General features: G+C 47.8%; 1 protein-coding gene across 3 annotated transcripts; it reads left to right on the top strand.

Moving 5' to 3' along the window:
* Positions 1-19732: 19732 nt before the first annotated feature.
* On the top strand, positions 19733-63051 carry SLC2A10 (solute carrier family 2 member 10). Of its 3 annotated transcripts, none has more exons than XM_029613092.1 (9): positions 19733-19924; positions 22137-22214; positions 23900-24045; positions 24762-24851; positions 25452-26819; positions 28791-28913; positions 31132-31267; positions 60153-60287; positions 61205-63051. In XM_029613092.1, the coding sequence occupies exons 4-8, from the start codon at positions 24848-24850 to the stop codon at positions 60244-60246; spliced, it is 1725 nt and encodes a 574-aa protein (XP_029468952.1). In that variant the 5' UTR covers positions 19733-19924; positions 22137-22214; positions 23900-24045; positions 24762-24847; the 3' UTR covers positions 60247-60287; positions 61205-63051. The 3 variants fall into 3 exon arrangements, with proteins under 3 accessions (XP_029468952.1, XP_029468954.1, XP_029468953.1); XM_029613093.1 differs by lacking the exon at positions 19733-19924 and adding an exon at positions 19932-20224; XM_029613094.1 differs by lacking the exon at positions 23900-24045.
* Positions 63052-71345: the final 8294 nt, after the last annotated feature.

Raw genomic sequence — 71345 nt, 5'->3', positions numbered from 1 at the left:
TAAAGCCACATAAAGTATAAATAGAAATGTGCAGACAAAAACTAAACTGTAAAACGTATCACGCCAGACTCTACACAGTGCAACAATGGAAAAACAAAAATGTCACCATTCCTCATGAAACAATCATTAAAATCAAGATATATAAATCATGAATCATAATTATAAATTCATACTAATAGAATAATTTCAAAACAGCTGATGAAATGGACATTTCCTAATAAATACCATAAACTCTGTAAATGTATCCCGTTAAATTTCGGTTAATATTTTCTGTTAAATTTCCTATCAATTTTCTCTGCTCCTGGTTGTTTTTTTTCCCTGTTTTATTGTAACTGTAACTGTTTTCGTTCAGCACCTGTTATTTATTTCGTTCACTGTAACTTTTTTCACTCCCCCTGTTTATTGTAAACCGGCATGATGTGATACCCTCACGAATGCCGGTATAGAAAAAACTAAAATAAATACATAAATAAATAAATAAAAATATCCAATAATTAAAGACTCAAGCAAATTTTGAAACCTTTACCAAACACCAATAAAATATTTCAAACAGCAGACACATCACATACTACCCAATAATTAAAATGGTAGTCAATCAAGAAAAATGAACTTAAAAAGCTACCTTTACTTACCCTCTCCAGCAGTTCTCCTATTCCTTTCCCTTGCAGGCCACACCAGAAGCAGCAGTAGCTGCTGAAGCTGACCTCACTGTCCTCTTCCTTAGGGACCACAACCAGTCTCTTCTCTCTCTCACACATACATTCACATCAGTCATACCCTCAAGACCAGTTTCTGTCTCTCACACACCAATCATCTCCCCAACCAGTCTCTCTCTCTCTCTCTCTCACACACACACACACACACACACAAGCACACACATGCCAGTCATCTCCCTGATCAGTCTCACACATACACACGTCACCTCTCTGACCAGTCTCTCTCAATCACACAATGCTCTTGCTCCCTCTTACACACAGGATTTCAATCACACACATGCTCTCTCTATTTCACTTACACACAAGCCCTCAATCACACACATGTTCTATCTCACTTACAAACAGGCTCAATCACACACATGCCCTCTCTCTCACAGCCACAAGCCAGCCAAAAACATGCTCCATCTCTCTCTCGCGCACACACATTGACTCACTCAAGCACCCTCCCTGACTCACATATACAACACACACATACAGAAGCACATCCCTGACTCACACACAGAAGCACCTTCCTTGTCACACAGAAGCACCATTCCTTTCTCATATGCACACACAAGCACCATTCCTTTCTCACATACACACACACACACACACACATACACCATTCCTTTCTCACATACACACATGCACCATTCCTTTTTCACATACACACAAGCACTATTCCTTTCTCACATACACACACACACACAAGTACCATTCCTTTCTCACAAACACACACACACACACACACACAAGCACCATTCCTTTCTCACATACACACATGCACCATTCCTTTTTCACACACACACACAAGCACCATTCCTTTCTCACATACACACACGCACTATTCCTTTTTCACACACACACACACACATACACACACACAAGTACCATTCCTTTCTCACACACGCTCACACAAGCACCATTCCTTTCTCACATACACACACACACACAAGTACCATTCCTTTCTCACAAACACACACACACACACAAGCACCATTCCTTTCTCACATACACACATGCACCATTCCTTTTTCACACACACACACAAGCACCATTCCTTTCTCACATACACACACGCACTATTCCTTTTTCACACACACACACACACACATACACACACACACACAAGTACCATTCCTTTCTCACACACGCTCACACAAGCACCATTCCGTTCTCACATACACACACACACACACACACAAGCACCATTCCTTTCTCACATACATACACACACACACACACACACACAAGCAAGCACCATTCCTTTCTCACATATACACACGCACTATTCCTTTTTCACACACACACATACACACACACAAGTACCATTCCTTTCTCACATTCACACACGCACACACACAAGCACCATTCCTTTCTCACATACACACAAGCACCCTTCCGATCTAAGGCCAGCACTGCCGCACAGCAAGCCCCCGCTGGCCTCAATTTTATTTTCTTCGGCCCCCGCCAGCTTGGTCTCCGGTGGGGGCTGGCCGGGCGGCGCCCATCTTCATTTTTTCGGCTTCCGCCACCCGGCCTCGATTTTAATTTCTTCAGCCCCCACCGGCTTGGACTCCGGCGGGGGCTGGCTGGGAGGCGCTGAGGCTGGGTTGAGGAAGTGCAGGCTGCAAGAGACCATTAGCCACGCGGTCGAGACCACGTGACCAGCTAAACCAGCCCACCGGGGGAAGCCAAATCCCCCGATAGGCCAATCCGCCCCTGGCTATCAGATTTTTCTGGTAGGGCTTAGGGGCCCACCCCCAATACTGGAGATCAGGGGAAGCCTATCCGGTCTGTTTGCCACTGATTCTCGAAGGCCATCACCGAGCTCATCACTGCCGCGCAGGCTGCTGCTATTCCTGGCCTGCTGGCACTTTTGAGGAAGGAAATCATGTTAGACAGTTGTCCTCATTTGTCTTTCCCCAAGAATGGCCTGTCTGGTTGGCAGATCTGGGACGTATTCCCTTTAGTGCCTGTAGTGAACATGTAATTTGTTTGGGTTGAGGGGGTTGTCCAGTGGACTGTCCCTATAGAAAACTGTAGTGATCTACGCTCAAAATAATACCTAAAGCACATTATTTAAGTTTTGTTAACATAAAATATTTCAGATCCAAAACAAAAGCTTTTAGGTCTTCAGTAAGCATCCTGCATACAAGATAATTATGCACCAGGAAGTCAAATCAGCCAACAAAATCTAGCTGTTATCAATATGTAAATTCTGTGTGGGAGAATCCAAGTGAAAGACTTTGAACCGGTTCCATGAAGATATTTTGCACTTTTAAGTTATTAATATTTTCTGTCAGGCAATAGAAGTTTCCACCCTTTATTGTCTCTGGCTTGATGCTCTGACTCGCATGTTTCTTTTTTTTTTATCATTCTCTGGTCTTGTCTCAGTTCCTTTGTTGTGCTTCCTCCCTCTCTCTCTCTCTCTCTCTCTCTCTCTCTCTCTTTCTGTTGCTCTGATGTCCTCTCTTTCTTTTCTATTTCAGTTGCCTTCCTTCTTGGTCTTTTTTCCTTAGAGTAGATATTTTAGTACTTTCTTGTCCTTCTCTCTGTTTTTTTCTTCTGCTTTTTCCTTCCTCCTTGTTGCTCCTTTCTTCATTCCTCCTCCTTTCTCTTCTCCCTCCTCTAAGGGAAAGGAGTGGAGAGATGATGATGCACACCACCATTTGCACACACCCCTTTTTTAAATATTAGCTCTGTTTATGTGTGCCATGTATGAAATTCAGTTGAATTTCCTTGTGTATAAACAGATTGATAAACTGAACAATTGAAAGTCATATTCTTGTTTAAGCAGAGCATAAGACAATGTCTTGAAAAACAGGCGTGTTCTGTCATAGGGATGAGAGTGCATGTGGGGGGGGGGGGCAATGCCCCCAAAATGCTCAGACTAGTGTTGAATCAACCTCCTTCCCCAATCCCCTTCCTATCCCTTGTCCCCCCCCCCAACTAAGCAGACAAACTATGCCTATGTGTCTTGTATAAAGAGGTGGCAATCCTACTAGTTTCGTATTTTGTTTCCCACCCCTGACCACCCAACGTGTATGGCACATGTACAGTAGTGTTGGGGAGTCTGTCTTCCATTTCTGGTTAGTGCAAGCACAGGACATGAGCCTAGCCTTCTACCTTCATGCAACTCGAGTTGCCTACTGGCTGGCCTGGAAGGCTTTCTTAAAGCGAGGCTGGCAGCTGCCAGACCAGAAAACTGGCCATTGCAAGAGCTGGGTTTCTTCAGACCTCCAGATTTGCCAGGACTCTCCCATTCCCTCTCCCTTGCCTGACATATAATTTTATTTTTTAGATCTGGGAAAGTCTGGAACCCAATAATAGCAATGGGGTTAGCGGAGTCTGCAAAAGATTCATGTTCTGAAGACACGGGGTAATGGAGGAGTCGGCGTGCACTTTTGTTTCAGGTCCCACTGTGGCCCTGCCCCCTCGGTGGAAGGTGGGGCCTGGAAGAGGAATGGGTGCTGCCTTCTTCCCTGTCACCGTGTGCCTTCAAAGCTGATTCTGCTGCAACTGCACTCAGCAAGCCTGCCTCCACCCTACTAGAGGCCAAAGGGCAATTCGGCATCCAGGCTGGGTCCTACAAACACTTGATTCAGCCTGCTGCCAGAGAGCGGAGGAACACTAACAAGCCAATTTGCCTCCCCCACCTCAGGAGCCACAGGAGACAGCAGCCCCCAAAGGTAAATCCAGGACAAGCTCCCCTCCCTCACAGGAAACAGCAGCTACGTACAGAGGAGAAGAGTGCAGGGCAGGCCCTGCAAGAGCAAAGGATGCAGGTTCAAATAATTCAGCCCCCACCTTGTCATAGGAGCAGAGTGCACCTAAGCCGATCCTGGGGCATAGAAGAGAGCAGCAGCATGGGTCAATTTTCTCTGCCAGAGGAGAGGAGCACAGGGCAGCATGATCTGGTCAGTTCTGCAGGACTAAGAGCAGCTGCTGCTGGATTGGAATAAGGCATCTCAGCAGTGTCTGGGTTGATTTGCATGCCCCCCCCCCTCAATTCCTCTACCATAAGAATTTGCAGGCCAGTCAGGCCCCCAGGAGTAGGACAGCTGAAAGTGGTGTCCTCCCTCCCCTCTCCCCGGTTAAAAATACCAGCTTCTCTCATGTTCAGCTTGCAGCCTTGCTCTTACCTTCTACCCTGCCCTCCTCATTCTTGTCCCTCCCATTCCTTTCATCCTGGCCTCCCCCCAACATTTTCATTCCCTGCCACCCCCATTAATTCCATCCTCCCCTCCTTGCTTTTAACTTCAGCTCCTGCCCCGGTTCTGCTGACTGGAGAGCAGCACTGGAGGTTTGGGGCTTTGAAACGCTGCTTCTTTCCACCGGCCTCTTTCTCTACCGCACGGTGCAAACAATGCACCTGGCAGGAGACAGCATTTAGAAGCACCAGGCCCCCAGTGCTTCCCTCCTGTTGGCGGGGGCAGTAGCAGCACTTCGTGGAGGCACTCACCATCAACTCTTCTTTGCCCCACAGGCTCTATCAGAAGAGGGACTACAGATCTTCTTCCGCCCGGGGCGTTGGTGCCCCCTAATGCTTGATGTGTGATGGCATAAGTCACACACCCCAAAAGCCGACACCGCTATACACAACACGGTGTACGATAAAAACTATTTCAGGGTCCACTCCAGTTGTTAGAGCCAACTAGCAGTTACCCAGGAGAAAGCAAAGCAACTTACTAGGGGTTCAGTTACATTTCGGAATTCCTGCTTATTGCCCCTACAACACAAAAAAAGTTGAAATTGCCCAGACCAATTTTGGTAAATAAATATCACCCATCACTATTAAAAAGGCTGAAGTTGGTATTACTAGGTTGGGTATCCTGCATAAATACATCTTTAGATTTTTATGCTCATCTGCATAAATTAAAGAAAAATATTAATATAAAATGGAAATTGATGATTTTGTCTGTTCTAACAACAGAAATATTGAAAAATGTCTATATTGCTGCTTTAAGAGAAGGAGACTTCCTTGTGATAACGTTGCCCCTGCATTAGCCTTTCACTTGCAACCAATTAATAAAGACAACAATCGCGGAGGTAGGAAGCATTTTTCCCATAGACAAAAAATAATGGAGAAAACCCTTTAGCACGGTTGAACCACAATGAAAGAAATTGCTTTGTAGATCTGGACCTCATTTTGCTGTTGCGGAAGCAAGAAATATTACCTGGAGCAGGAAAGATACTGTAGGAAACTGCATCACTGTTTAAGAAAGCTTTACATAGCTGGAGCTTTCTCGTGGAAAGGCTACATCTACCGCTATTAGAAGGTTAACTTCGTTGACACAGTTCAGGTCTATAAATCTCAACCATTTTTAAAGATGGCACCGGCCATCCAGTGCTCCCTCCATGTGACAGGGGCCGGCCAATGGCACGGATACCCTGTCACATGGTAAGGGCAAAGGCCATCGGCGCCATTTTTATTAGTGGCAGCCAACGGCCCGAGAGCGGGAGATCGCTCCCGGGACGCCCACTGGACCACCAGGTACCTGTAAAATGTTTTGGGGGGGGGTCGGGAGGGTGGGGGAAGCAAAGGGATTAGTTTTAAAGGGTCGGGTGGGTTTTTTGTTTATCGGCTCGGGTGCAGCCGATAAACAAAACCGCGATCGGGCCCCGATGGAAAAAAAACCCACATGTGAATCGGAACTGGAATCCGAACCGATTCCGGTTCCGATTCACATCTCTATACAATATATTGATTCATACTTATCAATCATTGGAGTCTGTTCTGATCCATAGCTGTCTATTCGGGTTACTAAGTCTTCCAGAGATCTAACTAGCTTGCCTAAAATTATCCTTACACACACACACTCCATCCCCCATCTCTTTGGATCAGAATAGATCCATATGATTATGTATATGTATATGTTACCAGCTTCGTTATTGAAATAGAATATGCATTTGTTCTTTATAGTTAAAGGAGTTATTTTATGTACTCCTGAAATCCGTTATTTATGTAAAGCCTGTTGCTGTCATTTGTTTACATCCTGTATAACCTGTTGTATGTAAAGCCTGTTGCTAATTTATTGTTTACTGTAAACCGAGGTGATGTATATCTATACGTGCCGCGGTATATAAAAATCAGTAAATAAATAAATAAATAAATAAATAAATAAATTATGAGTTCTCAGCTATTGATTTAAGTGGCTATTCATGTATGGTAATAGGCATGAGACAAATAACAAACCTTTGTAATAGTACCTAGGGATGTGAATCGTTTTTTGACGATTTAAAATATCGTCCGATATATTTTAAATCGTCAAAAATCATTAGAAGCGTGATACAATAGGAATTCCCCCGATTTATCGTCAAAAATCGTAAATCGGGGGAAGGGGGAGGGCGGAAAAACCGGCACACTAAAACAACCCTAAAACCCACCCCGACCCTTTAAAATAAATCCCCCACCCTCCCGAACCCCCCCCAAATGCCTTAAATTACCTGGGGTCCAGAGCGGGGGTCCCGGTGTGATATTTTACTCTCGGGCCTGCGGTGCGTTGTAGAAATGGCGCCGGCGCTACCTTTGCCCTGTCATATGACAGGTCAAAGGTAGCGCCGGCGCCATTTTGTTTTTTGTCCCCCGACGTCAGGAGCGTAGGAGATCGCTCCCGGACCCCCGCTGGACCCCCAGGGACTTTTGGCCAGCTTGGGGGGGCCTCCTGACCCCCACAAGACTTGCCAAAAGTCCAGCGGGGGTCCGGGAGCGACCTCCTGAACTCGAATCGTTTTGCCGTACGGCTGGCGCCATTTTGTGCAAAATGGCGCCGGCCATACGGCAACACGATTCGACTGCAGGAGGTCATTCCCGGACCCCCGCTGGACCCCCAGGGACCCCCAGGCGCTACCTTTGCCCTGTCATATGACAGGGCAAAGGTAGCACCGGCGCCATTTTGTTTTTTGTCCCCCGACGTCAGGAGCGTAGGAGATCGCTCCCGGACCCCCGCTGGACCCCCAGGGACTTTTGGCCAGCTTGGGGGGGGGCCTCCTGACCCCCACAAGACTTGCCAAAAGTCCAGCGGGGGTCCGGGATCGACCTCCTGCAGTCGAATCGTTTTGCCGTATGGCCGGCGCCATTTTGTGCAAAATGGCGCCGGCCATACAGCAACACGATTCGACTGCAGGAGGTCATTCCGGACACCCGCTGGACTTTTGGCAAGTCTTGTGGGGGTCAGGAGGCCCCCCCAAGCTGGCCAAAAGTCCCTGGGGGTCCAGCGGGGGTCCGGGAACGACCTCCTGCAGTCGAATCGTGTTGCCGTATGGCCAGCACCATTTTGCGCAAAATGGCGCCTGCCGTACGGCAAAACGATTCGAGGTCATATGACAGGGCAAAGGTAGCGCCGGCGCCATTTCTACAACGCACCGCAGGCCCGAGAGTAAAAGATCACACCGGGACCCCCGTTCTGGACCCCAGGTAATTTAAGGCATTTTGGGGGGGTTCGGGAGGGTGGGGGATTTATTTTAAAGGGTCGGGGTGGGTTTTAGGGATGTTTTAGTGTGCCGGTTTTCCCGCCCTCCCCCGATTTACGATTTACACGATATTTACAAAAACAAAACCGTGACGATCCAATTCCCTCCCCCCCCCAGCCGAAATCGATCTTTAAGACGATCGATCACACGATTCACATCTCTAATAGTACCTTTAAACATTATAATGAAAGCCACTACAATGCAACATGCAAATCCTATGAGGAAATAGCTTAATAATTTTGTTCCCCGTCCTTTAATTTGTTCCCACAAAGATAACATTTTTATCACTCTAGTTCTAGTAATTAATCAGGGGACAGTTTATAAATGTGTTCTAAATGCTTGGTTAAATGAAGAACTAAAGGGGTACCATCAGTAACTTCTACACAACACTAACAACCATAAGTGTTTTAGAGTGTATTGCATAGGCCTCATGGTGGTATTAACAACAAATCCAGTGTTAATCAAAGTTATTTCTCTTAGCTGAATATGTTTCTATGATTCCACTGTAATGTGCAAAAATAATTCTAAAATGATGGACACAAACATTTAAAGATTCAACCCTATTTTTCAATTTCTATACATCATGTCTAAAAATGAGTGTGCACCAAACTAAAATGCATTCTTAAAACTTAGTATTCAGTTTATTACTAATCTTAAAAAGCTGGCAGCTCATTCTAGCAGTCAGCACTAGGAGAGAGCTGTTTGCATTAGATTCCCAATCTCCTGTCACACTCTAAATAAGTGGTTTTCTTAAATCGTGTTTCCACTTTGTATGTGTGACCTTGCACTGTGGCCTGTGTAGGTAGCAAGGTGCCAAGCTACTTCTAGCAAAAGGAGAACTTAATCCTAAAATGTACTAGAAAAATAAATGATCATTGGAATCATGCAGGACTACAAAAGTGCATTTCTCATTCCAAGTCTGGAAAGGAAATGTGCAGACAAGCATACATTTTTCCTTTCGGTCAAAAAGGAAAGTAACCTAAATTTATAACCCCTTGACAGGAAATTACTATGTGTATAATTAGCCATTAGAGCTAATGGTATAGGACATTCTATGATTTACCAAACATGAAATGGTGTAATTAAGAAAAGCCAATAATATCCCAAGGGATAAATTATTTCACATTTACTAGTGTATGCATGGCATGTTACCTTAATTATCATATCATGAGATATTTGTGAATGATTCTAATACTAAGCATATAAAAAATGCAATAAATGAAGCATTTTGTATAGAATGTTCATAAAGGTAGTCCAAAAATAGAGATGGAGCAAGAATGGAGGGTCTGACAGTCGACATGACTGGCAGGCCATGGTAATGCGGGCCCAGGCAAGCTCGAGAGGGGGGGGGGGGCAGGTCCCTGGGAGTAGGGGCGCCATAGGAAGAGGGAAGGGCCCAAGAAGGCAGGGGTCAGTGGAAGGACAGGCAGCTGGGGGGGAAGTTAGGGTCAGGGGAAGGTGAGGACTATCGTGAGGTAAAGTTAGGGGCAGAAGGAGGAGCTGAGGCTGCGATGGCCAATTCTGATTGGCCAGCGAGCCGTGCTCGAATCTAGGGTAGGGGCTGTCTCTGAGCAGCGCGGCACAGTCTTTCTCTGTGGCGCGGCTGCTCCGAGAGGCAGAGGCCGTTTTGGGGCCGTTTTCTACGGGTAGTTTCCCTTGCGAAGCTAGGCGTAGAAAAGGGCACGGCGTCGGCGTGGTACCTGGGTTCGCGTGGAGAGCAGGTGGCTGGAGCGGACGGTCGGCGATCGCGGCGTGTGGCGGCGCTTGAGGAGATGGCGTCGGAGGAGGCGGCCTGCGTCCCTGGCGACGGAGAGATGGGCGGTGTTTCGCCGGTACCGGAGCCAGTCTCGCTGGACGTCGAGCCGGTGAGCGGCGTTGCGGGGGACGAAGGCGAGGGGCGGACCGAGGGGATTGAGGGAGGTGCGGCCGTTGTGGGGGACGGTGGCTTTGGTGGGACAGAAGCGTTTCGGAGCGTAGCGGAGGCGGGGCCTGGCAGGCGAAGGGCGGCGCGAGGGTCTCGCTCGCGTTCGCGCGCTCGGGGGGCCGGCAGAGGCAGGGCGCTTAGCCGGTCGGGTGCGCTTGTCGGGGTTCGCGAGGGTTCGGGGCCTTCTGGCCCGATGGGGGCGGGGTCGGCTGGCTCCGGGCCCTACAGGCGCGCCGTGAGTGCCGGGACCGGTGCGGCCGGGCCTGTGATGGGGGCTGGACTCGGTCCAGAGGGTCTGGCGGCGTGGGACCGGACCGGCGGGGAGGTCCTTTTGAGGGGGTCGCGTGGGGCAGGGCTTCTGCCGGGTTGGCCAGGAGAGGATACGGATGGGGGACTCGGGGAGTGGCGAGAGGCAGGTGACGGGGAGCCCTGGTGGCAGTGGGCGGGGGAGTCAAGGCGTTCTCCTTCGGGGTGGCGTCATGAGCGGCGCGCAGTGGCTCGCGGGCTCCTGCAGTCGGGCCGCCGGTTGATGCCGGCCGGGGAGGCCGAGGAGATCCCGGGGGAGGAGCAGGTTGCGCCGGTGCTGGCGGGTCCTGAGCGGGTTTTGACTCCTAGGCCGCACCGTGCGGGTAGGGGTGCCACAGTTGGGGGCCTCTCTAGGGGGACCCCGGGGGGGGTGCGGGCTGGACGCGGGGTGCGAGGTTGGGAACGGGGGTCGAGTGTGGCCAGGGGCCTTCACGAGGGTGTGGGGAGACGGTCCGTCGGTTCGCAGGTGGCTCCTCCTCCTGTGCCTGCTGTTGGTTCTTCGCAGATGGGCTCGGCTGAGGACGGCGGGGACGGGCCCGGTCCGTCGAGGGATGAGGCATGGAGGAACGAGGCTGCAGTTGCAGAGCGGCAGGCTATGGCGGGGCGGTCCGTGGTGCCAGGAGTGGCGGCAGTCAGTGAATTTTCCCAAGGTGAGTTCCTTCTTTTCCCTGGGGACGGGGTGAGGGAAGTGGGGGCAGATTCTGGCGTGCCGCCTGAGAGGTCACGGGAAGACTCGGATAAAGGGGTTAGGAGCGGGATGGACGATAGGGGGGGCGCGGGTTTGGCGGAAGGTAGGGCCCGCGGGGCGGCTCATAAAAAATCCAGGTCCAAACGGCGGAGGGGTCGGGACAGTTCCTCGGAGTCGACTTCCTCCTCCTCGTCCTCTTCCTCGTCCTCCTCTTCCGCTCCGGCGACTGGGCTGTTGCATGGTGCCGAATCTGGGGAGGCTTCTCGTGGTACTCCGGCGCTTGTTACTTTTTCGGAACTATGGGAAGAGGTTCCTCGGGCACTCCGGCGGAAGATTAGGCGCCGCAAATTTATTGATATTTTTCAATTGTTGGAGGGGCGTCGCGGGAAGCGGAGGCACAAGAAGAAGCGTGGGAAGAGTGGTCGTTTTCCGGGTGTTACGGCGAAGGTGGCGCGGAATAGTCACAATTGGATTCGGTCTTTTCTGCGCTTGGCTAGTGTGATTGGGCATTGTGACCCGACGCAGTATGGTCCGTTATTGTCCTATGCTGATGCGATATTGGCTGCAAGCAAGACCTATGATGGGTGGTCGTGGCTCAATTATGATGAGCGCTTTAGGGATCGCATGGAAGAAAATCGGTTTATGACCTGGGGCACACAAGACGTGAGTTTGTGGTTGACTCAAATGGCCTCTAAGGCGGTCGGGAGGGGTTCGGGAGCTGGAGGGCCTGCGGGCGCGGCCTTTACACGGCCCTTTCGCCAAGGGTTTCCCGCTCTTGGGGCGGGCAAGGCGGGGGCAGGGGGCTCTGATGTCTGCTGGCGGTTTAACCGCTCCGTGTGCTCCTTTACGGACTGCAAGTTCCGACATGCGTGTGCCACTTGTGGGGCCGCCCATCCCGCATCTCGGTGTGTCAAGCGGCAAGGCGATGGATCCGCCGGCGTTTCCGGCGCCAAAGGTGTGGGGAAGTAAGGATTGGGGCATGGCGGCCACTCCTGTCCTGCTTGGTCCCATGCGTCAGTGGTTGCAGGCCTACCCTATGCGAGATGGAGCTGATTTGTTGGTGAGGGGTTTTTCGGAGGGTTTTCGGATTCCGTGCGGGGGGCGGGTACCTGGGGGGGGTGGAGAGAATTGTCCGTCGATCAACCGGCTATTAGCGATAGTGGATGAAAAGCTGCACGGGGAACTCGCCTTGGGGCGGATTGCTGGTCCATTCCTGGAGCCGCCGTTCCGAGGGTTGGTGTTGTCCCCGTTGGCGGTCATCCCAAAAAGGGAGCCTGGAAAGTATCGCTTAATTCACAATCTGTCTTTCCCGGCAGGGGATTCCGTGAATGACTGTATCCCTAAGGCACTTTGCGCGGTACGGTACGCTTCCTTTGATTCGGCGGTGAGGGTGATCGTGCGTTGTGGTCCGGGTGCATTGTTGGCAAAAACCGATATCGAATCGGCTTTTCGGCTGTTGCCGGTTCACCCGCAGGATTTTCACCTGCTGGGATTTCGTTTTCGGAATTCCTTCTATTTTGACAAGTGTATGCCCATGGGATGTTCGATCGCATGTGCTTACTTCGAGGCGTTTAGTACCTTTTTGCATTGGGTGGTGGTCTGCCGGGCGAGGTCGGTGAATGTGGTTCACTACCTGGATGACTTCCTGTTCGTGGGAGTCGCAGGGTCGGCGGATTGTTTGTCGTTGCTGAACTGCTTTCAGGGGGTGGCTAGCGATTTTGGCATTCCGTTGGCTGCCGGTAAGACGGAGGGTCCGTGTACTAAGTTGGTGTTTTTGGGGATTGAGGTGGATTCGATAGCGATGGTATCGCGCTTACCCTGTGAGAAGGTGGTTCGGCTGCGAGAGTTGGTCAGCCGGGCTTTGGAGCGGCCTAAGCTCACGCTCTTCGAGTTGCAGTCCCTGGTGGGAAGTTTGAATTTCGCATGCCGTGTGATTCCTATGGGTAGGGCTTTTTCTACGGCGTTTGACCAGGGCAATGGCAGGGGTGGCGAGGCACCATCATCGGATCCGCGTTACTGCCTTGATGAGGGAGGATTTGAGGATATGGGATCGGTTCTTGGTGGACTTTAATGGGACGATGCTCTGGCAGGATAATTCGCTTTCCAATCACGACCTCGATTTGTTTACAGACGCGGCGGGAGCTTTCGGCTTTGGGGCGTACTTTCAAGGTTCGTGGTGTGCGGCGGAGTGGCCGGAGGGGTGGATAACTGCGGGGATCACGAAGAATATTACTTTCCTGGAGCTGTTTCCGATCGTGGTGGCCCTGCATATTTGGGGCCCGCGGCTTCAGGGCAGACGGGTCGTCTTCTGGTGCGACAACATGGGTGTGGTTGAAGTCATTAATAAGAGGGCTGCCAAGTGCGCTAGGGTGTCGGAGTTGTTGCGTGAATTGATCTTGTGCTGCATGACTTTAAACGTTACCATTTGGGCTCGTCATGTGCCGGGGGTTGCTAACGGTGTGGCTGATTCTCTTTCTCGTTTCAAGTGGGAGTTGTTTCGAGTATTGGCCCCCGAGGCGGACCCCTGCGGAGTTGCTGTGCCATCTTCCCTCTGGAGGTTCGGTTCCCCCAGGCCTGGAACCTGCTGCGGGCTTCACTAGCCCCGTCCACATGGTCAAGTTACGTGGCGGGCGCCAGGAAAGTGGCGGCATTTCTGTCTGCGGCGGGGTGGCGGGGAGGTCCTGTGTCGGATGTGTTGTTGCTTCGTTTCCTAGAGCTTGCTAGGGCGGCCGGTTACACGAAAGCGGCTGTGGGCAAACAGTTAGCGGGGTTCTCCTTTTTTATGAGGGCCCATGGGTGGGGGTTCCCGGCGAGCAGATTTATTGTGCGTCGTGTCTTGGTGGGGTGGGCTAGAGAAGTGGGGCGTCGCGTGGACAGGCGGCTACCGATCACTCACGATATCTTGCTGCGGTTATGGGAGGCTTTACCGGGCATATGTTTTTCGTCGTATGAGACGTTGTTATTTCGGTTGGCCTTCGTGTTTGCCTTTTTCGGGGCCTTTCGAATTAGCGAACTGGTGGCGCGGTCGGCGGCCAGCCTGGAGAATCCGGGTTTATTGGCGCGCCACGTGCGAGTCACTACCCGGTCAGTGCGGATCTTCATCCCTAGATCCAAAACTGATCAGGCTGGAAAAGGGATGTCGGTGGAGCTGCGGGCTGTGCCTGGTTTGTGTACGTGCCCGGTGTTCAACGCAGCGCAGTATTGTAGGTCGCGGGCCCCAAGGTGGGGTCCGTTTTTGATTCATGAGGATCTTCGCCCGTTGACGCGGTTTCAATTTGAGAGAGTTCTGCGGGAGGCGTTGTCGGCTGTGGGTTTGGTAGTTGGCCGTTTCGGGACTCATTCCTTCCGGATCGGCGCGGCAACTGCGGCGGCGGAGGCGGGTTTACCGGGGGCGGTGATTCAGCGGATAGGGCGGTGGCGATCTGATGCCTTTCAAGGGTATGTTCGCCCCGGCTCGGGGCGGTAGAGAACCGTATTAACTCTTATTTCTTTCCAGGTGCTGATACAGCGGGAAGGGCAGCGTGGATCGTGGGGCATTCTTATACCCACTGGGCCCACAGACATGCTTGCGGCCGACCTTACGGACCGCATTTGGACTTGCACAAGAGGGGGGCTCGGATTCATTGGTTGGGGCGGCGGGGCATGGTTTGGGATGAGCTGATTCCTTGCGTGTGGGACGCGCGCGAACGGCTGGGGCTGCCTCGGGCGGTGGTAATTCATCTGGGGGGCAATGATTGGGGTAAGCTGCCCGCCAGGCAGTTCATAAGTATGGTCCGAAAGGATCTAATGATGATTTCTATGATGTTACCATCTGTTGTGGTGTGTTGGTCTGATGTTTTGTTAAGGCCTGCTGAATCGGATAAGGTAATTTGGCGTCGCAGTAGATCCAAAGCCAACCAGCAGATTGGGTCCTGGTTAGTGCGGATGGGTGGCAGGCACATTCGTTACGAATGGTCCTGGGGGTCGGTAGCAGGGTTGTTTGGAAGGGACGGTGTACACCTTTCGTTTCTCGGGATGGACCTATTCCTCAATTCGATTCAGGAGGCCTTGGAGGAGTTCTTCCCTTTGTAATTTGGCCGCATCTTTGGGGGGTCACGGACATTTCTTGTCCGTGTCTATGGCGGATGGCCCGAGCCAATGCTGGCGGTACACTGTTTATATATGGATGAGATGTTGGATTCATGGGACGATTTAAGGGAGATGTACTCCTGACGAGTGATTTTGTGGTGGACTCCTTGCTAGAAGGCGGCGGGAGTCATTCGGCAGGCCTGGCTACTTGCTAGAAGGCGGCGGTGGCCCACTGGGTTGGCTCCTTTGCTGGAAGGAGGTTGGAGTCTGAACCTGGTGAGGAGGCAACGGCGAGCCGAGCGGCTGGTGGAGAGTCGTCTTGCTAGAGGAGTGGCGGACGACCGGAAGATTGTTGTTGTTGACTTTGTAATGTTATTGAGGCTCGGGCCTCCAGGTTATATTAAAGCTGCGGCCTTGTTAAACCCAAAACCCCATTGTCTGTGCTTATTGAGGAATGTAAAGGGTGGATGTGAGAGAGTATGTCCTGGATGCCCGTATTATGGAGGGTCTGACAGTCGACATGACTGGCAGGCCATGGTAATGCGGGCCCAGGCAAGCTCGAGAGGGGGGGGGGGGGCAGGTCCCTGGGAGTAGGGGCGCCATAGGAAGAGGGAAGGGCCCAAGAAGGCAGGGGTCAGTGGAAGGACAGGCAGCTGGGGGGGAAGTTAGGGTCAGGGGAAGGTGAGGACTATCGTGAGGTAAAGTTAGGGGCAGAAGGAGGAGCTGAGGCTGCGATGGCCAATTCTGATTGGCCAGCGAGCCGTGCTCGAATCTAGGGTAGGGGCTGTCTCTGAGCAGCGCGGCACAGTCTTTCTCTGTGGCGCGGCTGCTCCGAGAGGCAGAGGCCGTTTTCCCTCCCGCCCACCCTTATTATTATTATTATTATTATTATTATTATTATTGTTGTCTGTTATTTGAATTGTGATGGCTGTCGCAGCGGATGGCCCGAGCCAATGCTGGCGGTACACTGTTTATATATGGATGAGATGTTGGATTCATGGGACGATTTAAGGGAGATGTACTCCTGACGAGTGATTTTGTGGTGGACTCCTTGCTAGAAGGCGGCGGGAGTCATTCGGCAGGCCTGGCTACTTGCTAGAAGGCGGCGGTGGCCCACTGGGTTGGCTCCTTTGCTGGAAGGAGGTTGGAGTCTGAACCTGGTGAGGAGGCAACGGCGAGCCGAGCGGCTGGTGGAGAGTCGTCTTGCTAGAGGAGTGGCGGACGACCGGAAGATTGTTGTTGTTGACTTTGTAATGTTATTGAGGCTCGGGCCTCCAGGTTATATTAAAGCTGCGGCCTTGTTAAACCCAAAACCCCATTGTCTGTGCTTATTGAGGAATGTAAAGGGTGGATGTGAGAGAGTATGTCCTGGATGCCCGTATTATATGCAGCATAGAAGGTCTTTTGCATTTCTACTTGGTGAATTCATTCTGATTACAGACAAGCAGATCTACCAGTGCCTGTCTGCAATGTACAAAGTACCTTAACTAAAGAGGGAAAGCACAGTCTATTAGTCTATTGCTCTCTCTGTGTAATTGGTCATATGACTTTATCAATTATTACCTAAACTCCATCTAAGTACACCTGGAGTTTAATTGACCTAGAAACTGGCCAATTTAAAATAGCAAAGCGTAGCTTTATTCTGCCAGGAGCTTTTGCAGCTTGGTCTCAGTATCTTCTGTCATCCGTTGCAATCTCCGTTCAGGTAGTTGTACACATGGTTAGCCTATTCTGACTTTTGGGGAGCCACCTGTTTGTCAGAGTACCTAGGCCGGCTTTCATTGTGGGGTAGATTTTAAAGACTGCGCCCGCGCAAACAAAAGTACGCTGGATTTAATAGATACGCGCATAGCCGTATATATCTAGTGTTCTGGGCAGGCCAGGACAGCACCATTGTTCGCTGTCCTGGAGATCTGCGCACCGGCCGGCAACTTACTTCAGCTCCCAAGCAGAGGTAAGTTGCAAACAAAGAAAAATAACAAAAAAAGGTAGGGTTTAGGGGGTGGGGAGGAGAGGAGAGGAGAGGGGAAGAGGGACGGAGGTTGGGAAGGGGGGGGGTAGGGAAGTTCCCTCCCAGTCCGCTCCTTAATTGGCCGCCCGCACATATGCGCACACTTTATAAAATACCCCTAAGTGTATCATAAAAATATTTCATCAAATAGAGATATATTGCTTCATAAAACAAATAAAAACAGGAAAACATGAGGACAGAGCTTATGCATAAATTCTAGGCACTGCAGTCCAAAAATGAAAGGTTGAAGGTGGGTCTTTCGGTTGCAAAGAATGTGATGGTTTTCCCTCCTCCCGGTCATAGTGTGTACAGTTCTTTCAAGATAGTGTTCCCGAAGCTTGTCATTAAAGCAAAACCTTTGCACTCCCATCATTAAGTCAGATGCATGTGTATGAAATAATACCTGATATGAAATAAAAATAAAATGAAGGAGAATAAATTATATAATAGGAGGAAATCCCTCTCTATAATTTTTGAAGCAAAAAGCAATAAGATAAGAAGGAAGTTTATCTCATCTTTTATATCAGATCTCTGTATAAACAGATACAAATATCTGCTTTGTTCAAAGAGCAAGGCACTCAGAAACTAACTGCATGCTTCAGCTCATTCTGCCATACAGGTTCTTTCCCTAAGTAAATAAACAGTATCTGTAGTATTTCAATACCTATAATAGGGATAAAATATAAAAATGTATGAACACATTTAGTCACGTGACAGGCGTTCCGGTCTGATTCAGGACCAGAAGAACTTCCTTTTAATCTCGTCTCCCCTTTGTAGCAGGATCTTCGCTGACGCAGGCATGAAAAAGAAAGTTGAACCATAGAGCAATGCTGATCATTTTCACACAAGTATTTACCTAGCGCTTAAAGAAACTAACCTTATTAGTTGTTGTACAAATTCAATGCTAGTCATTAAGAGAGGGATGCAATCCCTGTTCTGACAAGATACAGATTTTACTTTACTGCAAATGAAATTAAACATTCTTGCTAAATCAAGTTCATTACCTGCAAAATATCTTTAATTTCCCATCAGTCTGTTTGTAACTTTTAAAATGAAAGAGCAATTCATTTAAAGGAGTTTTCTCCTCTGTTTGCATTTGCCTCTCAGAAACATTTTCCTGCATCCCCCACTCACCCTCCTGTCTCTCTGCTGTTAACCCCTTAACTCCCTGTGTCCTTTCAAGTTTTAAAACTTTAACACTAGTAATTGAAGCTACAGCAACCAAATTGTCAATATCTCCAACAGTGGAGCCCCTATGTTCCCCCATGACACAATTTTGAATCCCTACATAATAGTCCAAGTCTACTACAAGTGTAAATTGAGACTGGGCTGTGATTCCTGGATCTGGAGCAGTTCCTTGCTCCAGGAATTGGGCAGACAGCAGTTCTTCACTGCAGTGGCAATCAGACAAAAGCATAAGACCTGATGCCAAACAGTTCCTGACATTTGCCACCCTTCTCTGGAAAAGACGGCAATCTCTAAAATCAAATCAGATTTGTGTCCTAATGCTATAAATTCCCTTAAATCTGCAGTGTCTATTTGGTTCAGTAATTGCGCTGGAACATTAAACTGTTCGTAAGTAGTCCAGCCAGACATGCGATCAAAAGCCTGGACACCAGGACTAGTGCTAGACTTACACATGATCCCAGCATTAACAGCAAAAAGGACACAAATTCTTTTTGTCACTTTCTGAATATATCTAACACTCTGGAAAACAATTGCTAATCCCACCCCCAATATTGTGTTGCAATGACATAATATGAATATAATCCTGTAGTGACGCCAAATGTGCACGGTGGTCGTGTGGGGGTATATTTTATATTGTGTCATAGAACACACAGAAACAAATATTGCAGAACAAAACTTAGTTTACTAAATGTGAATATATGGATAATAAATCAGCAAAGTAATATCAACATTAAAATACAGTATCACAGTAAGCTGTACATAAATCAATACAGGTAAATAGGAGACAGACAGAAATAAAGATAAAACATTAAATAAAGAATAATAAGGAACAAACGAACGAACACCTGCCTTATATGCCCTCATATAAACCAGCATCGTAGGAAATCCAGAGGACTTTGTATGGGCCCGGAGACTCTGAAAAAAAGAACCAGCTCTCTGTTCCTCCTCAGCTCATCTATTTCAAATAAGCAAATGCTATGTCTTATATATCCCTCTCTGCAAGTTAGGTGCTTCAGTTTGCACTTTTCCCCAGGAAGGTATTTCAGTAGGAGTCTGTTCTGATCCGTAGCTGAGATCTATCTAGCTTGCCTAAAATTAATCTTACACACCTCCATTGTATGCAAACATTCTTTGTGGGCAGCTTCTACCCCTGGAATAATCCTGCTTATCTGTCATGTTTAGCATTGTTTTTTAGTTTGATGATTGTAGCCTGGAGTTAAAAGGTAGGAAAAAAACCATTTACCAAATGTAATAAATGGCAAAGCTGCTGGAACAGTGACAGTGTGATGCACTGAGGAGGCTGAGCGATGGTTGGAGGTAGCTCCATGTCAGCCAGGAGAGCCTGATCCAGGCCTGGATTTACTGTCCCGGGCGGAAAACCAAGCCTGGCTGAGCGTGGCGTTACAAGGAGTCACCGGAGCGGCCGCTTTGCTTCCTTTTAACGCTGGGCTTGTGGTTTTCGTCGGCTCTCTGTGCCTTTAAGAGGGTGTCGTCGTGGCTGGCGAGAGAGTGAAAGCGACTTTGTAACTTCTCCGCCGAGCTGACCTCCTCCTCTGTGTCCGGATCCGGTAAGTGAGTGCTGCTGCTGCTGCTGGGCTCACATCTGGCCAGCTGAGCGCCTAACTTGCCTCCTGCCCTGTAGGCCACTTGCCAGGCTGGAGTTCCTCCGCGGATTGCTGGCCTGGGTCGGTTTTAGGGTTTGATTTCGGTGGGCAGGGTTTGGCATTGCTTCGAGCAGCAACAAAGAAGAGATCGGGACAAAATCTGCCAGCAGGGCAGTCGGGATCCGCGATGTTTGACCGGCGCTTGCAAAGTCGCTGCATTCCTGTTGTCTGTTTCTATATAGAGTTAGATAAATAGAAGTAAATGTAAGCGATTGTTTTTCCCTCCACATAACTATATATAATACACTTAATTCTTCTGAAATGTTTGTCACTTTGGTGAGGGTAGTCCTCGATTTTGTTTTTCCCGAACATGATTTAAATGTTTCGAGTTGACTGTTGAAAGATTTTTTAAAACCTAGAACGATATTTTGGGCCCGATCTAATCTCATTAGTTTTTAATTATCCCTTCGTAATACTTTTTTTTTTTTTTTCAAGTAAGGCCAGCGTAAGTAACGGAAAAAGAGAGGAGAAATGTAATACAATTACACAAAGTAATTCTTTGCCGTGGGAGACAGAGGGGGGAGAGCTGCATGACAGATGTTGGCCTGTGATTAGCATCAAGGACCCCTGCACCCACCGAGCCTCCCCCGGCTCTCAGTATGAGCGATTCCCACGTGGGCCCTTTCCGATAACCCGATTGCACAGAATCGGACAACTGGGGCATCAATCGTCCTTGGTCTGGGTGCTGCCACTGCTCCCTGCTCTAGTTTCTCTGTTTGTCCTAGAAACCTGTATGTCTGCATACTTACCGTCTGAAAGTTAGCAATGCTCCTGAGCTGCTGGCACATATACATTTGTGAGTAGCCTGGGAGCGGAGGAGTAGCCAAGTAGAGCAGCAGGCTGAGATCCTGGGCAAGCAGGATTCAAATCTCGCTCCTGCCCCTTGTGATCTGGGCCAAGCCACTTGGGGGACTGATGCAAATAACGTGTGGGTTAAAACTTTAATGCTCAGGTTAAAAACTGTTTTAACTCCTGATGCAGTAAGCTCATTTTATGCAAATGTATTGGGAGTTAGAAAAGTGCACAGACTGGAAAGTGTGCATCCAAACCAGAGTTAAAATGTGTGCTCACTGCTCAGTGCAGGCTGAATGCAGTTAAAAACTATGGGGAGCTGGGGAGTCTCTCAGACGTGATTTATGCAATCAAAAGTGCTTTTGAACGCTCAAACCATTTTTTTTGTGTGCATAAATAAATAAATAATATTTATGCACACAAAACATGCTTTGCGAGCACAAAGCCTGGTGTGAGAATTTCAGCTCCTGACCATAGACTGACATAAGTGCTGAATTCTGGACTCCTCCTCTGAGCAGGAGTAAAATTTCCAGCACTAAGAAAACCTGAGGTAAGCCATTGCCATTGCATCTCTCTGCATTGGGGGTAAGTGTTAATGCCTTAATTTGTATGGGATTTTCATGCAAGGGCGCTAAGCAGGATGCACAGTTTTACACACAGCTTTTTTTGGGTGTAAAACACCTTGCTGCATCTGGAATAACATTTGCACACAAAAAATGTGCGGACAACTGCAGGTCAAAACATGTGCTCTTCCTCGGCCTCCGGGGACAGGAAAAATACTGTGCCTGAATTTAACTCGCTTTGAGCTACCAATGAAAAGGTATGGGCTAGAAAAAAATACATAATAAATAAAATAGACATTGCTGTCCAGAAAATAAGCTGATCAGTTTATGATGGCTTCAGACAAGGAAAGTCACTGAGACCAGGACTTCACACTCTGTAGAATTATAGGGAGTCAGGAAGCCCCAGGAAGTGTCTGGTTGGTGCTGTACAGTGACACCCAGTGGCTGATAGGAGAGAGCGACTGAATCGACCTCTGCAGGGAATTGTGACTTCTTGATCCTGTGCCTCGCTGCCAAAGGACCAGCATGGTGACAGCCAGGCAAGCAGGGAAATAATGGACAAAAAAACTCCTTGGTGGCCTGTGTTTGAAGGTTTCCTGCGGATGCTTGCACTGAGCAGCAGGACACTGCCAGGCAATCGCTATAATGTTAAAAAGTACAAGAGAATTGGAGGTGACTCTCCCAATTCGCCGTATGAAGCTTTGCGCTCTGCTGTCCTCAGCGATTCCAAAGCACAGTAAAAATGTCTTTCCTCTTTTCAGATGCAGCACTAACGGCAGAGCCTGAACTGTGGACCACTCTCTGTTAATTGATTCATCTAGTCCCTGCCAACATGAGAGGTGAGGGGGTGTTCACCATAGAAGAGGGCATTTTTTATTTTTTTTTAAAAAAAGTCCATATCTTCATTTCCTTTGCTCTCCTCTGATGTCAGGCACAGCAGTAGTAATTTTTAAAAATTAATTTAGTTCACCTGAATAAATCCTGCAAATCAAGTGGACGTTTTCTTCTAGAAAATGTATTTATAAAAAAAAAAAATGTAATTATTTGAACTGGTTTCACAATCACAATCTCCGAGAGGCAGCGTGGGGTATTTTCTACCTGGCTCAGGAAGGGTTGCTTTCCGTAGTCCCTGGGCGGGGAGTAGTGATATGGGACAAAATGCAAAAGTTGCTGTTTATGGATGCCAAATCTCGAAGCTCCTGATTTGCTGCCCGGGAATGCCAGCTCTTGCCCCAGGAAATGTAGCGTTGCCTGGGCTGGGGCACTTTCCAGCCAGAGCAATTCAGAAGAATGTTGGAATTGCTATGGAAGGAAAAAGTCCTCTGTCTCTCTCTGTACGGAACAGATTCGGTGTGCACCTCACCAACGGGCCATTGGATACGCGTTTTTGACGCGCTAGCGTTACCCCTTATTCAGTAAGGGGCCAAAAACGCGCGTCCAACCACCCTGAACCTAATAGTGCCCGCAAATGCATGTTGATGGCCCTATTAGGTATTCCCGCGCGATTCAGAAAACAAAATGTGCAGCCAAGCCGCACATTTTGCTTTCAGAAATTAGCGCCTACCCAAACGTAGGCGCTAATTTCATCGGGCACTGGGAAAGTGCACAGAAAAGCAGTAAAAACTGCTTTTCTGTGCACCCTCTGACTTAATATCATGGCGATATTAAGTCAGAGGTCCCGAAAGTTTCCAAAAGTAAAAAAAAAAAAATTTGAAGTCAGCCAGCAGCTGTCGAGTCGAAAACCGGACACTCAATTTTGCCGGCGTCCGGTTTCCGAGCCCATGGCTGTCAGCGGGCTCGAGAACAGACGCTGGCAAAATAGAGCGTCGGCTGTCAAACCCGCTGACAGCTGCCGCTCCGGTCCAAAAGGAGGCGCTAGGGATGCACTAGTGTCCCTAGCGCCTCCTTTTGCCTGTTTTTACAGCCGGGCCTCATTTGAATAGAGAATCGCACACACAGGAGAGTGGCCTGTGTACGCGCCGGGATTCTCCCGCGGACTTTACTGTATCGGCCCGCAAGTCTCTGCTGACAGGCTGAAGCTGGAGCACAGAGAGGTAAAGTGACTCGCTGAAAGCCTCGCAGCAGATGGTGGAGAGGGAAACTGACCTGGGGGGGCTTTCAGGCAGTCAGCGCAGCACGTGCTCTGCCCTAGAAAAGAAAAAAAGGTTGTTTGCACCTGAAACTATCGGAGGAGAAACAAAACTCCATTGCAGGATATAGGAGGAGGTGAGCGAGTGCTGCAGAATCCCCACCTCACCTCGGTTAGGGGCTGAGTTTCGGGATCCAGAGTTTCCATGGCAACCAGAAAGCTATTTTTCTGTCTGCCAGCTAGTCTGCGCCGTTTTTGGCTTAAGCTCTCGTTTAGCTGAACAGAGCATGTCATTACTGTCTCTCCAGCAGAAATTAAAAAGCTGTTTGAAGTGATCGCTAGCGAATTGTTCGGCCCTCCAAGTCCTGCTTAATTAGCATCTTGGGAAGCAGTTGCCATGGTTGCAAAGCCCGGCTTCAGATCCTCTGCCTTCAGTCTCTTTCAGAACCTGTCCCGCCTTGATGTGATCAGCTCGGTACACAGGAGAGCCACGGACGGGACCCAGTGCCCTTCCTGAGACACAGCCTTGTGCCAGGACCGGCACCTTTTTTGGGGGGGTCAGCTCATTCTACAGCTTGCCGGTAAGGTGGGGACCCCCCCCCCCCTCCTCCCTTCCCACCTTTAAAGAGATGGCAATCTCTTACCCACTTTGGGGGTTGATTTTTAAAAGGTTTTAAGCACACAAAACCCGGTTTATGCACAGAAATCCCCTTTCGGAAATCAAAAGGGGGGCCAGAGCACGTAAAAGAAGGCCAGGAATTCAGTTATCAATGCGCTTTTCACCCACGTTCACCAGAAGTGTTCTGGGGCGGAATTTGGTGGTAGGGAAAGTTTTTTGCGCACACAGTTTGGATTTTTTTTTTTTTAAAGCAGGTTCTCACCGTCGTGCACGCTCAGAGTTGCACCGGCTCAGGAGCAGGTATAACTTTGCGCACAGATGTCGGCGCGCATACCGGGGACACCCACAAATTTTCAAAGCAGATTTGCATGCATACATCTGTATTGAAAATTCAGGCTAAAGTATAAAGCACCTGCAGACTTTAGCCATATGCAGCTTGTTTGAAATGTTTACCTTCTTTAGGAGCAGCTGTAACCTGTCTGACCAGAACTGAAGTTATGTAAAGCAGAGAAGTTTTAATGTCACTATTGGTCAGGGGGGGCGGGGTTTCTGTCTTTTTTTTTACTGTTGCACAGCAATCGAAAAAAATAGCTTTGTCAAAATGATGGGGAGGCTCGGAATATGCAACCTAACATTAATTCCAACTCCTGATGCTAATCCCTTGATGTTGCTTTTCAGATAAAGATGACCTGTTTGGTAGTAAAATGAATGTATAGTGTGTCCTCCAAGAATTACTAGTTTTCTGGGAAACTCATTACCTCAGCATGGGTAAGTGACTGTTTCTCATATTAAAAATCCATTCATTCTTCTCTTTTACGTGTCTGCATGTTTTATTCTTTATTTGCTTTGACACACTAATTGTTAGTCAACACAGCCTGTTGATATTTCTGTAGCTGGCAAGTGTAAGTGCACAGCTTGCCTGATTTGGTACCGAAGCCAATAATAATAATTAGAATTGATGACATATTTGCTCCTAGTAGGATCCCAAAGTACACTTTTCTATAATAATCGAGAAACATGCACACAATTGCCTTTGGGCTGAAATGTCTGGATTATCATTTTGGTGCTTGATCTGTTTGACAGATTCCAAATGGGAAAGGAAACCAGGAACAATATTACCCAATTACAGTCACAGGAAATAGGTTGCATGGCTAATTTATTTCTGTTTTCATTTAATTCACCTACCCATGCTGTATAGTTTGTTTACCTAATCTTGTGTTCCTGGAATTTGACTCTTTGTAGGCTGTACCTGTTGGGTGTGCCTCAGCATTATCAACCTGTTTAGCTGCGGCTCATAAGCAATGTCCTGTTTACATTTAATTTGCATGGAACGGGATGAGAATTAACGTTTGATTTTCCACTTTCCAGGTTGCACTGTAGCGGTCCTGCTATCCACAGCGGTGTCTGTGCTGGGAGGGATCATTTTCGGGTATGAGCTGGGTATCATTTCCGGCGCCTTGCTGCAGCTGCAGGCCGACTTCTACCTCAGCTGTTTGGAACAAGAAGTCCTTGTGAGTGCTTTGCTCGTTGGTGCCCTCTTGGCCTCCTTGATTGGAGGGCTTATCATTGATAAACATGGGCGGAAAAACGCAATACTTGCCAGTAATCTGGTGGTGCTGGCTGGCAGCCTGGTCCTGCTTTTGGCTGGATCCTTGGTTTGGCTGGTGATTGGCCGCCTCACAGTGGGATTTGCCATATCTATCTCCTCCATGGCTTGCTGCATCTATGTCTCTGAGCTGGTGGGTCCCCATCAACGTGGCATGTTAGTATCCCTTTACGAAACGGGCATCACCGTTGGCATTTTACTTTCTTATGCACTGAACTACTTCTTGTCGGAGGTGGCGGGGGGCTGGAAATACATGTTTGGCTTGGCTGTCATACCAGCTGCCGTGCAGTTTTTTAGCCTCCTCTTCCTACCTTCCAGTCCCCCCAAGTTAAAGCCTCGGGACCAAGAGAGTCAGAAAGGCCTCATTCAATTACAGAATATTGAAGGAACGGAAGAGGAAAAGCCTGAGCTGCAGAATGAGAGACCTTATTCCTTCCTTGACCTCTTCAGACGTCGTAACAACATGAGAACGAGGACTTTAGTCGGACTCGGTTTGGTTCTGTTTCAGCAGTTTACGGGGCAGCCCAACGTTCTTTACTACGCGTCTACCGTCTTCCGTGCAGTGGGATTCCAAAGTGACTCTTCTGCTGTTTTGGCTTCTGTTGGCCTAGGAGTAATGAAGGTCATGTCAACATTGGTTGCCATGGTTTGTGCAGACAAGGCTGGAAGGAGGATTTTGCTGATTACTGGTTGCATAGTTATGTCCGTCTCCATAACTGGAATTGGTATCCTAAGTAGCACAGTTGCATTAGATTCCCACAAGGACTGCAGTGGTGCTGCAAAATCAAACCTGTCCAATGAATCCTTGAAGCTGGCCTCTGTCCAGCCCACCGTTCAGTTCCTCACCCTATCTTCAGACACTGGCAAAAATCAAGTCAATCAAAGCTTTACTGTTCCTGGATTGCAGACGCTCGCAGCACACTTAACTTCTACAAGGCAGAAGAGGTTAATTACAAACTCTTTGAATACTTGGAATATTAATCGGCATGTTCAGTCGGACAATGCAGTGCTACAAAGCACTAGTTCCCCTTCCAGTTACCTGCTTTTTAATGAACGTACAGCTTTAAATTGGATTATTTTATTGAGTATGATGGCATTTGTGAGTGCATTCTCCATTGGATTTGGGCCAAGTAAGTATGGACTTTGTACGTGCTGTTCTTGCAGTAAGATTGATATCTGACTTCTAAATACACCGTCTGTCCTCTTAGCACCTGCATAGTAAGGCAGATTAGTACTCTGTGCTTGAGAGAATTCAAAGTACTAACAAGCTATTAAAATCAAAGGAAAAATGCAGATATATTTCATTTCTTTTCTGCAGAAATTCATCATTCAAAGCATGTCCTTTAATAATTCAGACAGAATGGTAAAACAAGGGCTGACTGGCCTTTATTTACACCTCCTCCACCCTGCTCTCTCCCTTGCCATGCACGTTCCTCCCCATTTCAACCTTTCACCATTCCTGTGGTGCTTTCTCTCTTCTGTCCCTCTTTCCCTCCCATCAGCCACCACAAAATTCCTACCACCTCCATCACTGCTCTTGTTCTTCCACCCCATCAACCTGCCTTCCCCGCCCTGGGAAGAAGAACACTGGCACTGGGGTAAGGAAGAGAGGGAGAAGTGGAGATAGCTTCAGTATAGGTTAGGAGGGGGAAGAGGAGCAGAGAAGGGATCCACATGCATTTGGCATGGAGGGATGGAGAATCTATTGCCACCTAGGGTGGAGGAGTTGGAGGGAGGGACATTGAGAGAGAGAGAGTGATCAGAACTAGGAGTCAGGCAGGGAGATGGTGGGTCTTTTTTGTTTTTGATAAAGGATCCTAAAACCCATGGATTTTTTACTGGTTTGACAGATCAAGTGGCACACCTCCTTTATAAGAAGGTCAGACCGAGGTCTACTGATGTCTGCTCAAACCTCCAGGTAGTGCTAAGACCTGTACAAGTGCTATGCAGCATGCCCAAGGTTGGCAGTAATACAGTGAAGAATAAGGATGTGTGAAGAATTTGAACTCAAACTTAAGTAGATTTCCCCCTGGTTTAAGAGTGACGGAAAGAGTGCATATTCTTATGATTAATATATATAGATAGGGATTTGCAGGCAGCTCTGGGCAAAATCCGAAGTGGATTTTACTATAGATATGGCTTATCATTTAATAGGTTTTTTTTAACCAATCCAATAAAACCTGTGAATTTTTCCTGGCTTCCTTGATCCAGCTGGAGACCTTCTGCATAACGTTTGTGGGCTATCACACACAAGTTACATCAATTTTCAAAGTGAATGTACACATGTGTAAGTTTCATTTGAAAATCATCCTGACAAAACTAACCCTTGCGCAATTTCTCCCGCTATTTCTGGTGGATAGTTTTGCACGTTAAAGTACACATATAAAGGCCACATGAGCACACTTTTACCCACGGGCAATTTTAGAAAAAGGCATTTCTGTGGGTAAAGCGCAGTTCCTAGTCGTTGGAGCTTATAACCTAGTCAGGACAGAAATACAAGATGTTCAGTAGAATTAAATAAGAACTTTTGAGCTAAAACAGAAAGGCCATAACTGAGAAAGATTAAAGTAGGTGGTTGTAGGTGGGATTAAGTTTAGGATATTAATGGAGTATAATGAAATATAATATTGAGTCTCTAAATATTTAAAAGACATCTTGCTATTTGTCATCCATAATAGGCAGAGAAGCTGAGAAATGGACTCTGTCTGGAGGCCAGATTGGTGAACCTGTTAAACATGTAATAGGAAGCATGAGTGGTAGGAGCTAAGACAGGTGGGTTATATGCAGTAGGAGTCAATGGGGATTATCCATTAGCGGCATGATTCTCTCAGGCACTGAATCTTGGCCTGCCTTATGCTTCAAGTATATAGGACCCATTTCTGAATCAGGACCCACCCTTCCTGACCTCTCCCCCTGTTCTCCTGCCTAATTGCTGCATGGGCCTGTCGTTCTCCTAACGCCAGTTCATTTGAAATATTTCCAGTGCTAGACGGCGCTGCCACTATAGAGGGCGTTAGGTACTTCCATCTCCCCTGTTAAGTTGCTACCATCCTTGCAAAGTGCGTAAAACGTTTTTCTCTTGCACTCTTAACTCCCAATAGTGACATGGCTGGTGCTGAGTGAAATTTATCCTGCTGAAATAAGAGGAAGAGCATTTGCATTCTGCAACAGCTTTAACTGGGTGGCAAACATACTCATCACCCTTTCATTTCTGGATGTAATTGGTAAGTAGCTAATATTTATTTTTCTCATGTTCTCAGTGGCAGAAATGAATACATTATAAAACATGGGATGCTAGTGCAGGCCAATCAACGGATTGGTTCAGTAGGCATGAACAGCCAGTGCAAGCCCCCTGACTCTCGCCACTAACATGACTTTCAAAAAGTAAAAAAAAATACTAAAACGTTAATATTTTTAAAAATGTTCTTGTCTTATTCGAGGTGGTAATGGCAGTATTGCCATTGGCAGTGGGCATTTTCAGATAAATGCTATGACCTGTATGGTCAGTTGCCCTAGTTTGGGGTCATGCTTGGGCAGGTATTTTATGATTACACCCATTACTGTGGGCACGACCACATGAATGAATACATAAATAAATAAATAGTTTAAAATTGTGCACATAAACTCTCCTAATATATATCTTATTTATTATTTTTATCTTTCTAATTATTATTCTAGTTTTCTCCGAGACCGGCGTGTGCTACAAGTCACCTGCACTTATTCCTATCATTGGTCACAAAAACCTCCTTCCTCTCCACCTTTTCTTTATATGGGAATACGTTCAGTTGTGAATGTGAAAGTGCTAAAGACTTTTAATAAAACTGAAGAACCCCAACAGGTCCAAGTCCCAATATTATTCACCTGATGAAACAGTGCTTACCTTAGAAAGCGAGCACTGTAGAAGCTGGGCTGCAGCGATGAATAGAAAAACGTGTACGCGTTCCGCCCTCAGCTGCTTCGGCGCAGTTCTTTCTCCATTGCTGGTTTATTTTTACTTTTAAATGCTACTTTTCAATGATGTTAGCACGTCATGGCGTAGAGATGTTTCTGTGCCATTATTCGAAAGACGAAGAGCAGACTGCGTTCACTTTTTGAGGCTGAACAAAATAAAAGCAAATATTTTTAGTGCTAACATCATTGAAAAGTAGCATTTAAAAATTTTAAAAAACCAACAATGGAGAAAGAACTGCGCCGAAGCAGCTGAGGGCGGAACGCGTACACGTCGGCGTTTTTTCTATTCATCGTTGCAGCCCAGCTTCTACAGTGCTCGCTTTCTAAGGTAAGCACTGTTTCATCAGGTGAATAATATTGGGATTTGGACAGTTGAGGTTATTCGATTTTATTCAAAGACTTTAGCACTTTCACATTCACATCTGAACGTATTCCCATATGAAAAAAAGGTGGAGAGGAAGGAGGTTTTTGTGACCGATGATAGGAATGAGTGCTGGTGCCTTTGTAGCTCACGCCGGTCTCAGAGGTCTTTTCCTCCAGAGAAAAGAAAATGTAAATAATAATTAGAAAAATAAAAATAATAATGAGTAAAATATATATTAGAAGAATTTATGTGCTCATCTTGAAACTATTGCCTTTCATTTTTGGATCTGTGACTTTTTTTGTTAGTTTTCCGTGTGGAATCTCTTCACTACCCAGCATTTGTTTGTTATAAATAAATAGTCAGGAGACCCTCTTTTCTGCAGTTTTACAGGATTCCCTAACAACGTTATAAAACCATGTAGGAACCAAATGAAAGTTTTGCAAAAGCGGAATATAAGATATTTAAGATAAATACATACCTATTACAGCACGCCCGGAGGCCTAAACGGAATGGTTTTATATTGGGGAAGCTCGAGCTCAGGTTTTGTACAAAGCAGTAACTGAGGTTGAAATGATGGAGCCTTATGGGAAATGGCTGCATTTTTATTGCTATCAGAGTCCATCCTCGGAGCATCTGACCACGTTGGTAAACTACTGGTGCTGATCACTCTGACTAACTCAGACATTAGCAGGTCAGATCCTCCAGGCTGAAAATTGCCCCTTCCACTGGCTAACGGTCCGTGCGTCCTTTCACACAACACCCGCACCTTTAGCCGGATTTTAAAAAGGCATTTCCTTGGGCAGGTGCAGGTCCGAGAATTCAGGCATGGAATTTGAGTCTTCAATCGCTCTAGGCACACAGTTTTACCAGTGTGCTCCTCATTCCACAGAAATAGTGGAGCTTCTGGACCTGCCTACCTGTTGGGCTAATTTTCTCTTCAGACATTTGCCACGAAGTACTGGCTACAAAAGAGCTTTGAATCTAAGCGGGCTATTGAAAACTTCCCCCTCCCCTAGCATTAAAAAGGTCAGCATTATTTAAGGGCAATGAGTCCTACAACTTACAGGATTCTGGGTCTTTTTCAAGGGGAAATGCAACTGCATGATTGTCCTGCTCTTTTACTCGAGGTGCTATCGGCTTGTCTTGGACCTTTCTTCTTTATGGCGTGATGGGAGTGGCCGCCGTTCTCTTTATTTACCTCTGTGTTCCTGAAACCAAAGGGCAATCACTTGACGAGATTGACAAACAGTTTTCGGGTAAAAGGTAGGTGAATTCAACCATTCTCATAAATCCTGAGCAAAAAAGGGGTAGAAATAAACCACCCTACAATGTAAAAACAATAGATAAATAAAACTCAACGGGGCAGCTTTTCTAGATGGTGGAGATCCCAATATACAAACTCATTCTTGGCTGTGGGCCTTCAGGTGCCTTATTGCGTGTGCAACTCATTGGTCGGTAACCCATTTCTTTGTAACCTCCCTCCAAGATAATACTCTGAAGGAGCAATATAACCACTGACCGTTGGCTCTGTAGAGCTCGCTAGGCCACGCACTGCTGTACAAATCTGAACCAGAGGTTCTATGCAGAGCTAATGGGGCCTGCCCTCAGGATGCACGCATGCGCACAGACATGGATCGAAAATAAAATACTCCCATCAGATCCTCTTGGACCCCCCGACATGTGTTGAACAATGTACATGGTTAGGACATACAACACGTGCAAAAGCAGTCTGTGAGATGGACTCGCACACACACTCGCTCAGCGTCTCTTCCTTTGAAAAGTAAGCTACAAATGGAGGGCTATTTTGCAGTGAAGGACAAGATGTAATACAAGAAACAATCCTTCTTAAGCAAGAACCACAGAGTCCAGTCTTTTATGTTCTTAGCCTTATAATCTCCATCCCAGGGCAGCATTGGTTCAAGCCCAGGTTTTAACTTGAAATCTTACTTTGGCTTGGTTGACTTGCTATGCATTTCCAATTTGTCCTCTAAATCTAGGAGTTATCAACCGAATTGTCGGAAAACACCCAGCCAGTTGGGTTCTCAGGATATCCACAGTGAATGTAAATGAGAGAGATGTTCATGCACTGTCTGTATTGTATGCAAATCTATTTCATGCATATTCATTGTAGATATTCTGAAAACTCCACTAACTGGCTCTGTCCTGAGGGCTGGGTTGAGAACCCCCCTATAAGTCTGATCAGTATGAAGTGCTCTTCATGCCGACAGAAGATGTAACATACTGATGTACAACATTTGGCAGTACTATGGAATGAAGGCTCTCCAATTTCAGTGATAGTCCCCCCTCTCTCAGAAAGTATGCCCTGGCAACTCGGATTCCTTCACTGGCCATGGCCTGGAAGACAAGTCTCCTTTGAGATAGATCCCTGCAGTGCTGCTCTTCTGCCTGCAGGGGTTGCTCCTGTAGAAGTAGCCAACTTCCCTTCCTCTCCCTGATCTTGAGCATTTCACCATCATTCGTGGCCAGGCCCCGCAGGTCTGCAAGCTTGATCCTGACTCTCCAGCACCACAGCCAAGCCAGCCCCACTTTTAAGATTTTTTAAATGTATTTTTTGTTATGGGAGTCTCTGTTTAGTGGACACTTGGGCCGTCCCGCTGGAGACTGGGAAAGGTGGTCAATGTCTCTAGTGAATAGCAGGCTGGGAGGCAGATGTTCAGGCAGGACGTAGATGCTCTTCACCCTGGAAGCTGTAGCAGGATTCAGATACTGGAACCAGGCAGGAATAGTAGCAGGATTGGGTACCGGAACCAGGCAGGAACAGTAGCAGGATTCGGGTACTGGAACCAGGTACTATAGCAGGCTGGCCGGAACCAAACCAGAACTGCAGTAGGCAGGCACGAACCAGCAGGTACTGTAGCAGGAACGGAGCGACAAAGCAAGGCGAGTCACTCCGGGGCACAGTGAAACAGGAAACCGGGAATCTAACCCGTTGCAAGGAAAAGACTGGATGGCTGTGGCCGGCTTATCAAGGCCATGGCGTCTGACGTCAGAAGTTGGGCGGAGTCACCAGTGGCGGGAAACGGCCTAGAAAATCGCCCAAGTGGCATGCGCGCGCGCCTAGAGCCGGGCGTCCACGGGAGGGCTTGCAGCGGGTGCAGCCCCAGCGGGGACGCTGCCAACCAGGCCGCAGACCCGACCTCTGGAAGCGGGGAGCAGGTCCGAGGGCCTGGCCGCGGTACTCGCGGCCAGAACCGCAACATTTTTCTTTCCAAGATTCCAAGAGTTCTTACAGTTTATGCTTTTCCTGACCTTTCTTTTTTTCCCTCTTCCACTCGTGTGACAGTATTTGGAGTGGATTATTAGTGGCAGCTATCAGCAGTGAAGCCTGGGAAGAGAAATGCCTCTGCTGTCGGTGCAGATTTAGCTAATGGAAACTTTTTTTTTCTGCAGGTTCTAGAGAGCTCAGGCTAGATTAGCTTGCTGGAGTGGTCATATGTCAAAGAAACATTATAAATAAATAAATAAATAAATAAATAAATAAATAAAATGCTTGCGGCTGGTGAAGCCAAAGCTCAAAAGTTGCTTGCCCGGCTGGCTTTCCAAAGAGAGCTGCTCTTGAGAGCTTACCTGCCTTAACTGGACTGCACCAGACAGTGCCCTGATTTCAGCTGCTCAAGAGTATTATTAGCAAGGTAACTGAACACTGCATTTCCTTAGCAAAGCCTCTTGCAAATCATAGTGATCATGAAGTCCAGAGCCTGCACTGAAAACTGAATGAACATTGCATGCAGCCTGTCTGAGCGCACGCTCATGTCCCATCGCCCGCCTCGGGTTGTGCGTGACTTCAGGTTTATGCAGGGCTTGCAGGTTGACAGTGCGACTTCCACTGCTGCTGTCCTAAAAGAGATGCATAGCATTAAATCCCATCAAGGCACTGAAAAATAAAATGGTCAAATTAGCTGCGGGAAGATATATTTGAGGTATTATGGTCTGACCATTTGATTATTTGTTGGTCCCTAAGGAGCCAAAGAGAGATTAAAATTGAGATGAAGGAAAAGAAGTCAGTAAAAGATAAGACCGACCTGTGTGTGAAATCTTATGGAAACTGACTAACAGAAATGAGAGCGATTTAACAGAGAGTAAATGACCTGTACAGAATCAGAAGATTGTTGGAAGGGTGTTCTGAGTCAGAATATAATGTTGTAGCCCCGCAAAAAGGTAATATTTGTAAAAACAAAAAAAAACCCCACCTAGAAGGTTAGAGCCCCTTGTTTCTAGAAAGAACCATTGGATTTATGATTAGAAACTTATCAAGCATAAATAAAAAAAAAAAAAGAAACTTGTCAAGCAGACAGAAAACGGGGGAAACTGAAGACTGTGGAGGCAAGGCGGGAATATGTAGAAGGTTTGACTAAATATAAACAAAGAGATTTTGAGGTTTGAAGAGATTATTATACACAGAGTATGAATGTTTCATTAAATAATTCTAAACTTAGTGAGAGGTTCTGAAAGAGCTGAAGATGAGCTGCGTGGTAGGGAAAGTTTAGTTAACCTTTTTATCCAGAAGATTTCAGATCTGCACTTGTCGTTAGAGAAAGAAAGGATGACCGTGGTAGGGGTAGTAACTATTAATGTGTGTTGCGACCGCGAGGCCTGCGGATCCTGATGCGGGTGAGGCCTAAGGCTGGTGTTGAGAGCGCAGAAGCGCGGTCGCTAGCTCATGGGAGAGCGTGAGCCCCTGGACCTCGGCATGACTCAGGGAGGAACAAGGCAGGGTCAGCCCTCCACTGAACCTTAACGCACCAGTGTGACCCAGCAACGCAATGCTGGTCACAAGAGTAGCCCTCCGGCTACTCAGTAGCCCTTCCGGACCCGCTGCTTGGGAACAACGAGTGCGTGAGGCAAGACGGAGGCTGAGGGCAGGAACAAGACAAGACAGGAACTCAGGAACTTGGAAGACTCGGACAAAGACTCAGAAAACTCGAACAAGGATTCAGGATACGCAGAAGACTCGGATGAAGACTCAGGATACTCAGAAGACTCTGACAAGGATTCAGGTTACTTGGAGGTCTCAGGCAAGGATTCATGATTCTGGCGAAAGTACTGGGTGAGAACTGCATCGCAGCGAGCCCTACACAGCCACCCATGGCTGGTCTTGAACCACACTGAACGTGAAGCAGACTCCAGATGAAGTAGTGGAACTTGAGACTGGAACATGTCGAAGATTCAGAAGAGAGCTGCACTGGGGTGCGCCCTACACAGCCGCCTATGGCTGGTCGCGGACCACGCTGGAGCGGAGCAGGTTCTGGCAGAGTCTTGGGCATGGACAGAAGCAGGCACAAGGGACTCTGAACACCGGATCAGGATTCAAGACTCAGGATTCTCAGAAGCAAGGCATTAAAAACAGGAGTCTTCTGGAGGCTTGTGCTGCAGACGAGAAGGAGGCAATGTGCCACGAGGCACCCTATGCAGCCCCCCATGGGCTGGTCACGGATCACGACGGTGGCAGCCAGGACAGGTGGACGCAAGAAAACTGGGACCTGGTTGCAGAGGTGAAGATGAAGGCATCAGGAACACAAAACATCAGGACATGGAACAGGCGACGAAGGAGCTCTGATGAAGAACAAGACCAGGAACATCAGGTCAAGGAGACCAGGAACACGGAACGAAGAGCCATCTAGAGAAGTGAAGACCATGAAGGACCTTGACCCGAAGAGGAACACAGACAACCGTGGATTCTGGATCGAAGGCCCTGAGGAACAGGAGCTGAGCCCTTTTATAGGGCTGAACCAGGAAGTGAAGCTGATGAGGACTTCTGGTGGGGCCGTGGGCTTTTCCCGCCACTGGCCCTTTAAATCAGAAGAAGAGGTGCATGCCGGCACCTAGAGGAGGGCCCAGGGAGTGGGGCAGGACCACGGACAGTGGCAGCCTCCAGGCTGCAAAGACGAAGAGCAGGCAGAGGCGTCCCAGCGGTGGCACTAGGCTGCAAGAGGATCCTTGGCGGTGGCCTCCGGGCCGCAAGATTGCGTCAACAGCAGCTTCCCGAGTGGCGCAGGCTGTAAAGAGGATTCCTGGAGGTGGCCACCAGGCCATGAAGAGGAGAGCCTGATGGTGGTCCTCCTGCCGCAAGATAGAAGAAGTGTGCGGCAGCTGCCACGAAGAAGAAAGGAGCAGCAGGGCCAGGCCACGAAGAGAGGCGACAGTCGCGGCCTCCGGGCCATGTGAAAATGGCGGCGGCAGTAGCCTGCCGCAGGAGGCAAGAGCAGCAGTCTGGGCGGCAGCATGGTCCAACGGCGTCGGCAATGGAAGTGTTACGCTTGGGCTCCGGTCAGGAGTCGTGAACACCACCCAGCAGGGTGGCTCCAGGTGGAGAGAGACAGGAAGCTAGAAACAGTGTCAGGTTCCAGGCTGGGTCAGGGCAGGCAGCGAGTATCAGAGTCTGGGTTCAGGCTGGGTCAGGGCAGGCGGCAAGTAGCAGTGTCTAAGTACAGGCTGGGTCAGGGCAGGCGGCAAGTCAGTGTCTAAGTACAGGCTGGGTCAGGGCAGGCGGCAGTCAGCAGTGTCTGGGTCCAGGCTGGGTCAGGGCAGGCAGCAGTCAGCAGTGTCTGGGTCCAGGCTGGGTCAGGGCACAGTAAGCAGGGCAAGGCAGGTCAGAAGGCCCGTAGGCCACACACACAGAAGGCCCGTAGGCCACACACCATAAGCGGAGCAAGGCAGGTCAGAAGGCCCGTAGGCCACACACACACAGAAGGCCCGTAGGCCACACACACAGAAGGCCCGTAGGCCACACACCATAAGCGGAGCAAGGCAGGTCAGAAGGCCCGTAGGCCACACACACACAGAAGGCCCGTAGGCCACACACCATAAGCGGAGCAAGGCAGGTCAGAAGGCCCGTAGGCCACACACACACAGAAGGCCCGTAGGCCACACACCATAAGCGGAGCAAGGCAGGTCAGAAGGCCCGTAGGCCACACACACACAGAAGGCCCGTAGGCCACACACCATAAGCGGAGCAAGACAGGTCAGAAGGCCCGTAGGCCACACACACACAGAAGGCCCGTAGGCCACACACCATAAGCGGAGCAAGACAGGTCAGAAGGCCCGTAGGCCTCACACACACAGAAGGCCCGTAGGCCACACACCATAAGAGGAGCAAGGCAGGTCAGAAGGCCCGTAGGCCACACACACACAGAAGGCCCGTAGGCCACACACCATAAGCGGAGCAAGGCAGGTCAGAAGGCCCGTAGGCCACACACACCCAGGAGGCACGTAGGCCAGGTATGGAAATCAAGGAAGAAGGCCCAAAGGCCACGCAAGGCAAGGCAAGGAAAGGCCCAAAGGCCGCGCAAGGCAAGGCAAGGCAAGGCAAGGCCCGAAGGCCGCGCAAGGCAAGGCAAGGCAAGGAAAGGCCCGAAGGCCGCGCAAGGCAAGGCAAGGAAAGGCCCGAAGGCCGCGCAAGGCAAGGCAAGGAAAGGCCCGAAGGCCGCGCAAGGCACGCTAGAGCAGGGAGCCCAGGTGAGCTCGATGCCGAAGCACCGAGGCAACTGTCAGGCAGGGTTATAAGGGCACACCCAGAGCATAGAGTGGACATAGGAGATGGACTGGGCCTGTCAGGAAAGCCAGCACTAGAGGGACCCCTGGTGGTGAGGCGGTAGCACAGCAGCCACAGCCGTAACAGTACCCCCCCCTCAAGGCCTCCCCCTCCTCCTGGATCCCATCTGTGCAGGAGGTAATCAAGAATAACGGGAGACCACTCCGGGGGTGATGCGGCAGGTTCAACTCCTTCCCGAGGCAATAAGGCAGTCCATAACCCCACCTGGGGTGATAAGGCAGACGCAACCCCAACCTGGGGCAGAAAAATAGTCCATAACCCCTCCTGGGACAAGGCGGCAGGGTTAGACCCCTCCTGGGGTAGCAGAGGCGGTGCAGATTTCCATAACCCCTCCTGGGGTGACAAGGGGAACACAAACCCCACCTGGGGCAGAGAAAATAGTCCGTAACCCTTCTTGAGGCGATAGTAGGACCGGTCCGGACCCTTCCAAGGTCGGCATCAAGACCGGTACAGACCCCTCCAGGGGCGGCAGCAAGGCCGGTACGGACCCCTCCAGGGGCGGCAGCAAGGCCGGTACGGACCCCTCCAGGGGCGGCAGCTGGGCCGGTTCAGCAGGCTCAGTTAGAAAGTCTGTTAGTAGGACTGGTTCGGACCCCTCCAGGGGTGGCAGCTGGGCCGGTACAGCAGGCTCAGATAGTTGAGTAACAAAGTCAGTTGGCAGGACCGGTTCGGACCCCTCCGGGGGCGTCAGCAGGACCGGTATGGACCCCTCCAGGGGTGGCAGCAGGGCCGGTTCAGACCCCTCCAAGGGGCGGCAGCAGGACCGGTATGGACCCCTCCAAGGGCGGCAGCAGGACCGGTATGGACCCCTCCAGGGGGTGGCAGCAGGACCAGTTCAGCAGACTCCGATGGCTGACTCAGGAAGTCTGTCAGTAGGACCGGTTCGGACCCCTCCGAGGACGGCAGCAGGGCCGGTTCGGACCCCTCAGAGGACGGCAGCAGGGCCGGTTCAGCAGGCTCAGATGGCTGGGTTAGAAAGTCTGTCAGCAGGGCTGGTGCGGACCCCTCCGAGGACGGCAGCAGGGCTGGTTCAGCAGGCTCAGTTAGAAAGTCTGTTAGTAGGACCGGTTCGGACCCCTCCAGGGGCGGCAGCTGGGCCGGTTCAGCAGGCTCAGTTAGAAAGTCTGTTAGTAGGACTGGTTCGGACCCCTCCAGGGGTGGCAGCTGGGCCGGTACAGCAGGCTCAGATAGTTGAGTAACAAAGTCAGTTGGCAGGACCGGTTTGGACCCCTCCGGGGGCGTCAGCAGGACCGGTTTGGACCCCTCCAGGGGCGGCAGCAGGGCCGGTTCGGACCCCTCCAGGGATGACAGCAGGGCCGGTTCAGCAGGCTCAGATGGCTGAGTTAGAAAGTCTGTCAGCAGGGCTGGTGCGGACCCCTCCGAGGACGGCAGCAGGGCCGGTTCAGCAGGCTCAGTTAGAAAGTCTGTCAGTAGGACCGGTTCGGACCCCTCCAGGGGCGGCAGCAGGGCCGGTTCAGACCCCTCCGGGGATGACAGCAGGGCCGGTTCAGCAGGTTCAGATGGCTGAGTTAGAAAGTCTGTCAGCAGGACCGGTGCGGACCCCTCCGAAGACGGCAGCAGGGCCGGTTCGGCAGGCTCAGATGGCAGCAGCAGGGCCGGTTCAGCAGGCTCAGATGGCTGAGTTAGAAAGTCTGTCAGCAGGACCGGTGCGGACCCCTCCGAAGACGGCAGCAGGGCCGGTTCGGCAGGCTCAGATGGCAGCAGCAGGGCGATGTTAGCAGGCTTGGCCCCCTCCTGGGGCGATGCAGCAGGCTTGGCCCCCTCCTGGGGCGATGCAGCAGGCTTGGCCCCCTCTTGGGGCGATGCAGCAGGCTTGGCCCCCTCTTGGGGCGATGCAGCAGGCTTGGCCCCCTCCTGGGGCGATGCAGCAGGCTTGGCCCCCTCTTGGGGCGATGCAGCAGGCTTGGCCCCCTCTTGGGGCGATGCAGCAGGCTTGGCCCCCTCCTGGGGCGATTGTAGCAGGCTTGGCCCCCTCCTGGGGTGATGCAGCAGGCTTGGCCCCCCCCTGGGGTGATGCAGCAGGCTTGGCCCCCCCCTGGGGTGATGAAACAGGCTCAGATGGCAGAGCAGCAAGGTTTGAAGTAGTGCACATAGAAGACTCAAGTAGCACTGCTGTGGGCTTGATACCTCGAGCCACACTCTGAGGCTCCTTATTTTGTTTCTGGAGGAGCAGTTTAGAGAAGGCACAGGCAGTTCTAGGACGTCTAGGGAAGGTGCTCGTTAGTGTCCACTTGGCAGCTGTGGGAAGCTGAGCCCTGCTAGAGTTAATCAACTCTCTCCGTTTGAGAGAAACCTGTTCCTGAGGCTCTAGCACTGGTCTCACAGAAGCCTTCTTGGCCAGGTAAGTCCTGGGTTTTTCTATCCACAAACTGCCAACAAAAATGTCTGTTTTAGTTGAGCCAGAAACAGAATACTGGTTAGGAGAGCTGATAGCTTTTTCTAATTGCACAGCTGGTCCTAGAGCAGAACACCGGGGGCAGGGTTTGCCTGGTGGTAACAAACACGGAAGACAGGAGCATTTCCACCACCCTGGTTTAGGAGCCAGACAGTTCAAACACTCCTGATAGACAGAGACATTTTTCTTGTTGCAGTTATTGCATGACCAGTGTTCCTGACCAACAAGTTCACAGGCTAGACAGTTCTGATAGCTTGGATAATTCAAAGTCTGACAGGAATTGCAGGTATAAAACTTTAAAGAAGGAGGCATCTTGAATTAGTGAAAAGTTGACTCACCGGCAGGACACAGACCTATCTCTTCCCCTGGAAAATGTGATGGCTTCGGCATACTGTTACGCTTGGGCTCCGGTCAGGAGTCGTGAACACCACCCAGCAGGGTGGCTCCAGGTGGAGAGAGACAGGAAGGTAGAAACAGTGTCAGGTTCCAGGCTGGGTCAGGGCAGGCAGCGAGTATCAGAGTCTGGGTTCAGGCTGGGTCAGGGCAGGCGGCAAGTAGCAGTGTCTAAGTACAGGCTGGGTCAGGGCAGGCGGCAAGTCAGTGTCTAAGTACAGGCTGGGTCAGGGCAGGCGGCAGTCAGCAGTGTCTGGGTCCAGGCTGGGTCAGGGCAGGCAGCAGTCAGCAGTGTCTGGGTCCAGGCTGGGTCAGGGCACAGTAAGCAGGGCAAGGCAGGTCAGAAGGCCCGTAGGCCACACACACACACACAGAAGGCCCGTAGGCCACACACACACAGAAGGCCCGTAGGCCACACACCATAAGCGGAGCAAGGCAGGTCAGAAGGCCCGTAGGCCACACACACACAGAAGGCCCGTAGGCCACACACCATAAGCGGAGCAAGACAGGTCAGAAGGCCCGTAGGCCACACACACACAGAAGGCCCGTAGGCCACACACCATAAGCGGAGCAAGACAGGTCAGAAGGCCCGTAGGCCTCACACACACAGAAGGCCCGTAGGCCACACACCATAAGAGGAGCAAGGCAGGTCAGAAGGCCCGTAGGCCACACACACACAGAAGGCCCGTAGGCCACACACCATAAGCGGAGCAAGGCAGGTCAGAAGGCCCGTAGGCCACACACACCCAGGAGGCACGTAGGCCAGGTATGGAAATCAAGGAAGAAGGCCCAAAGGCCACGCAAGGCAAGGAAAGGCCCGAAGGCCGCGCAAGGCAAGGCCCGAAGGCCGCGCAAGGCAGGCTAGAGCAGGGAGCCCAGGTGAGCTCGATGCCGAAGCACCGAGGCAACTGTCAGGCAGGGTTATAAGGGCACACCCAGAGCATAGAGTGGACATAGGAGATGGACTGGGCCTGTCAGGAAAGCCAGCACTACAGGGACCCCTGGTGGTGAGGCGGTAGCACAGCAGCCACAGCCGTAACAGGAAGAGGTAAGAGGCCTGCTTGTGGGATGAGCTCCGCGAGCAGGATCATAACAATGTGTCAGAAGAATGGTCAGAGTTTTCCACGCTCATGATCCCTAGGTTTGGAGATGAGATTTTGCAGTTAAAGATTGGTTTTAGTCTTATTGATCCATGGCCTTTTTGAATAGGTCATACATTAGTAACCTAAAACTTAACTAGGAACTGAACAAATTTGAGATGAAGGCAGCAGTCCAGCAGCAAGTGTGGGGCCTTCAAGTCTTTTGCATCGAGTGTCACATGTATGATTTTTTACCCGCCGGTGAGAGATTGTATGTGTGCATCCGATGCAAAGAACTCCTGTCTCTCAGAGAACGAGTCTGATCCCTGGAGGTTAGAGTAGCAGACCTGGAGGAGCTGAGGCAGACAAAGAGGTATATAGATGAGATCTTCAGGGACATAATAGCCAAGTCCCAACTCCAGTCTGGCAAACCTGGTGCTGCCTTGGAGGAGGAAGGTCTCATGATCGGAGAGCATCAACCTGGTGCAGCAGGAAAGGATCCTGTAGCAAGGACCCACTTTTAAGGTGGTGCATTGTCCTCTCACACCGAGGATGTGTCTTCCAGGGCTACTGCCCAGGAAGGAAGGGTTAGGTTGGCCGTCATAGTTGGTGATTCGATTATTAGGAATTTAGACAGCTGGGTATCTGGTGCGTGTGAAGATCGCCTGGTAAAATGCCTACATGGTGCGAAGGTGGTGAACCTCAGGCATCACCTAGATATGATTTTAGGAAGTGCTAGGGAGGAGCCGGCTGTCATAAGAACATAAGAACATGCCATACTGGGTCAGACCAAGGGTCCATCAAGCCCAGCTTCCTGTTTCCAACAGTGGCCAATCCAGGCCATAAGAACCTGGCAAGTACCCAAAAACTAAGTCTATTCCATGCTACTGTTGCTAGTAATAGCAGTGGCTGATTTGTAAGTCAACTTAATTAATAGCAGGTAATGGACTTCTCCTCCAAGAATGTATCCAATCCTTTTTTAAACACAGCTATACTAACTGCATTAACCACATCCTCTGGCAACAAATTCCAGAGCTTAATTGTGCGTTGAGTGAAAAAGAACTTTCTCCGATTAGTTTTAAATGTGCCACATGCTAACTTCATGGAGTGCCCCCTCGTCTTTCTATTATCTGAAAGAGTAAATAACCGATTCACATCTACCCGTTCTAGACCTCTCATGATTTTAAACACCTCTATCATATCCCCCCCCAGCCCTCTCTTCTCCAAGTTGAAAAGTCCTAACCTCTTTAGTCTTTCCTCATAGGGGAGCTGTTCCATTCCCCTTATCATTTTGGTCGCCCTTCTCTGTACCTTCTCCATCACAGTTATATCTTTTTTGAGATGCGGTGACCAGAATTGTACACAGTATTCAAGGTGGGGTCTCATCATGGAGCGATACAGAGGCATTATGACATTTTCCGTTTTATTCACCATTCCCTTGTCGTGGTACATGTGGGCACCAACAACATAGGAAAATGTGGGAGGGAGGTATAGGAAGCCAAATTTAGGCTCTTAGGTAGAAAGCTCGAATCCAGAACCTCCAGGAAAGTGTTCTCTGAAATACTCCCTGTTCCATGCTCAGGTCTTCACAGGAGGGCAGAGCTCCGGAATATCAATGCCTGGATGAGACGATGGTGCAAAGAAGAGGGATTCAGTTTTGTTAGGAACTGGGGAACCTTTTGGGGAAGGGGGAGTCTCTTCCGAAGGGATGGGCTCCACCTTAACCAGGGTGGAACCAGACTGCTGGCGCTAACCTTTAAAAAGGAGATAGAGCAGCTTTTAAACTAGAACAAAGGGGAAAGCCGACAGTCGCTCAGCAGCGCATGGTTCAGAGGGAGGTATCTTCAAAGGATACTAATGACGCATTAGAATTAGGGCATCCCGACAGTGAGGTTCCAATTAGAAGAACAGTAATTCAAGTGCCTGTAATTAAAAATTCTCAAGCTAAAAGATTGCAATTTAGCACTATCAATTAGAATGCAGAATGAAAATACAAACAAAAAACACACTTTGAAATGTTTGTATGCTAATACCAGAAGTCTAAGAAGTAAGATAGGAGAATTAGATTATATAGCAGTGAATGATGACATAGACTTAATTGGCATCTCAGAGACATGGTGGAAGGTGTGAGAGTGCGTGTGAGGGATGTTAAAGTTTGTGCACCCTCCTCCAATCTAAGACAATCTCAAGATGACTGGAAATCTAAAGTTCCTAGGTATGGAGAATTTGTTTTGTCCTTATTAGTTTTAATTATTGGATGTGAGGTGTCTACAGTTTTGAAATATTTTAGAGGTAATTTTTTAAACAATTTTATATGTTTTTAATTATTGGATGTTCTATTTATCAGCTGATATGACATATTTTTATTGGTATGGTTAATGTTTTATTTTTCTTGATTGTATTTGATGTTTGCACTGCATACAAAGTCTGGCTTTTTGCGATTTCCAGTTCAGGTTTTTGTCTGCATGTTTATATTGATAGTTTAGAGTCTCTTTATTCTGTATTCGGTGAGAGTCTGTCTGTGTTCTACATGTGTGATCGAGGTCAGATCGTCTGCTAGCTTGTAGTTTCTGTGTAGGGATTTACAACAGCCTGGCTTGTTCTGTTTTCTTAATAGGAGGTGTTAGAGCCTGGTGTAATATTTGCAGTATAGCATTTTCATAGATAAGGTTGCTACTGTTTGAGGGCTGGAAGACTTACTATATTGTAATTGTGGTTCAGCTTCTTTATGGCTTTCTGTTGGCCAAGTCCACACCCAGTGCACTTTACGATAAGGCTAATGCCATATAGGATCTAAGAGGACCATATAAAAAACAAATGTAGCCAGCTAAATGAATATTTGGGGATTTTCCCAGCTAAATTCTAGCCTGCTAATAAGATAGCTAGCTAACCTGGGGGTGTTCTAGGGGCATAACTGGGAGGAGGTGAATTAGCAAGCTGGGTTAATGAGCTAACTCTGAATATCAGATCTGGTCAGACCTAACGTTAGGCGGTTAAAAATTAGCTGGCTAACTTTAAGATGTGGCTGCACTTTTGAATATGCCTCTAGAGTTAGCTGGAGAAGTTTATCCGTCTAACTTTGCTCTCCGGACTGTGTCTGAACAGGGACCTTGGTGTGTCTTTTTTTGCAGTGCATGTAAATATAATATACATGTTGAAGCGACATTTTTACTTCAGAAGATTGTGCTTTGAATCTCCCTTCTCCATATAAAATCTTCCACTCAAGGTTGGGGACGCAGTTAATACATTTTTAGAATGGGGAAAAAATGCATAATTTGTAATTGTGCGGGAAGGGAAAGGGAGACCAAAGGTTTGCCTGGAGTGTCCGGCGCCCTAAGAGCGTGAGTCCCATGCAGACTCCCACATTCCCAGGGGCAGATGCTGGGGAAGGAGGGGGAGCGTGGCTTCCTAGAAATATTATTACTGACCCTGTATCTGCCACCGCTCTAGGAACCCTGATTTCTTGTTCTCCCCTCCCCTCCCCCTGCCTTCCTGCAACATTACAAATCACCAAAAGTGCCACTCCCAAGGGGGAACCCCTGGCCCTCTTTTCACCTGCGTTGCTCATTGGGGGGAGGGGGGGGTGAAGGCATTTCATCCCTTGCCTCAGGCAGCAGATTCCCTTGAGCCACCCTTGGTAGTGCCAAAGCTTTGTTTTATCAATTAGAAGTGATAAGGCCTCCGAGAAACTTTACTTCTAAGTAAGATTGATTATTGCAATTCTCTTTACCTCAGGTTGCCAAAAAAGATGCGGCACCCCAGGTTAATTACTGTCGTGAAATCTAAAGATCGTATCAGTCCACACTTGAACCAGCTTCGTTGCCTCCCTCTCCGCAAACAATATGTTTTAAGGTGTTCGCGCTTATTCATAAAGCTGTGTATGGTGAGGTCCAAAATGGGCTAAATTCTGTATTAACTTTTTATACACCACCTCGTACTTTACGATCTACTAATCATAATTTACTTGCAGTTCCAAATTTTAAAAAAAAGGTAATCTGCAGATGGCCAGGGATAGCCTTTTCCCCTTTGCGGGTCCTCTCTGTTGTGGCCCTCATTAATTGACGAGGTAAGAGGGGAAAGGGTTACTTAAAATTTAGAAAGAAATTGAAAGCTCAACTTTTTCAGCAGGCTTATGATTTTCAGCAGGTTTCTATGATTGAGATTTGCTTTTATATTGTTTTACATATTTTATTTGTATGTTTTAGAATTGTGTATGTGAATTTGTTATCCACATTGAACAGGTTTACTTGGAAAGAGCAGAGAAATAAATAGCATTTATTTAATGGGGCAGAAAACCGGTTTGATTTGTATCTAATGCAAGAAGATCGGTATACAAAAACTGAAAATAAATAAATAAATAAACACACCTTTCTCTGCATTCTAAAATACTTTATACAGTCCATTCCCTTTATCCCTTCAGTAATGCTTAGCATTGCTAGGAGATTTTTCCACTGTTTATTTTATTTTTGTTAGTTGGGAAAAGAAGAGCCTTAGGTATTTTGAGAAGCTTATGGGATGGATGCAGGCTTGACATGCTGTAGCTCAGGGGTGCTCAAACCACTCCTACGGGCCGCCCCTAGCCAGTCAGGTTTCTCAAGATATCCCTAACGAATATGCATGAGACTTATTTGCATGCACTGCCTCCTGCATATGCAAATATCTTTCATGCATATTCATTAGGGATATCCTGAACACCCGACTGGCTGGGTGGGTTCGTAGGACCAGTTTGAGCTCCCCTGGCTTAGGGCATTAGTTTGCTAGGGTAGTGGCTCTCAACCCAGTCCTCAGGACACGTCTAGCCAATCAGGGTTTCTTGCTATCCACAATGAATAGAAAAGGCAAATGTGTGCTGTGAGGGTACAGCGATCTGATAAATTCCACAATGTCCAATTGTAGTTGCAAAAATGAGTTTTTTATTTTTAAGGATAGATGAATATATTTCCAAATCACATTTAAGTACACTGACATCAATAATTAAAGTGCAGTTCCTCCCAATGCAGCTTCAGCTGCATTGGGAGGAACACATGAGCAAATATCTAAAGAGAGTCAAAACAAAGATTATTGAGATACAGATTACAAAACAAAGGATGAACAGCAGAGGTAAAACTTCAAGCAAGAGATTTCATACCCTGATTAACTCTACATGCAGTGTGACTGGTATAACAAATCGAAAATCTGCAGACAGAATGAAACATGTTATCAAACAGTTATCATGCAAATAAAACAGGGGCATGGTAATAGCAAAAGGGGATATATGCAAAATAACAAAAGATTGGGTGTAGCCAAAGTATATCAGGAGTGCATACATAATGTCAAAAGAACATATTAAAAGAATACATATCATAAGAGTAAAATGGAGATAAAGAAAAATATATTTATAAATATGTTAGTAAACGGTCATAGCTATAGGGAAAACCCGAATAGGGAGATAGTAAGAAAAGGGTATGAAACATAAAACCAAACAGTTATATATGAATATAACATTTTAAAGGAGGATAAGGTAACAGCAGGAAAAGAAAACTGAAAACATATCCTTTAACAGTTGTAGCCACAAATATCTTTAGTAATGGGGAAAGAGGACAGGGTAACAAAAAATGTGTACAGATTATCTGCCCTAAGTAAATATGCATGCAGTATGACTGGTTGCAGCAGAAAAGAATTCTGTAAGTAAAATGAAAAGGAGGAAAATTAAAAGAATAGACAGAGGGCAGATGTAAACAGGAATATCAAAGAAATGGTAATATCAAATAAAGGCAACAGGGATCGGGGCAGTGGATCAAAACAAGGGTGTAATGGAAGGATAAAGACAGAAAAATATATCACAAACCTTGTTGGACAGGAGGGCTAACTTAATGAGGATTTATTGCGGCTTAACAGCAAGAGGGCTGAAGGAATGCTGAAGATAAAGGTCAGGGAATGGACTAGTGAATGAACAGAGGGACCGGAGCCAAAAACGATGATGTCAGGGGGTACTAAAAGAAAATATCTAATGATGGAATGAATGGATTAGAAGAAATTGCAATTCAAAGGAAAACTGACCACTTAATATCTCTATTTAAATTGAGAGGGATCAAGGAGTGTAATTCATAAATCCAGCATTGCTCGCAGCAGGTAAGGAGTCCAGAAAACATCACCCCCATGGGGAGGAGATGCTACATCTAGAGCAAAAAAAACGTAAATCAGTCACAGAGTGGCCCTTATCTAGCCAATGGGACACTAAGGAAGCTTCCAATTTAGAATTCCTTGAACAGTATTCTAAAGTGGATGGGAAGCCAGTGTAGGTTTTCTAGTATCGGTGTGATGTGGTCTTTACGTCGAGAATTTGTGAAGATCCTGGCTGCAGCATTTTGCAGCATCTGTAGAGGTTTGGTTGAGGAGGCGGGGAGGCCTGAGCATAGCGTGTTGCAGTAGTCGATCTTTGAAAATAGTATGGGCTTGGAGGACTGACCGGTAGTCATGGAAGTGTAGGAGAGGTCTTAGCTGTTTTAGAACATGTAGCTTATAGAAGCATTCCTTTGTGGTGTTGTGAATGAATTTTTGAAGTTCATTCTGGTGTTCAGAATAGCCCCGAGGGCTCTCACTTGGGATGTTGATGAAGAGTTGGGTTGCAGATGAGGGGGTTGTTATCAGTAGGAGTGATGATGAGGAGTTCAGTTTTGGAAGTATTAAGAACCAGGTTGAGACTGGAGAGTAGGAGGTTGATGGAGTGGAGGCAGCTGTTCCAGAGTTTTAGGGTGCTGGAGAGGGGGGTCCGTGATGGGGATTAAGATCTGTACGTCGTCTGCGTAGATAAAGTGTGTAAGGTTGAGACTTTCTAGTAGCTGGTATAGAGGTCGCAGGTAGATATTAAACAGGGTAGGGGATAAAGAAGAACCCTGGGGCACTCCTTGATTGGAGTGGACGGGGTGGGATTCTTTATCATTTATTCTGACTTTGTAGTGGCGGTTGTTGAGGAAGCATTTGAGCCAGATGAGTGCTGATCCTGTGATACCGATCTCTGCTAGCTGGTTGATGAGGATTGAGTGATTTACTGTGTCGAACGCTGCTGAGATGTCGAGAAGAGCCAGTAGGTACAATTTGCCTTTGTCAAGACCCATCAGGATATTGTCTGTTAACGAGAGTAAGAGTGATTCCGTGTTTAAGCGTTTCCGGAAACCGAATTGAGAGGGGTAAAGAATGTTATGGGAGTCAAGGTAATCTATGAGTCTGTTGTTGACCAGTTTTTCCATTAGCTTGGCAATAAATGGTAGGTTGCGATGGGGCAGAAGTTTACCGGGTTGGCTGGATCCAAATTAGGTTTTTTTAGTAGTGGTTTTAGAGAGGCTGTTTTTAATGCATCCGGGACAGATCCTTGAGTAAGGGAGCAATTTATAATGTCGGCCAGCGGTTTGGCTATGGTGTTAGGGATGGTCAGTAAGAGTTTGGTAGGTATCTGGTCAGTTGGATGTGAAGAAGGCTTCATTTTCTTGATTAAAGATTCAATCTCCAGTGAGGATGTGAGTTTGAATGATTCCAGCTTCGGTTGATAGGTGGGGTAGGGACGGGTTAGGGCATGAGGAGGCTGGATGTTTGATGTGGTTATAGTAGGAGGTCATATTTGCGAATAAATTTTTGATCTTGTTATCGAAGAATAAGGCCAGTTGTGTAGATTTGTTTTGGGCTTCTTCTTCTGGGATGATTGGAGGAACCGGGGTGGTGAGGGTTGCGACATATGAGAATAGAGTCTTAGGGTCGTACATGAAGCTATGGATTTTTTTAGCGTAGAAATCTCTCTTAGATTGAAGAATGGTGATCCTGTAAAGGTTCATAGCTGTTTTATATACGGCCTGGGAGATAGGAGAGGGGTCCTTACGCCAGTGTTGTTCTTTGTGTTGTAAGTCTTGTTTGAGCTTTTTTAATTCTAAAGAGAACCAGGGTTTTTTGTTGTGCCTGGCTAGATTGATCTCTTTAGTTTCTATGGGGCAAATTTTGTCTGCCACGGAGCGAGTGATGTTTAGCCAGGAGGTAATAGCAGAGTCGGCGTTGGAGAGATCCAGTTCAGTTAGGTCCTTGGAAAGGCTGGCACTGAGGACGTCCAAGGAGCAAGGTTTTCTGAACTTAATAGTAGATTTAGGGATGACTGGTGTAGGTTTTTTCCTAATTGCTAATTCTGTATAAATCAGCAAATGATCTGACCATGGGATGGGAGTACAGGTAGGGGGGGTGGAGGGCGAAGTGGATTCATTTATGAATATGAGGTCCAGAGTGTGGCCTGCTTTATGAGTGGGTTTGTTTATGATTTGTTTGAATCCCATGGCTTTTTATTGATAATGGAACAGATTTATTGATAATGGAACAGATTTCATTAAGGCGACAAAAAAGGGGAGAATGAATATGCATGAGATAGATTTGCATGCATGGCTTCTATTGTATGCAGATCTATCTCATGCATATTCATTGTGGATATTCTGAAACCTGACTGGCTAGGTATGTCCCGAGAACTGGGTTGGAACCCCTGTGCTAAGGCCCTGATGGGGAATGTCAGCTAGCAGAATAAATTTGGGGTATGGACCCTTCATCTTTGTCTGGAGGCTCTGATTCCAAGCCTTGTTCCTAAGTGTTTATCCCAAAGCACCCTGTTTCACATGTCCGTTATCCATGCCCTGGAAGGTTTGCAATAAAGTCTTCCTACAACAGACTCTTTACTACAGGGTGGCCCATGGAAAAGTAGCCTGCCTCCAATTGCACTGGTATTGGAGGCGGGCTACTTTTTCCATGGGCTACCCTGTACTTGGCATAGCTTGAATAAAGATTCCCAACTAGATATGGAAGAATGTTCTATAACCAGAGGATCTTTTGTCTACCAAGAAAGGTGTTGACACCGGGAGCTTAAATGTTCCTTCAATTTTATATAAAAAATACATGCAGTGCCAGCAGAAATGAGTTCTCTATTACTTTCTTATTATCATTTATTTTTTAATAATTATTAAACCACATGGCCTCTATGAAGAATTTCAATAAAGCAGGAATTACATTTATATCAAGAAACTTATTTCCCAGAGGTTATTGTATTGTACTGCATGTGGAAGTGTTTAATTATGAGCTATGTCATAGTGTTATGGAATAACATCCAGGAATGGCTGATTTTAAATACTGTACAGCAATAATCCTAAAATAAATCTTAGTTCTGCTAGCCAGAGAGATCAGGGCTCCACTTTGGCATTGCAGATTAAAAAGTGAACCTGCTTCCTAAATAAAACTGGAAAGGGGAGGATGATGGGGGATCCAAGATGGCTGACATAGAGCTATGGTGTGCTGCTTGCTCGGTTTCCTTCAGCTTTGTTTCTTCTTATGGGGAAATGCAAAGGCAAAACTTTAATTTATCCTGCTGAGCCAGCTCCCTGTCCCCTAGACAGTCAAATGAACTCGTTTGTCCAACATGCCATGACATCAGCAGTCCCCTTAAACTCCAGAGAACTGTCGCTGGGGATTTCAGTAGGGTGAAGGGTGTTGCTGGATCCCATGACTTGAAAGTTCACTGAGCTTGGAGACTGAGTATACCTTCCAGTTGAGGGAGAGTGATCCAATATTTGGCCTTGCTATGGTGCCAATAAGATGATGTCAGTAGCCAAGGCACTGTGGGAGTTGAGATAACGCAAGTGGAAGCAGGGTGCCATGCCCCTGCCTCAAGAGGCGATGGCATATGGTAGAGATACTGTTTGGACCACAACAGGAGATGGCATTTAATAGGCAAGAAACTACGGGGAGTGGACCTTCATCTATGTGAAAAGAGAGAAATCTCATCTTAAGATCAACTATTGTAGGATGCCTCCAGGTTGTGCTGGTTAAACCCAAAGTGGTCAGCCTTGAAAAAATGTATTTATTATTAACACTTAACTGTCTGCTTTTTCTTGCAAAATCTCAAAGATTACATCCTTTTTTTTAATTGTCATTTATTTATAATTTTTCAAACAATTACTGAGAACTTTTGCATACACAATTTTGTACATCTTGACATCAATGTATCTTTTGGTGTTCTCCTCACATACCCGCCCGCTCCCCATCTTTAAAATAAAAAAAATGTAATAAATGTTGCGCTGGAGGTGGTCCCTTGGCCTGGTGCAGGATTGGTACGGCCCTCCAGTCGGACCCGGAGAGCGCCTGCCACCAGGAGGCGGAGCACAGGAGGAGACAGAGGCTAGCTGGAGCTTCGCCAATAGCAACCCGGGGTTCCCTCAGGTTGAGCCCTTGGCTACCCGGGCCACCTGGTCTTAGGTGGGCCTCGCAGGGTCTCCTAGAGAGGAAGTTCAGAAGAGTGCCCACCATGAACAAGGGTGCGTAGTCGATGTCCAAATACGGATGTCCAGAGGTCGCAGGAGGCCAGAAGAGAGTGTCTGAGTGGATAGCTAGGATCAAGGCCAGAGTATCAGTCCAGAATGGTCAGCCGAAGCAGGGGTCAGTACCTGTAGTCAGGTCAGGCAGAGGTCAAGTTCCAGGCAGTGATCAAGAGTAGTCAGAGAACAAGCAGAGGTCAGGTCATGCAGCAATCAGTAGTCAGAGAACAGGCAAAGGTCAGTACCGTGAGATCAGTCCGAAGGGTACTACCAGGGATGGAGAGACGAAGGAACAGGAGATGCTGGAACAGGAGACACAGGAGACGCTGGAAGGCAAACTAAGGAAGACTGGAGTGTACAACCCGATTGCCAAGGCACCGTTTAGGAGAATGGGCCTTGCCTTTTATACCTGGGTTGTGTGATGTCATCAGGAAGCGTTGGGCTCGGGTTTTCCACGCTTGGCCTTTTTTAAAATAGGGCAACATCAGCCGTGCATGCGCCTAGGGGTGGGGCCGAGGAGCAGGAAGACATGGAGCCCTACAGGAGCTCCGCTATGAGGCCAGCATCGGAGACAGTGAGCGGAGAGCCAGGGACGCCGCAAGCTGGCTGCAGCTGCGGATGAGGAAAGCCTGGAGCTTGTGGATGGGAGAGAGAGGTGAGCAGGCCCTGTGCTTGTCAAGATGGGTCCTGTGGAACTCCGCGAGGAGGTCTTTGTCATATATGTGGTGGGAGGGCTCCCAGGAGTTCTCTTCCGGACCGAAGCCCTCTCATGAAAGGTGGTATTCCCAATGTCCTGTTCTTCGCCAGATGTCAAGAAACTCCTGTACCTGGAGGACAACTTCAGGTTCTGCGGTGAGCTGGGAAGGAGCAAGAGACCTTCGAGAAGGCCAGGTCAAGACCAATGGTTTCAATAAGGAGACATGGAAAGTATTGTGGATACCCATGGAGCTGGGAAGCCACAGCTGATATGTCACTGCTCCTATGCGTCTGATGATTGGGAATGGTCCAATGAACCTGGGAGACAAACGTTGTGAAGGCAGACGTAACTTGATTTGTTTCATGCTGAGCCAAACTTTCTGGCCTGGCAGGAACAGAGGTGCAGAGCGACGGTGAGCGTCAGTGAAGCGTTTGGCTTTCTCGGCAGCCTGACCCAGTCTCTCTTTGACCTGATTCCAGAGACGGTGAATCGTCTGTGCCGTAGACTGGGCTGCAGGCGAGGGTACGGAGAGTGGCACTGTAGAGGCAGGCGTGGCTGGTGACTGAACACTGCGGAGAAGGGAGAGATGGTGGCAGAGGCGATCTGGGTATTATGGGATAACTCGGCTCATGGTAAGAGGTCGGCCCAGTTATCCTGCTGATCATTGACATAGGATCTTAGGAATGTCTTGAGAGAGCGGTTTGTCCTCTCGGCCTGGCCGTTCGCCTGAGGGTAGGCCGAAGTCAGATTCAGGGTGATATCAAACTTTTTACACAGAGACTTCCAGTACTTGGCAGTGAATTGTGGCCCATGATCAGAAATGATCTCTTTGGGTAATCCATGTAAACAGAATACGTTATGCAGGAAGAGTTTAGCCAGTTCAGGAGCCGGAGGTTCTGTAGTGGAACAAAGTGGGCCATTTTAGAAAACTGTTCGATAATAACCCAGATGACCATGTTGCCCTTTGATGGGGGCAGATCGACGATGAAGTCAGTAGAGATGCTTGACCAGGGTTCGGTGGGAGCTGGAAGAGGTTGGAGGAGTCCCCAAGGGCGGCCCATCGGAGGTTTTTGCTGTGCACAGATGGGGCATGAGTCCACATAACTGCAGGAGTCCTTAACCATGTTAGGCCACCAGTAGTGTCTTCTTAACATCTCAAGGGTCTGAGCCCGGCCAGGATGGATGGCCAACTTTGAGTCATGGGCCCAGCGGAGGACGCGCTGTCGGAGACGGTGTGGGACCACCGTCTTCCCAGCTGGCATCATGTTGGTAACTGCGAGGGTTATGCAGGCTGGGTCGATGATGTGCCTAGGAATTTCAAGCGTATCTTCTGGCTCAAGAGAGCGAGAGAGAGTATCCGCTCGGGTGTTCTTGGCTGCAGGATGATAGCAGAGTTCAAAGTTAAAAAGCTCAAAGAATAATGCCCAGCGGGCCTGTCTGGGGTTTAATAACTAGGCTTCTTTTAAGTGTTCGAGGTTCTTGTAGTCTGTAAAGATCGTGAATTTGTGCTATGCTCCTTCTAACCAGGGGCGCCATTCTTGAAGGGCCAATTTCATAGCTAAGAGCTCACTGTTGTGTTCTGCAGCCGTGGTAGGCCACGACCGCGGTCCCCCTACCTTGCCCATGACAGCGAACTGCTGCGGGAGTCCCGGGGGAAGGTCCCGACTTGAGGCCCGTCACTCCGGCACGGGTCCCCATGCTGCTCGCCGCAGAGAGAGCCATCCCTGCTCCCCCCTCGCGGCGTCCAGCAGAGTTTTCCTCCGTAGAGGAAATCCAAGATGGCCGCCGCCATCTTTATGCGCGAGGCCGCGCCTCCTTGACTGATCAAAAGGGACCTGATCCCTTTAACCAGCTGCAGCTGTTCCCTATCAGCCAGAACAGGGGAAGTACAAAAGCCAGCTTCCTCTGCTCATTCCTTGACTTGGCAACGTCCTTCGTTCGTCGGGTCTGCTTGCTTCGGTGAGTCTTCCTGTGCTTTGGATCCTCGTTCCTGTCTTCTCTTGGTGTTCCTGGTTCCTGACTTCAGATCGGCTAGCGGTGATTATGGTATTGACTTCGGATTGGCAAGCAGTGATTCTCTGGTGTGTGACTTCGGACTGGCAAGTGGTGATCCCTCAGTGTGTGACCTCGGACTGGTAAGCGACGATCCTCTGGCACTTGACCTCGGACTCCTTCTTGACCATTGTCTCCAAGGGCCCGCCTAAGTCCCAGTGGCCCAGGTCCCTATGGGCTCCTCCCGGGGGGACCATGGGCTTCCAGGGGTGAAGCTCCAGTCAGCCCTTGCACCGAACTCCCTGACCTCTCAAAGGTCAACCTAAGTCCCAGCGGTCTGGGTCCCTACGGGCTCCTTCTGGGGGGACCACAGACTTTCAGTGGCGAAGACACAGTTCCTCTCTTCTCGTCTCTGCGTCCGCCTCCACAGTCGCCTCAGTTCTGGAGACCGTATCTACAAAGAGACAAAGACAAGATGGAAGCGGTACAGAGAAGGGTGACCAGGAAGGTGGAGGGTCTTCATCGGATGACATACGAGGAGAGATTGAAGAATCTAAATATGTACTCCCTGGAGGAAAGGAGGAGCAGGGGTGATATGATTCAGACTTTCAGATACTTGAAAAACTTTAATGATCCAAAGACAATGACAAACCTTTTCCGTCAGAAAAAAATCAGCAGAACCAGAGGTCACGAGCTGAGGCTCCAGGGAGGAAGACTAAGAACCAATCTCAGGAAGTATTTCTTCACGGAAAGGGTGGTGGATGCCTGGAATGCCCTTCCGGAGGAAGTGGTGAAGTCTAAAACTGTGAAGGACTTCAAAGGGGCGTGGGATAAACACTGTGGATCCATCAAGTCTAGAGGGCGTGAATAAAGAGGAGGCAGCAAAACACTGCACGGAGCGGCAGTAGCCACAGAGGCATTCACGGAGAGGGATGCCAGTGGTTGGTGTTCCACCTTCATGGAGCAGAAGGATGGAGGGGTGCCATCTCCAAAAAAACAAAAAAAAAACCAAAAAAAAAACCCAAACAAACAAAAAACAAAACAAAACAGGGGTGGGTAAAAGTAAGGGGCAGGGGTGTGGCCTGCTTGTTACAGCAATTGCTACTCATAATTGAGCTGGATGTTCACTTGGATGCAGATACGGCGCTGCTCTCTACATGGGTGGAGGGGAATTAGGGCTGGAGGGTCACTGGAAGCCAATAGTAACAGGTGGGAGAGAGAAAAAGGGAAAAAAAATGGATAAAGTGCGTAGCTTGCTGGGCAGATTGGATTGGCCGTTTGGTCTTCTTCTGCCGTCATTTCTATGTTTCTAAGTCTCCAGTGCCGAGGGTCAGCTGGTCACGTTTCCTGCTCAGCCTTGCCACCCGACGGGAGAACCTACAGATCTTCTCCCAAGGTATACCATCCTCCCGTCGGTCCAAGGGTTCACAAGCCCGAGCATAACACTCACGGTCCCCAATCATGTAGTTTTGCTCTGCGGGAGAAAACTTGCGAGAATAGAAGGAGCAAGGTACTAAGACACCCTTGGAGGAATACTGGCTCAGGACCGCCCCTGCTCCAATGGCAGAGGCGTCAACCTTGACGACGAAGGGGCGGTTAGGATCTAGGTGACGTAGACAGGGTCCCGTGCAGAAGGCCTCTTTCAAGGCGTGGAAAGCAGATTGAGCCTTGGGACTCCAGGGCTACCTTTCCTAGTCATGGTCGTGAGTGGAGCAGCTAGCGTGGAGTAGTTAGCGATGAAGTTCCTGTAATAGTTTGTAAATCCAAGGAACCTTTGTAAGGTGCGGAGGCTTACTGGCTGGGGCCAATCTCTAATTCCTTGGATTTTCTCAGGGTCCATGGTGAAACCACGATTGGAGATAATGTAGCCCAGAAATGAGAGACGAGTCTGTTCGAAGATACACTTCTCTAATTTTGTGTAGAGACGATTGTCTCTGAGACGGAGAACTGTTTGAACATGTGAACAGTGGGACTTCAGGTCTTTGGAAAAGATCAGTATATTGTCTAGATATACCATGACAAATGAGTATAGTAGGTCCCGGAAGATCTCATTCATCAAACGCTGAAAGAATGCAGGGGGCGTTACAAAATGCCCGACTCCGGCCGAGTTTCGCAGCGATATGCCCATGTAATAAATTCTACATAGGTAAAACGATTAGAGAGTTTAACAAACGTATTATAGAACATAGAAGTAGTATGAAACGCTGTAACATCCAAACCTCTGGTCGAGCATTCTGTTCAATATAACCATAAGTTCGATGAATACAAATTTTGCGTAATACAGCAACCTATCCTTTACTGGAGAGGAGGTAATCTAGACCAATTATTGTTGCAATTAGAACAAAAGTATATATACGAGTTCAATACCATGGCTCCGAATGGACTAAATATGGAAACAGATTATTCTGTGTTTTTATGAAAATGTTCATAGTCTGCATATCTGCAATTTGATTAATAATTACTGCTTTTTGTAATTTTAATGATAATATTTTAAATATTTATACACATATTTGTTACTTCAGGTTTTAAGATGACCATTTTATTATCTCTTCTTTATTCAACTTTTTTAGGTTTTTATCTAAATTAAAAATTTTTATTCTTGGCGCTTATCTATGCACAAGTTATTATATGTTCATATTAATTTAGTGTTTTTATAGACAAGTTTATGCTTGTAGATAAAAATTAGTAACCCAATGTACAATATCCTTGGCCTGGTGCAGGATTGGTACGGCCCTCCGGTCGGACCCAGAGAGCGCCTGCCACCAGGAGGCGGAACACAGGAGGAGACAGAGGCTAGCTGGAGCTTCGCCAATAGCAGCCAGGGGTTCCCTCAGGTTGAGCCCTTGGTTACCCGGGCTGCCTGGTCTTAGGTGGGCCTCTCAGCGTCTCCTAGAGAGGAAGTTCAGAGGAGTGCCCACCATGAACAAGGGTGCACGGTCGATGTCCAAATAGGGATGTCCAGAGGTCACAGGAGGCCAGAAGAGAGTGTCTGAGTGGATAGCGAGGATCAAGGCCAGAGTATCAGTCCAGAATGGTCAGCCAAAGCAGGGGTCAGTACCTGTAGTCAATCCGGGTGTAGTCAGGTCAGGCAGAGGTCAAGTTCCAGACAGTGATCAAGAGTAGTCAGGTCAGGCAGAGGTCAAGTTCCAGGCAGCGATCAAAATTAGTCAGGTCAGACAGAGGTCAAGTTCCAGGCAGCGATCAAAAGTAGTCAGAGAGCAGGCAGAGATCAGGTCAGGCAGCAATCAGGAGTAGTCAGAGAACAGGCAAAAGTCAGTACCGTGAGATCAGTCCAAAGGGTACTACCAGGGATGGAGAGACACTGGAACAGGAGACGCTGGAAGACAAACTATGACCTGATGCCAAAGCATCGTTTAGGGGAACGGACCTTGCCTTTTATTCCTGGGTTGCGTGATGTCATCAGGAAGCATCGGGCTCTGTTTTCCCGCGCTTGGCCCCTTTTTAAATAGGGTGACGTCAGCCACGCATGCGCCTAGGGGTGGGGCCGAGAAACAGGCAGATGCGGAACCCATACAGGAGCTCCGCTATGAGGTCGGCATCGGAGACGGTGAGGGGGAGCCGGGGGTGCCGCGAGCTGGCTGCGGCTGAGGAAAGCCTGGAGCTTGTGGACAGGAGAGAGTGGTGAGCAGGCCCGGCTGCGGAGCGGATGCGGCCGGGAAGCGCAATAATAAACTTAGCTTAATAATATACACCCCTCCTTCATACCAATCCCTAAATTACAAGAAATCATAAACTATATCCATGTTATTGCACAAATCCTATGTAAACAGATTAACAGAAAATTAAAATATCCCACTCTATTCGCCAATGCCTTTACATCCTGGAATCCCCCCCCCCCCCCCTCCTGTCAGCCCAGAACTCTTAGGAAAATTAAACAATATAAGACAAGAAGAGACTATGTCCCAACTTACACATCATCATTTTGGATTCCAAATAGGAATTTGGAAAGCAATAGCCAATCTCATTGTGTAATTATGACAACTTTTGAATCAGTTCCAGGTGTCTTTGGCAAAAGCTAAGAATCAAGAGGCGGATATCTCTCCTTGTAAACAGCACTCAACATCAGCAGAAAGTGGAACTGCTCCAAGAGAGTTCTTACTACCTTGTTAACGGGAATCTGTTCCTCTAGAATAAAAGTTGAAATGGAACATGTCTTGAGACATAGGCATCTCTGACTCATTAATATTCCTAAGCTTACGTTGGTTGTTTAGAGGATTCTTATTAGAAATTCTTAAGGTTCCAGAAAGTGATTTGCTCCTGGTTTCCGGACCATAATCTCTCCCTCTCCTTAAGAAAACGGAGGAAGACAGGGCTCAAGCACTAAAGATGAGGATTTCTTTTGATAGGTAGAACTTGATGAGATTTCTGGAAAAGTCGCAAAATGACCCCTTCTACGCCTAGAGTTCATTTAGTTCTGGATTCTGACAGAGCCTTTGTCCTAAGGCTTCTATTCAGAGATAAAGATATTTGGTTTTCTAACTTGAAAATAAGGATGCTTCCAGATGTGATCAAGGCTTATGTTCTTAAGTCTACCCAGAATAAGAGGAAAATACTCCTTCTATGAAGGCATTTGAAAGTTCCCTTTTGGTTAAACTTTCCCCGCAAATGTTTAAATATAGAAGTGTTACATATATTTTTGTAAGAGCCTTCCCAACCTGTGCAATTTTTGAATAGCAGAGCATCTCAGGGCCTTCCTCTTACGTCCTCCCCAACTGTAGGACCACGTCATAACCGAGTAGACGTATTTAAATGTGGTGTTATGTAGATGTGTGACGGCAGAGAAAGACCCTACGGGCCAGCTTGCTAACCACTATGCTAATTTTTGCTTCTATGCTTCCTATGGCAATATTGCTGTTTGCGATTGTGAATTAGATCCCCCTTTATTTAGCGGACTGGTAGGACCTAAATCACACTTACATTTTTTCCTTCTGCTTCTTTTCTTTATATATAGTGATATTCTCAAGAACTGTTTTCTTGGATATCATAATGGACATTTCAGTTAATCTAAAATAATAATAAAAAAAACCCTGTAATGGCTTAGAATCTTGCACATGACTTGTGCCACTTTGAACAAAGTGGCCTCTCCTCTGATCACCATTCCAAGCTGCCAGCACAGCTCATTAAAGCTTCCCTAAAGCGAGAAGCCAGTGGCACAATGTTGTGACCGGTCGTGCCCTTTGTATAGCACTGCGTTCTTGGTAAGGGACAGGGACTGTCTCTTGAAAAGGAAGCTCTCTTTATTTTGGGAATAGTCTGTGATTAGGAGCCCTTCAGTTTCCTTCCTGGCAGCATGTAAGGTCCCTGTTTCCCTTGCAAACATGGTTGGTTGTGTGAAATTTTGCCAACTCTGTTTTGCCTTGTGGCCAGAAAACCCTTTGGGGCAGATTTTCAAAGGGTTGCGCACGCACGTAACTTCCGCGCATAACCCCGAGAAAGTGCCCTTGCGATGCACGCAAGCCCCAGGACGCGCATATGTTCCGGGGCTTTGAAAAAGGGGCGGGAAGGGGGCGGGGCATGGGCGAGGTGCCGGTCCGCCATGCCGGAGGATAATCGGGCATAGATTTGTGTGCGCCGGGTTGCGCGCACAAATCTATGCCCATGCGCATGTTATAAAATCTGGCCCTATGTCTGACATCACTGTGGTTTCGCGAATTGCTTTTGCAGGATGCTGAGAGGACACAGGACATGGAGGAGGTGCGGAAGGAATACATTCTCAGGGACTGAGTACCAAAGAATGGATGTATCAGGTGCCTCCTAGAATTCTGGATTCCTGCCGGTCCAGTGCTATGGAACCAAATGGTTTGTAATGTAGAGATTTTTAGATCTGTGCCTGTCTATTGCATTGAGAATACATGAAGAATGAAAAGTCCAAGAGAACAATAGTGTAATTGTGGAAGGACTTGGAACCTTAATAAAAAAAAAAATGTCCTCTAACTTTATTTCTTCTTTCTAATTCTTTTTGCCTATGGATGTAAACACAGTGCGAGCCAATCATCTAAAGGACTTTTCTCTTTTAGCCTGGGGCCCCCTTCTTTTGCTTTTTCTGGTTTCTCACCCGTATTCCCAAACTGCAAGATTTGCTGGAAGAAATGGGGATCAGGAGGAGGATAAGGCCTCCAGTGAAAGTGCTTTATCTCTCAACACCTTGAATATAAGTAAGGAATGGGCTAGCCCCACTCTTGTGGATCATGGATTTTAAGGGTCAAATTTGGCCTCGCTCTAAGCTCATGTTAGCCCATCTAAAATAAGATGAGTTAGACAGAGATCCAATGAAGTAGCTGGGTGGAGGTCTACTTCATTATAACTCCAATGGCTAACGAGGGAGGAGGCTTAATAGCTCAGAAGGCTTGTATCTTTAAAGCTGTGGTTAGCCTCATGCCTCAAGGCAATGGTTCCCCAACCTGGCTTAATAACTTCACAGCCGGTTGGGTTTTCAGAGCATTCAGAATGAATAGGACGGAGAGATGTGCATATTTATCTCATGTGGATATCCTGAAAACCAGACTGGCTGAGGGCGCAATAACTCTGGAATCACACAGCCTGATGATATGGCTCCTACCCAACTTTAACTAATCTTCATAGATCAAGGACAGAATACAATTTTGTATACAAGGATGTCTTGGGGGGGGGGGGGGGAGCAGGAAGTAGCTCCGTGAAGGCTGGAGCGGTGTCCTTTGAAAATGGGCTTTAATTTCCATACCTCTTTTCTTTTGTAGTGGAGTGCCGGAGTGAGGCAGAAGATACGGTGAAGCCTGAAGATATTACCATCTGCAGCTTCACCTGAAGAGGAGGAAAACCAAGACAAGAAAGTTGCCAGCTCAAACCATTTTTAATAAAGATATGACTTCACTTTTATGTTTGCAGGTAGCTGACGTGTTACCCAGAAGCAGTCCCTGTCCTTTGGGAGGGGCTATGGGGGTATGAGGACACGGAGAGGAGAGGGCAGCAGGACTTTGTTCTGTTTCATGCTGGCACATCTCAGAGCTCGCACATCCTTTCAGTCAACACAAACCCCTTGGCCACTTGCCAAAACACAAAAAGATAACTTTTCATCAAGGGGCTCTGTGTTTAGATTAAAATAACGAAACCAAAGTGCAATGGCAAACTGCATGGGGCATTTGTTCTGGGCCGGGCCATGATCATGCAAGTAAGCATTGTAACGTGTGACGTTCTGGATGCCTGGTTAAAGGTTTCGGGGTGTTTTAATGTGCAAGCATTTTAGTAACACATCCTATGGCGATCTGCCCGATTTACATGCGGCTTGGGCCGTTCCAACAAAGGACGCCAGTCCTGAGCAATGAAAACTGAATGCAGCTCATGCCACAATGCACAGAAGTATTATTTTGTCCAAATGAAGGACCAAAGAGCTTTCGTTCTCAAATACATGGTGAAAGGTTTATTAGTAATAGTAATCTAGTGCACCACTTCTTCTCTTTTTGCTAGCAAGGGTAACCAGTTCTTTGTAGTCAGTTTCATCAGTCTGTTGTAGTTATCTAGTTCTGGTTTTAGTCCTGTCACTGCGAATAAATTTAAATATATAATTACAGAGTACCATCCAATACAACAGATTATTAATTAGCATGTACATTTTTGAAATGGTCATTTGGCGTGTTTCAACATTCTGTTTCTATTTCTATAACGGGAGGCACAGATGGAGGGGGACCTGGTGCCAGAGGAATGGCCTGAAGTTTGGGTGTTAATCTCCAATTCTGCCTCAGCATTTTAACCTTGTTGTGCACCCAGTGACAGGCATAGGCCGGGTCTCCAGTGTATGCAGTCTGTTTATAATGTTTTATTGAATTTTATGTTTGTACTCTTGTACATCGCCTAGACCTATTTTAGTGTTAGGCGATCCTTAAATCTTAATAAATGTAAATATATCTGCTGCATATTCAGTAGGGACATCCTGAAAAGAGGTTTGGGAACCCACTGCTCCTAGAGAATTCATTTTCTGGAGGGTAGAGGATCATGGTGCGGTAGGATGGAAGGATTTGTTTGTCCAATATTAGAATTTAGGTCAAAGGAAACCAACAAAGCAGGTGGCCAGAAATGAGACTCTTGGAAGGTTAATGAATATGTAAAACTGTAAGCAAGGTCCTATGCTGTGCTCTACAGCTGCATTCTGTTAAACTGAATTTTTTTTAAAAGCTTTTGCTATTTTTGTTGTAGAGCCCATAATTGTGAGAACTAATTAACTCCTAGAGGGCTTCTATATAATTTACTTAAACTTGAGGCTTTTGCCCTGCAGAACATAAAACCTTTACATAATCCTCAACTATTCTGTATTCCCAAATACTTCTAAGTCTGCACATTTTCTGAGTTGTACAAATAGCCAAATATTCAGATATTCAATCTGCAGCCTGTTTTCTTTCTTGAAATGGAAAAAAAAAAAAAGGGGGATATTTGACTGTGTCTTGTGTCAGTTTTCTCCTGTGCGTAATTTTTTGCACACCTCTGATCTGTGCAGAATAGAGGTCCTTTTGCAAAGTTTCCTTTGGGTCACAAGATATCATTAATACCAGAGCTGACTGTGATTTTGGGACAAGGGCAGGGTAGGGATGTGCAGAGCAAAATTTTATGTTCATATTTTTTATGTCCGAAAGGGGGTCCCACTTGCGGCCAATATGGACATAAAAAAAATCCAATGAGTTGGGTATATGTACATATGTGCAAAAAAAAAATTTAAACCCCCTCACCCTCCTTAATCCCCCCCCCAGACTTACCACAACTCCCTGGTGATCGAGCGAGGAGTGAGGACGTCATTTCTGCAATCCTTGGCGAGAAGCATGTGACGTCGGTGGCACGTCGAGTGACGCGGCGTCACGTGATTCCCGGCTCGTTCGCGCCGGACGGCTCGTTCGGCCCAAAAAGAACTTTTGGCCAGCTTGGGGGGGCCTCCTGACCCCCCCAAGCTGGCCTCCTGACCCCCCCAAGCTGGCCAAAAGTTCTTTTTGGGCCGAACGAGCCGTCCGGCGCGAACGAGCCGGGAATCACGTGACGCCGACGTCACGTGATTCCCGGCAAGTTCGCGCCGGACGGCTCGTTCGGCCCAAAAAGAACTTTTGGCCAGCTTGGGGGGGCCTCCTGACCCCCTCAAGCTGGCCAAAAGTTCTTTTTGGGCCGAACGAGCCGTCCGGCGCGAACTCGCCGGGAATCACGTGACGTCGCGTCTGAGTGACGCGGCGCCACGTGATTCCCGGCGAGTTCGCGCCGGACGGCTCGTTCGGCCCAAAAAGAACTTTTGGCCAGCTTGGGGGGGTCAGGAGGCCCCCCCAAGCTGGCCAAAAGTTCTTTTTGGGCCGAACGAGCCGTCCGGCGCGAACGAGCCGGGAATCACGTGACGCCGGCGTCACTCGACGTGCCGCCGACGTCACATGCTTCTCGCCAAGGATTGCAGAAATGGCGTCCTCACTCCTCGCTCCATCACCAGGGAGTTGTGGTAAGTCGGGGGGGGGGGGGGGGATTAAGGGGGGGGGGGGGGGTTTATTTTTTTATTTTGGCTCAACAATCGCGATTTCCCACATATCGAACATATCTATGTTCGATATGTGGGAAATCCGATCGTTTATGTCGAATCAATTTTTTAAGTAAAAAAAAAATATGAGTTGCGTTTTACTAATGCGGTCAATCCGAATGCACACCCCTAGGGCAGGGAGCTGCGAAGCCTGGAGACCCAAGGTCCTGTCCACTCTCTACCTTCTGCTGTAGATTTTGAACCATCGCTTCATTTTTGGCCTGCTAGCTTCCTCCTGATGGTTTAGGCCTCCAGCTCACTTGGAACTGGTTTTTACTAAGGTTATGGCACATTAGCTATTTCCCCCCCTGTTTTCAGCCCCCTCCCATCTAGTCCAGCCATCATAGCAGCAATGAGTGGCCTGGGGCCGCAGCTCCTTCTGAAACCTGGCTGGTGCGTGCATCCTGGGCAGGGCAGTGGGAGTTGCTGAGTGAAAGCTGGGACTTCCTTTGCTCTGGAGCTGTGAGTGCCATCTCTGCAGCATCTTAAACTGGCCTGTGGTGCAGAAGTAGGACTTGGCATAACCACTAGATGCCCTGTACGCTAGTGCACAGCCCTGCGCCATCAGGTTGGTTGCCCTGTCCCCTCTCTCCAAGTCACTTAAGTTTTAGCACAGGGCAGTTAAGCTCTTTTGGACAGTGGTCTGAATTATGAAAGGGTTTTCTCTCTTTTTTTGCCCATGGAAAGAACTCTTTAAAAATTCCATCCCCTATTTTGCATCATGTACATTAAGCACGGCATTATAGTTGCAAGATTGCATGGGGCTTTGCAGTTAAATGGGGCAAGAGAGAGCAAAATGTATCTCCTCACTTTTCAAGCTTTCTTGCTGCTGCCTTTTTCAAATGGTAACAGTATCTCTGATTTTGTTTCACTTGTCCCCATTACTAGCATCCTGACAGCCAGAGCTGTTTGCAGCCCTCAGGGGCAGGAGTTAGCTATTCCTAGGGAGCTGGAATAAAAGAAGATTATGAAAAAGGAGGATACAAAAGGTATTCATGAACATTTTGTTTTCCTGCCTTCAGCGCGAAATGGGCAAATAACATTTTTAGGCAAATGGGCAGCCCTAGGAGCTCAGGTGTCTGTTACAGACATTCAGCAAGTTCCCAATTCAACATCTGACTCTGCCTGCCGGTCTTCCAAGGCAGATAAAATGAGCCTCAGGTTTAGTGGAGCAAAGTATTGTGGTTGTCAGTTTAGCTGCCTAGAATATGTAGAAATAAAGGTCACCAGACATCACTCCTTACATCTTGCTTGTTGACTCTTATTGCCAGAGCTTTAATGGAGTACTTCTGCGATAAAGAACATTGAGATCTTGGCTTGTACTTACAAAGCACTCAATTATTTAAAAAAAAAAAAAAAAAAAAAAAAGACACATATCTGATTTCTGACTGCGCTTGCAGATACCGAATTCAAAAATCCAGAATAGGATAGCAGATAAGAAACATATGGCCTATCTACTCTACCCTGTTTGCTTCTCTCTCCAGTGCTAAAGATCCCAGCCGGTAGCTGGGCTTCCTCTTCCCATCCAAGGATTGTCTGTGCTTAGCCCGTGCTATCCTGAAAGGCGCATCAAGCAATTGGTTTGCGGTGTTATTCCAGGAAACAAACCTCTCCTTTTTGTTTTGCATTAACCTATAGCCAAAAGATGAGACGGGAGGGAATCCAATCCCTTCCCTTCCCAAAGATGCTTTCCTAGCGCTGGTGACAGCTGGGAAAAACAGAACACATAATTGGAAGTTTGCACCACTAGGTGGCATCCTGGGAACGGAATAGAACATTTCCCGGTTCTCTGGGTATTTGGTAACTCATGTTCAAAGCGTCACGCCAGTAAAGTCTCCTGAAGCTGATATCTGCGTGGGCCAGATGCACTGAGCCTTTTCCCTGTAGACAAAATAGGAGAAGCCCTTTAATCCATCTGGCCCTGGGTATTTGTGGGTGAGCCACAGTTTGTTTTGCTTTTTCTGTACATACAGATGTACGTAGTAGTGGTTTCTGCACTTTTTCTAGTATGTAGAGTCCCACATGCAGCCTGGAATGAATGAAACAAAATCTTCCTGTTACCTCAATTTTTCACACTAAGGATCTGTAACATTCATTAAATGGCCAAGCAGCAAAGACTGTGTTTACTGCCCATTGCAACTGGCAAATGGATTTCATATGGCCGAGATCTTTAAATTAAGTACATTTCATCCAGTATAAATATCACAAAATTATCTCCGCCAAGGTGACTAGCTTTCAGAGCCAGTTCCAGCCCTGACGGAGTCAGCCTGATCTCGCTTTATTACTTCAGCTAGGTTCCTGCTGCGCTGTGTTAGAAATGTCAGCAAGTTAATGTTTGCTTGCCACAGCATGAAACTAATAGGACCAGGAACTCAACTTTATCTGATGAGTGAAAACAAGCCAACGGTTGGGGCTGTTGTTTCCAAAAGCTAAAAATCAATGTAGCTGACACAGACCCAGAGAAAGGGAAGCCGGGATGCAGCAGAGTCCTCCAGTCCCCTGCCACATTCTTCCATCACATCCTGCTCTCTTCCCAGCCAGCAGGAGAGTGGCTCTTACCTGTATCTGTCTCGTCAACTGGCTGGTTTCAGTCTGGCGATTTGAACTGTGGTGCTGGTAGACTCTGGGGCACCATATGGGTCAAGCCGCTAGAAAGGAGCTGGCCAAGAGAGGCAGCAGATACAGGTAAGCAAGCACCACTCTCCTCCTGCCAGAGGAGGGGAGGGGCGGGCGCGGCAGGAGGCCAAAGAACCAGGGTCCTGGCTCACTCTTCTGGTCCACGGCAGCAGGTAAGGGATGTTACCATTGTTGAGGCGCCAAGGATCAATTGGGATATCATGGGAAGAGGGGAAGGAGAGAGGCTGCTTTTTGGGGAGGGGCTTCAAATGGATAAAAATAAGAAAAATGACCCTTCTCCCAATAAAAGCATTGCAACAAGGCATACCTTTCCTCCTAACCTTCCACGATAATGCTTGCAAAAGAGGCTGAATAGAACTGACCCCAGGACCAATCCCTGAGGAACTCCACTCAACACCTTTCTTAAGGATAAACTCCATTCGGCACCATGCTCTGTTGTCCATCCCTCAACCAGATTCTAATCCAGGCCACCACCTTAGGTCCCACCCGAGCCTGCTCAGTTTATTAATGAGCATCCTGTGTAGAACAGAATCAAAGGCCTTGCAAAATCCAAGAATATAAAATCCATTGACTGTCCCCAGTCTAATTCTTTGGTCACTCAATGGAAAAAAAATCAATCAGATTCACGTGACACAATCTCTCTCTGGTAAAATCATGCTGCCTTGAGATCCTGCATCCCTCTGGATTGAAGATGCTTCACTATCCTGTCTTTCCAAAATGCCTCCATTGATTTTTCCACCAATAAAGTCAGAATAACTAACTTTCTTCCTATTACTTTTATAAAGAGTAACAACATCAGCTGTTCTCCTGTCTCCAAAGATCTATTGAACAGATCCCTCAGTAGACCCATCAGGTCCTATCTGACCTCCCTTAAAATCCTGGGATGTGTCTCATGGTTTTGTGTACTTTTCAGTTTTTTAAATTCCCAAATTCTCTTTACCATAAACAGTGTGGCATCTACTCCACTACCACACCTATCCTTGCCAATAATTAGTCCTCCTCCAGTCCCTTCTTTAACACCATATATGAGATCTCCCCTCCATGCATTTCTACCTGCTCCTTTCAGTATACCATCCCTCCTCTGTCCTTCCATTCACTAACATTGTCACTTCATCTCTTTCGCTATCTCTTCTTTCACTCGTGACTGTGCTATTCTACTAATCTTTTTGCCCTTACTTTTTCAGCCTCCTCTTTTGAAAGCTATGTTGGTATCTTTTTCCACTTTTATTTACTTTCCAAACACAAATATTTACTGCTCATTCTATTGTAGAGAGTCCTACTGAGTCTCTAAGAAGACGACCATCCAATTAGAGTAAGTGGAGGCAAAACATTCCAGGTAGATTACAGCTCCTCCATGTGGACTGTGTGCTGGTTGCTGCTTACTGATATAAAAAGGGTGTGGATTTTTTGGTTAGACTTCGGAGGCAGGATGGTGCTGTTCCTGCTCCTGGTTTTGTTTCTTTTGGGGATTTTTTTGGTGGGAGAAGAAGAGCCTTGGACCTTATAGATTAAGGCTTGGGCTAGCAAGGAAGAAAGGACATCTTTTGCCCCACTTCTGAGGAATATTATTTCCTCCCTTTTAGAAATATGTTGAAGGAATTTTTTTACCACCCTTCTTTCTCTTTGGTTTTGGATGTTGAAGACTGTGTTTTTATTTTTGTTTGGCTTTAACTAAATTCCTCATCGCCAAGGAAGTTTAGATACCATGGTTGGGAGAGGCGGTTTTCAGAGGAGTCTCTCACCTGGAGAGATCCAGTCACTCTTCAAAGGTTGAAGCAAAGGAACCGATTCTCATTCATTCCTGGAAAGAGGAGAGAAAAGAGAAAGAAAAGAGAATGGTGGCTCCCATCTGGTGCTGCTAAACCATTACAATATCTTGAGTGGCCTGGGGGGGCTGGTACGTTGCTCATTGAGCCACTGATGAAAGTTAAACTGGTACACATGAAGAGACCTTATGTAGTGAGTCTGCTGGCACTAATCTAGTTCCAGAGGACACGGGCTGCTGTGAAGACCAGATACAGAGCTCTGTGATACCTGAAGTTGTAATTGGTAGGAATGTGCATGGCAAAATATTCTGCTTCATTTTGGGTTTGTATAGCAATTTTTGGTATCATTTTCTGGTGTTTCATTTCAGTTTTTTACTAATTTACAAAAGCACACACTAAAACAACTCATCCCTGTCCCAATTAATTATTTTCAATTAATCCTGCATTGTTTAACTAAAAAAAAAAAGCTCACTGGGCTTTCTCTCAGGCCTTCCCCAGCCCTCCCTATAGTCCCTCCTGGCCCCCTTCAAATTTACATGCATTAATACTAGTGTCCCCAATTGCTCCTGTCCCAACAGTGCAGCAAATCAAAATAGTGCCTGTGCGTACAGCAAAACATTGTGCACACAGGAAATCCCAATATTATATGCATTATGGTGCCTTGTAACGCACAAATTTGAACTCAGCAGGTGGGTGGAAGGAAAGGTGGGGGCAGGCCGATTATCCTAGTAAGCAAAAACTGGAACAGGGGGGCCCTGTGTACATTGCTGGGCACTTCTCCAGGCTTAAAACAGGTTTGGGGGAGTGAGGATAGGGTGGCCCCACAGGGCCTTTGTTTGACATTTTTGGGGGGGAGGGAGGGGATTGGCCTGCTGGCTCTTTTATTACTTTTGTTTTGTTTGTTTATGACAGTGCTACTTAACTGGATACCTTTAAAAGATATCCAGCTAAGTAGCACATTATCCAGCCACTCAAGGCCAGATAACTTTAGAGGTGTGCAGAGGCAGATCTAAAGTTATCTGGATAACATAGCCAGATATATGCGATATTCAGCTAAGTTAGCAGGAACACCCCTTTTTTATCTGGCTACATTACAGTCGGATAACTACTTATCTGTCTATAATTCAGCTGGATACGTGCTTGAATACGCCTCTTTTGCTATTTAGAGTTATTTTACTTTGAGTTATCCCTCTAAATGGCTTTTGAACATGAACCTGAATGTAACGGCCCTTTTGTCGGGGTCACCTTCAGCGATTGCAGAGGTGGTGAGTAACAATTCTGTAGAACCCATGGAATGTGATTCCTGAAGGAGAGGAGGTTACAAAAATGGCACATGAACAGGAACCCAAGGGGGAACATATATTTTGGTCCTTCAAAATTGCGGTGTTTTTCCACTTCTAGAAATGGTATGAGAAGTTTTGGATTTTTTTTGTGAAATTTCAAGATGACCACCACAGGTTACAAGAGCCAATTAGAACAAAAGCGCAAAAAAGAAGAGTAGACGAATAGGTGCTCGGATGTCAGCGCCATCTTACCTGGGTACAAGAACGGAGCTCGGAGGAGAGATAGAATGGGACACCCAAAACCAGTTGGAAGTGAATCGGTTGGTGGTCGATCAGGATCAACAGCCAACTATCAACATGACATACTACATGAGAGAGAGAGTGTGACTCTCAATTGAAGCGGGAGGCCCGAGCCAAGTGAACAGGATTCCACCGGGTGCAAGACCCCCAGTCCATCATGCCAGTGTGTGCATCTGCCAGGAGCACCTGCACAAGCCAGAAACTTGGTCGGGGCTGGTGCTGCCATCAGCATTTGAAGCTGTGGCTAGTTTGCGAACTGCACTGCCAGGATTGCTGGCAAGATGCCAGATGGAGAAAGTGGAGCTGGATCCAGTGAAAAGGGAAAACCTGTGTTTCCTTTCAAGACTGAGCAAGACAATGGAGAGAGCAGAGCCATCCAGTGCAGTAAGGTAAATACCAGGGAAAGGGAAACCCAATTCTCCGAAAGTCTCATTGTCGACTGGGGGGGGGGGGGGGAATGGGCAAAGTCATATCAGATTTGGTAGTCAAGGCCAAATATGAGGAAGGTTCCTTTGGAGCCTACTCTGAGAAACCAGGGACTACTTGAACCAGAGGGGCCAGTGAGAGGGGTGAACCAACCCCAGGGGCAATCTCTACAAGAGATCATGCCTGAGGCCAGGCCTTGAGAAGAGTATATGCAGAGGCCTTGGGGTGTGTCACTGGGACCTGAAGTTGGTGACCTGGTGCCTACCTGGGCAGAAAAAGTGGAGGCTTGCGAGGCCCATAGTGTTCAAGCATCTGACAACATGGAGGAGGAATAGCCTAGTGGAGGAGGAATAGCCTAGTGGTTAGAGCAGTGGACTATGAACCAGGAGACCAGGGTTCGAGTCCTGCTGTCTCTCCTTGTGACCTTGGGCAAGTCACTTTACCCTCCATTGCCTCAGGTACAAAAACTTAGACTGTAAGCCCTCTGGGAATAGAGAAATACCTACAGTACCTGAATGTAAACCAGTGTGATATCTTCTCAATTGAGATCAAATGTCAGTAAATAATAATAAATAAATGTCAGTGCCAGCAGCTGTCTGTGGGCCTTGAAGAAAGATCCTTGGTCTAATTTGCCCAAATTAGAGAGCATGCAGGACTATGTGGATCTCATTTTGGGGGCACTGATAAAGAATGCATTTACAACGGGCATTTCTCTTGAGTGATCCACTGGTAGCCTGGAGCCCAATCAGTTATCGGGAGCTAGCAGTGCTAAGCGAAAGAGTTTTCTTGGGAAGCCCAGTGAAATGAGAGGAAGGGGTGACGAGCCTGAGTTGGATTTGTCATTCATACCTATTATTTTGGTGCTATTAAAAAAGCCTTGGATAGGGACAGGCTATTCAGGACAGAAAAAGAAACTAGTCACAAGAGGTGC

Source organism: Rhinatrema bivittatum, chromosome 8, assembly GCF_901001135.1.
Source record: "Rhinatrema bivittatum chromosome 8, aRhiBiv1.1, whole genome shotgun sequence".
Classification (NCBI taxonomy): domain Eukaryota; kingdom Metazoa; phylum Chordata; class Amphibia; order Gymnophiona; family Rhinatrematidae; genus Rhinatrema; species Rhinatrema bivittatum.
Note: the sequence above shows the minus strand (reverse complement) of the source record. Positions and strands in the feature narration are given on the sequence as shown.

Excerpts from the sequence above, each read along its gene's own strand:
- SLC2A10 (XM_029613094.1), top strand. Across the intron at positions 28,914-31,131 it reads TTCATTTCTGGATGTAATTG|GTGCTATCGGCTTGTCTTGG; the intron begins GTAAGTAGCTAA and ends CTTTTACTCGAG. Across the intron at positions 31,268-60,152 it reads AAACAGTTTTCGGGTAAAAG|GATGCTGAGAGGACACAGGA; the intron begins GTAGGTGAATTC and ends TTGCTTTTGCAG.